At 36.1% G+C, this 72089-nt stretch overlaps 3 protein-coding genes across 3 annotated transcripts; 2 read left to right on the plus strand and 1 right to left on the minus strand.

Annotated features, from left to right (window-relative positions):
* The first annotated feature begins 7345 nt into the window (after positions 1 to 7345).
* On the plus strand, positions 7346 to 41077 carry LOC141602664 (palmitoyl-monogalactosyldiacylglycerol delta-7 desaturase, chloroplastic-like). The gene is made up of 5 exons (XM_074422826.1): positions 7346 to 7765; positions 14699 to 14839; positions 29891 to 30031; positions 39866 to 39972; positions 40652 to 41077. The coding sequence occupies exons 1-5, from the start codon at positions 7448 to 7450 to the stop codon at positions 40848 to 40850; spliced, it is 906 nt and encodes a 301-aa protein (XP_074278927.1). The 5' UTR covers positions 7346 to 7447; the 3' UTR covers positions 40851 to 41077.
* A 4979-nt stretch (positions 41078 to 46056) lies between these two features.
* LOC141599714 (G-type lectin S-receptor-like serine/threonine-protein kinase SD2-5) lies at positions 46057 to 48990 on the minus strand. Its single transcript, XM_074419814.1, has one exon. It carries the CDS (start codon positions 48970 to 48972, stop codon positions 46516 to 46518), a length of 2457 nt encoding a protein of 818 aa, XP_074275915.1. The 5' UTR covers positions 48973 to 48990; the 3' UTR covers positions 46057 to 46515.
* Positions 48991 to 53760: 4770 nt separating this feature from the next.
* On the plus strand, positions 53761 to 54225 carry LOC141601005 (uncharacterized). Its single transcript, XM_074421266.1, has one exon. The coding sequence runs from the start codon at positions 53761 to 53763 to the stop codon at positions 54223 to 54225; it is 465 nt and encodes a 154-aa protein (XP_074277367.1).
* The last annotated feature ends 17864 nt before the right edge of the window (positions 54226 to 72089 follow it).

Genomic DNA, 72089 nt, shown 5'->3' on the forward strand with positions numbered 1-72089 from the left:
CAAGGCTCGGCCCATGATCGCAGGACGTCGCCGAATGACCTCATGGAACATGGTGAAGGGCTTGAGCAAGGAGGAGGCGCAGCCGGGTGATTAGCGGCGTAGTGCGTCGGACGCGGAAGACGGCGTCGAAACCGGTTTCAACTCCCGTCCTCTCCCCTAAGAAGGTGGAGATTGTTGATATTCCTGATGAGGGGGACTCGATGCGAGAGGGATCTCCCCTTATCCGTAGGAGGAAAAGGACGGCTTCCGCCGCGGCAAGGAAGTGCCTTCTCCGCCAAGAAGGCCGGACATGGTATCTGTCTATCCCGTGGTTTAAACTTAGCCGTGCCATTAGGTGTTCCCCGATAAGTCAGTTGATGCGATGCTTTAATTGAATTTTTGCAGATCGCCGCGATCGGCCATCGCTCACGTTGGGCGGCGGGCGGTGGGCTTCTCTCGCGCAGCTCGCGATCGTGGCGCCGCCGTCACTTCTTCATCCCGGAAGGTTTCCTTCTCCCGGCCCAGGCTGGTGGCCAGCACCACCGCTGCCGTTCCTCCCCCCAGAAGGTTTCCGTCTCCCGACTTATAGAGGAAGGCACAAAGGCGATTAGGGAGTCGGCGAGGTGGAACGTGGCCACCGGGCTCGCCTCAAGGAGCAGGAGAGGGTCATTGCTCGAAATTTGTTTCGAGTGTAATGCCACTAAGCGGTGGTGCGTCGGCGAAGCCGAGTCTCCATAATGAGCGAAGCTCGGGAGATCGAGAAGGCGCTCTTGGCCGAGCGAAAGCTCGGGAGGACGCCGAAAAGGAGGTCCTTGCCGAGAGAGCTAAGGCCGAGGCCGCGGCAACCGGCGCGAAAGTAAGCCTTTGGAGGAATGTAGCCTTGCTCGAAGCGTGCGACCTCTGTCTCCAGCGGAAGGATCAATACGGGGGCATGTTTAAGGCCCAGCCGAGCCGATTCGTGGCAAAGAGGCCATCATCAAGCAAAAGGAGGCGGACGTCGATATGCTCCAAATCGTCATGCTCCCCAAACTGTGCGCCGAGTTCCGGGACTTGGCCGAAGATGCCGCTAGGGAAGTTATCGGGGAGCTTTTCCTCTTGATGGCTCCTTCCCGTGGGACAGTTCGACGTGTCTTCGCTTGATGACAGAGTCGCGGCTAAGGAGGAAGCCGCGGTGGAGGCGGCCAAAGAGGCGGCGAAGGCGAAGATGGAGGGGGAGGCGGCCGCGGAGAAAGCGGCTCTTGCTGAGAGGGCTAGAGCGGCTAAGGAGGAGGCCGAAAAGATGAGGGCAGCTGAGGATGCCGAGGCCAAGGCTGAGGCTGCTAGAGAAGCTGCTGGGTTGCCTACCGGGGAAGATGCGGCCGCCGATACTGATGGCAGGCAGCAGCAGGCCTAAGAGAGCAAGTTCACAGCAGATCTGTTTCAGCTCCTCACTAACATGTGCTGCTTGATGAGAACAAGTTTGGTGATCGCCATTTGTCAGTGGGCCAACTACTCGGCTCTTCCTTCCGCTATCTCTTGGTATAATCGTAGCCTTTGCTTTTTGTACAACTTTTAGTAGGTTGTGTCTCGGATTATCCATGGGACGACCGTCGTCGTATTCTTCTCACTTGTAAATCTTGTAACTTCTAATAATAATTCGTTTCTTTCGCTGCGGCTTTGGCCGTGGTCTTTATCTCATCAAAGTGTCTTCCGTATTCTTAATTGAGCGCCCTTCTTGTTTTCGCCTCGGCTTGGCGGGCCGTTTTGAGTACGTATCTCAACCGTGTTTCAACGCTTCCACGACACTTTGAATGTTTTTGCGAGTGTAATGTGCGATGGCTCTTGTTGGATTGACCGGGGAAGCCGGCGTTGGTTCTTAATAGCGTGTTACGTGGCGTCTACCACTTGGAGGATCTGCGACGGCGTCGTAGTTCTTCGCAACGATCGCCGCTCTTGTCGGTATGACAAGTGTGTGAGCCGGCATCGGTATCTTGATAGCGTGTTACGTGGCGTCTACCACTTGGAGTGACTGCGACGGAGTCTACCTCTTGGGGTGACTCGCAGTGGCGTCTACTACTTGGGGTGACCGCGACGGCGCTAATGTCTTCGCAACGATCGCCGCTCTTGTCGGTATGACAGTGTGAGCCGGCATCGGTATCTTGATAGCGTGTTACGTGGCGTCTACCACTTGGAGTGACTGCGACGGAGTCTACCTCTTGGGGTGACTGCCGTGGCGTCTACTACTTGGGGTGACTGCGACGGCGCTAATGTCTTCGCAACGACTGCCGCTCTTGTCGGTATGACAGTGTGAGCCGGCATCGGTATCTTGATAGCGTGTTACGTGGCGTCTACCACTTGGAGTGACTGCGACGGAGTCTACCTCTTGGGGTGACCGCCGTGGCGTCTACTACTTGGGGTGACTGCGACGGCGCTAATGTCTTCGCAACGATCGCCGCTCTTATCGGTATGACAGTGTGTGAGCCGGCATCGGTATCTTGATAGCGTGTTACGTGGCGTCTACCACTTGGAGTGACTGCGACGGAGTCTACCTCTTGGGGTGGCTGCCGTGGCGTCTACTACTTGGGGTGACTGCGACGGCGCTAATGTCTTCGCAACGACCGCCGCTCTTGTCGGTATGACAGTGTGAGCCGGCGTCGGTATCTTGATAGCGTGTTACGTGGCGTCTACCACTTGGAGTGACTGCGACGGAGTCTACCTCTTGGGGTGCGCCTAGTGGCGTCTACTACTGGGGTGGCTGCGACGGCGCTAATGTCTTCGCAACGATTGCCGCTCTTGTCGGTATGACGGTGTGAGCCGGCATCGGTATCTTGATAGCGTGTTACGTGGCGTCTACCACTTGGAGTGACTGCGACGGAGTCTACCTCTTGGGGTGACTGCCGTGGCGTCTACTACTTGGGGTGACTGCGACGGCGCTAATGTCTTTCGCAACGACCGCCGCTCTTGTCGGTATGACGGTGTGAGCAAGCATCGGTATCTTGATAGCGTGTTACGTGGCGTCTACCACTTGAGGTGGCTGCGACGGAGTCTACCTCTTGGGGTGACTAGTGGCGTCTACTACTTGGGGTGATTTGCGACGGCGCTAATGTCTTCACAACGATCGCCGCTCTTGTCGGTATGACGGTGTGAGCCAAGCATCGGTATCTTGATAGCGTGTTACGTGGCGTCTACCACTTGGAGTGACTGCGACGGATTCTACCTCTTGGGGTGGCTAGTGGGCGTCTACTACTTGGGGTGACTGCGACGGCGCTAATGTCTTCACAACATTGCCGCTCTTGTCGGTATGACGTGTGTGAGCCGGCATCGGTATCTTGATAGCGTGTTACGTGGCGTCTACCACTTGGAGGAGCTGCGACGGAGTCTACCTCTTGGGGTGATCGCCGTGGCGTCTACTACTTGGGGTGACTGCGACGGCGCTAATGTCTTCGCAACGACTGCCGCTCTTGTCGGTATGACAGTGTGAGCCGGCATCGGTATCTTGATAGCGTGTTACGTGGCGTCTACCACTTGGAGTGACTGCGACGGAGTCTACCTCTTGGGGTGACTGCCGTGGCGTCTACTACTTGGGGTGACTGCGACGGCGCTAATGTCTTCACAATTGCCGCTCTTATCGGTATGACGGTGTGAGCGGCGTCGGTATCTTGATAGATAGCGATGGGAAAATTTCGCTTTGATCGAAGGCTTGATGGTTTCTCATTAGGTGAAAACATGCGTTGGGGTGTCCACAGATATTTTGGACACCTCCGCGGCTACATAAATTCTTACGAGATTACCGATGCCCTACCGGCTCATTACAGGCGCACTTCCTCAGTCAGCCCCTAGTTGTATCCATTTGGTCGTCCTCCTGCTGCAAGGACGGACTCTTCCCTTTTTCGGACTTTCTCGCCTCTTTGAGGGACTGCATGTTGCATCCTCGGGCAGCTATCTGGACGTTGATCACCTCATCCTTCTCGTCTTTGGAGACGAGCTTATGCGCTTCCCCCCGGTCCGAGACGTACATCAGTGTTAGGGCCCGGATGGATCATCCTGCGTCGGCCTCGCTTAGGGTGACCCGGCCTATGAGGACGTTGTATGCGGACGAGCCGTCGATGACCACAAACTCGGCTAGGGACGTTCTTGGCGACGTCTTTTCGCCGAATCTCACCGGGAGCCTAATTGACCCGGTGGTACCAGGCCGGCCCCGGAAAAGTCGTATAGCGGGTTGGTGCGAGGGCTTAAGTCTTTGATCTTGGCCGAGGCCGAGGAAGCATTCTCTAAACATGATGTTCGTGTATGCGCTGTGTCAATCGTGCACCTCTTGACCAGGTGGTTGGATATGTCTAAATTGACTACGAGCGGGTCGTTGTGAGGGGCGATGACCCCTTCGTAGTCCTTTCTTCCAATAGTCATGTCGGGGATGCTTGCAGAGGGGATCCCCCGATACGGCTCGTTTAGGTGTCGTTTGTGCCCATGAGCGGACCCCGTTCTCGTTGCCCCCGATGACAACGTGAATCACTCCTATCCGTTCGAAAACGGACTTTTTATCCGAACGCCGGCGTCGTCTTTTGGCCTTTTGCGACGTATTTGCCGAGGCTTCCTTCCGGATCGGTTCCTCTATGGCATTCTTCGGATGGCGGCGATCGTTGGTTAAATGGCCGGTGTGGCCGTGGTACTCACGATGGCTCGTGTCACCGTCACTTTTTGGCTTGGGGGTCTCTCCCACTTCGGCCCTCGTTTTGCTCGGGCGAAGACCTCGGCGGGCCGATACGACGAGGGGGTTTTTTCACTATACCGCCTCGGTGGTACGTTCCCGAATTCCACCCGGCGCCCCGAGTCTTGCCGCCGGTCGGATCTGTCCGACCGTGATCTGTTATTCTCACGGCGTTTTCCATCGGACCGCGAACCGTTGTTGTCGCGGCGTTCTTCGTCTGGGTCATCTGCCGGTGACTCCTCTTTTCGAGTGCTCGGCTTGGCTGGGATCTACCCAGTCTTGTGATAGTCTTCTACCTTGATGGCCTGGTCGGCCGGCCTTCCGGCGGCGTCCCGGCCCTAGGCCTCCGCTCTTGATGAGCTCGTTTTTAAGGCTCCCCTGGGAGGCCCTTCATCGCCGGAAGGCCGCCGGCTCGGGATTAATTTCTCGAATGCTGGACCTTTCCATCAAACCTCTTCACGTAGCCGGAGAGACTCGCCCCCTCCCTGTCCGATAGTTAGGAGGTCGGAGGTCTCTACGGCCCTTCTCTTATTGCAGAGTCTTGGGTTAGGAAAGCGCCCTTCGGTCGGCGTAGTAGTACACCGAGCCATCGGGAAGCCCTTTGTACCGGCTCCGAGCCATCCCATGCGGGGTTGTTGGGAAAATTCGGCACACGGACCTCGTCGGGTCGCTCCCATACCGACATGTAAGACTCGAAAGCCTCGGCGTGGTGGTGGATCGCTATCCCCCTTGTATGATAGGGGTGGCGTTTTAGCTTGTTTGGCACCGGGACTTCTAGGACGTAGGCGTTGAGGGGTTGCCAGACCACGTGTTGAATGACACGTGGCGATCGGCTCCTCGCATCCCTATCCGGGCTTCTCCCCTCGTAGCGGGAGGGGCTCCTTCTTCGACTATGACTCCTTCTCCAACTCGCCGAGTCGGACTCCTCCTCGCTCCTTTGGGGTATGCCTCGTTCGTGTGGCGGGGACGCTGTCCTTCCGCGAGTGCGGGAAGGACTTAGGTCTACCGCGCCCACTTTGGGCTCCCCCGGCGTCTTGACCGGGTCAACTTCTCCTAGTGCTCCGTTCGATTTCTGAGTCACGTTTTTGGGCCCCGGTCTCCTGGGTGGTTTCCGCCGCTCTTGTCGGTGTGACGGTGTGAGTGAGACGCATTGCTAATTAGGTCCAGGACCATTTTCGATTTTGCTATGTCAACCACATGTCCCATGATGGTGACTGGTTGGTCGGGCAGCGGCGATCTGGTATTATCGGCATCCCGAACTCCGGTTGGATTACTCCGCCGGTGGAGGGCCGCTCGACTCTAATTGTTGAAGGTATCATCCGGGTGGAGGGGCTCGTCGATTACGAACACCTCTTTTTGTTTCGACATTTTCTTAGCTTTTTGGGTGGGTTTTTGTGTTTTTTTTTTTGTTTTTGGGAATGAATGTGACTAGCTTCTAGTGTCTTCCCCACAGACGGCGCCAATTGTTCCGGGTGTAATTCCAGAGCAGTGATTAGTTACCACCCGTGGCTTGTAGAATAATGTCTTGAGTTGAATCCTTCTTGCTCCTATCGTCCCACTCGGCCTCTCCTGCAACAATGAACGAAGGCGAGGGCTTGGGTGTGTGCCAAGCGTACTCACTCCGACGCTCAAGTCGTCAGTAAACTTAAAGGATTAAGCCGTGTTGCTTGGCTAGGTATGTATTGTAGAGAGATAAGGGAGATATTACGGATGAATAGTGTATTTAGGTTCTAATTGTGAGATCCTTTCCTCAATGAAGGTTGAGGAGTATTTATAGACTTTCACCTTTTGTCACGTAGTGGCCAAGTGGCCAAGTGGCTAGCGGTGGAAAGATCGATCTACCCCTCGGCCGAGGGACCTATAGCGTGCCCGGCGGACAAAGTTGACTTGCCGCCGAGGGGTCTTGGATATGAGTACGCGGATGTGTGTCCCGGGTGGCGAGGTTGTCACGCCGAGACCCAGTGGCAGCCGATGGGATGCATCGGCTAGGCTATCTAAGTCGTTGACTTGCTGTGGATATCTTTGACCTTGCTCAGTGTGTTGACTTGGTCAGCGGTGCAGAATATGCCCCATCAAAAGTATTTTCATTTCAAATACCTTCTTTTTTGCTAATCTTTAATATTGGTTTGTCTTAATATGTTCGATTTTTATCGTATTGATCATACAAGATTAATTAAAATATTTACTATCTCTCTCGGTTGGAAACTATGTCGCAGTTAGTAAAGGATCCATAAAACTTTATTTCTCAGGTTCCAATCAAAATATTAACGAGATTTTTGTGTAAAAAGTATAAATGTTATTTTATTTAGTATAAAATTGGACAAAATACGCAAAAAATAAAATAAAAAAAACGTTCAATTTCCGAGTGTGCCAAAACCCCGAAAACTCATACATGGATTTGCTAACGATTTGAATTTTTCTTTAACCAATACTTTTCAATAGTCTATAAATCTAACCCTAAATATATTTCATTCTTGGTAACTCCCCTGTTCAACATGCTTGAAATGTCATTTTAGAATATCTAGCTTGGGATTTACTTACGAGGAATGAAGAACAAGAAAGTGTGTTAATCAACACCCATAATTATTCGTCAAACCTAACGCCATGTTAGACTGTTAGGTCATTACAATACAAGTCCTTTCTATATAAGCACGTACACTATATCATAACTTCACTTACTACCAAAAATATACTATCAAAAATCAAATACTTTATCAAATATCACAATTTCTGAGAACTGTTCAGGCAAAGGTATCAGTAACCACAGTAAACGACTCCGCGATGCCGGACTCGGAATTAGAACTAAAATCACATAGGATTTGGTTGTCAAATGTAGAAGTTAGAAAGCCAAAAGTAAAAAGAAAATGGCATGTAAAAGGTGTAAGGAGGTTAATAGTCATGCTTATGGTACATGTTTTGGCTATGTTTGCACCATTTAACTTTAACTGGGGTGCATTTTGGGTGGCTGTTGTTTTGCATGTGTTGACTGGGATGTTGGGTGTTACGCTGTCGTTTCATAGAAATTTAACGCATCGGAGTTGTCAACTTGTGAAATGGCTCGAGTACTTGTTTGCCTATTTTGGTTGTCTAGCTCTTCAGGTTTGTTCATTATATCATATGGTATGCTTATTATTGGGTTTTATTATCACAATTTTATAGGAAGAACGCATCATTTTTTTTGCTTCTTTTGAATATTGAGAAGGGTCAATGTATATATGTAGGATTGTAGGTTTAGAGCATCTTTAGTGGTGAGCCATATTTCATTGTAGCTTGACTTGGCATGTACTTCCTCCATTCAACTCCACTCTACCTATTTCCCTTTCGTACACTATTCACATTTGTGTGTTCAATTTCGATTTTCTCTCGATACGTAATTGGAAATATATTCATGTGGGATCTTGTTTGATTCGTCTTTACGAGTATATTAAAAATATCTAACTTTTATATTTTTTTGCAAATACGTAGCTAACGATATTTAACGCGTAAAACACGCATTGACAAACGTGAAAAAAGAAAGTGGTAGAGTGGAGTTGAATGGAGGAAGTAGTTATTTCTAGCAACCTTGCTTATAAGCTACATACCTTCACAATGGTGAGCTACATTATCTTGTAGCTCGAATAGGCCCACTTTACAAAAGCAACCAATAAAAAGCAAGCACCTCAAAATCAAGCATGTAGCTTGGTAGAGCAGGTGTAGCTTTCTAGCAGGTCGTATTTTTTTTACTCCAATGGTTAGAAACATGTTTGAAAACTTTAATAAATTGCAAGCAGGTCCTTTGTTGTAACCATTGGAGATGCTCTTAGTATGCCTCGCAAATAGACCTTTTAAAACTAACCTGATTCTATTGAGCCGTTTAGAAAAGACTGGCCCAATTCTCGAAATTGACTTGAACTCTAGATTATCCAAATGTGACTCGTAATTTCAATTGGCTCGATCCGACCCGAGCTTTGTTGACCTGTAAATGACTCGACCTTAAATCACCCGTGTAGAAATTCAGAGGGGAGAGAAAGAATAAATCGTATTGTATTTTACTGATGTTCGTGTCTCTAGCAACTACAATGATCCACATTTATAGTAATGAGAATATCTAAACACAATAATAATATCTTCCTAATATCGGTAATATAATAACTTATTCAATAATCCACCCTACTATTAAGAGAATAAAAATTCTTTTAGTTTTCCCTCCAAAAAGCATATAGCTAAATAAGGTAATAAATAAAATTTTCTTTCATTATATTATTATCTTTTCAATGAATATATTCTTATAAATAGACTATAATTTTTAAAATAAATTCATAATTATGATTTTTTCATTAAAATGAAATAAAATTGATATTAAATTATAAAGTATACGTTGCTAAATTTTTCAGTAATTGCAATAATTATTACTGTAGAGAATAACTTGACATATGCTTACTATTAGCTTCGTGACAAAAAAAAATTCACTAAAAAAAATTCACAACTTAAATAAAATTTTTTATTAGTTTTCCATTTCAATTTTTTTGTTTCATATCAAAATACAATGGAGTGAACTGATAAATATTAATGAGGTGCAAATTTTAAAAGTATAAATGCTCTTATATACTAAGAGAATACAACTTCTCTAAAGTTTTTCCTCCAAAGTGCTCAAACTTATATATATAAACAAATTAGATTTTCATTTATTAAACTAATTTTCCATTTAACATAATCTATACATAAAAACTGTATCTCCTATTATTAACTTCGTGACGAAAAAAAATTTTAAAAAAAAATTGATGTAATTAAAATATTTTCATAAAAAAACACAATTCATGAAATTATTCAATTCTTTTGATTAATTTTAATATTAGTTATTTTTTATAAAAATTCGCGAGATATAAATCTAAAATCTATAACTAATACACTAAAAATTAAAAGGCATATATTTACCGCGCATTTGCGCGGGATCTACACTAGTTCGATATTATTCTGATTACGTACGACGTTATATTGTAATATACCGAATTTACTGTAATCTTCTCTAACAACCCGATCTGGAAATCGCTGAACTCGAAAATTATTCAAAATATAACTCTAACCCAAAATGACTTGAAACAACTACTTTGAAATCACATTTAATATTATTTACGTTAAAATAAGAAATCAGTCACCAAAACTAAACTATAAATAGGTGAAATAATCCAAAATGTATTTTTTTCTCTTTTAAGTATTGTCCCGAAATTGATCCAATCCAAAATTACAAATTCTCACTTTAGACAGATAATATCCGTCTAAAACTGTAGACGGATAGTGTCCCTCTCACAAAATGAGAGTGAATAGTGCAAGTGGGTGATAAATGGATACCCCACTTGCATTTTGTGAAAGGGTCACTATTCGTTTACAGTTTTAGATGGATAGTGTCTATCTACAATGAGACGGATTGATCTAAAATAATTCGACCCGAATGACACAAAAATAAACCGATCAATAAGTCTGAAATAAACCAAACCCCAAATAACCCCTTCCGACTCAAACTAACCTAAAAATGTAGCACACCTAAATCGGCCTCATCCGCCTCCAACCCGACTAACCTGTTTATCAGGCGTACTTGCAAGTATCCTTGCTTCTTCTAGTTAGACATTTGTCATAACGATTAACGAATGTGATTGTTGGGTCACTGGGTGTGTCTCCTTGATAAGGGTAATTGTTTCCCAACAAAAGTACGCCCAAAATAATGTAAAGTGTAGATTTTTTTACTGTTTTAATTTAAGACATTTCAACAATTTTCATTATAATCTGTTATACAGACCGTCTTAAATTAAGACAATTTTAAATAAAAATTGGTATATTTTAAAACTTGTTCAATGAGAAATAACGCAATTTTAAGAATTAAAGTTGAATATGGCCTGGGGTAGAAATAGAAAATAAGAGATTACTCCCTCTTTTACACTTATTTTTTGTCTTAAATAAAGAATGAGACTATTGGTGTTATTCTTCTTGGTTGATAAGTGGAGCATAATGTTTATGGGTGTTATTGTCATTAAAATTAGAAAAATTATCCCAATAATAGAAAGAAACTAGGTAGTATCCCGCGCTTCGCGCGGCCTGTTTTAAAATTTTATGCTTATAATTGAAAAAAACAATATAATTCATATATGACCTTCAATATTTTCTCTTATAAATAACTTTTTCTCAAATTTAATTTTCTTAGGTTTAACTTCAATGTTTTAAAATAATATAAAAAACAGTTTTAATTAAAACTAATAAGTGATAATTAATTATGCATGATCAACGTTTTATAAATAAATTTGTGAGTGGTGAAATATCATATTAATCAAAATAAAATTTATTCAAATAATACAAAAATCAACAATAAGTTCTCAAATTATATCATTTCACGATACTTTATGTCTCAAATCAATTAATATTTGTCTAAAATGATGTGAACATAATTTTGTGTAATTTTTAATTTTTTGTGTATAACATGTGACATTTATCTATCAAACATATAGGGTTCAAACTCAACTTATTCAAATATTTTGATTGTGTCTTGCATGTGATATGTGTCAAACATATATATGAGAAATTTGCACCTTTTGTTTCTTTAAACAACTATATATAATAATGTTTAAGAGTTTACCTGTAAATATAATAGGTTGAACTTTCTCAAATATTATTTTTTGATGTTTAACTTCAAAGTATTTAAAAGATAACATATAAAATATTTAACTAAAAGTAATACGGAGTATTTGGTTAGTCATAATCAATATTTTATATTAGACTTATACATATTTAATTAAAGATATTATAGAAAAATGTAACGTGTTTTCTACTTTTTCATGTCGTTTATAATATTATATTACTTAATAATCGTTACTTTTGTTTTGATTATTCAAATGCACTCGCGATCACTATGTACATACACACTCGTACACATACTCATTATCACACTATTGAAACCTATCAAAATCTCATATATATTCAATTTGTCTAATATAATTTTTTTCATTCACACGCTATAAAAACCTATCTCTTAGTAGTTTTTTTTAAAACTTGTGTTTTTAATATATACAATGACTCTTCCAAATATATTTTTCTTAATGGATATAATAGTCTAAGTTTTATAACTTTCTCAAAATGTTTTTTTACGTAAATGTAAAACATTGTGAGACACTCACTTTAATCATCTCTACATATCAAAATAAATATTTCAATAAATATAATGAAAATTATACTCAATTGAAAGCATTTTTCACAATGAACGTACTTATTTACATTTTATAATTTTTATCAAAATGAACGTACTTATTTACATTTTATAATTTTTATCAAAATATCTTTTTAGTAAATTTAGAATCAAATCATCGTAATTATTTAATATAATTTTATAATATAATTTATTAAACTATAATTAATATTTTGCTGAAATTTATACCGCATTTATTATGTTTATATTTAACGTTCAGCTGTAATTAATACTCGTATTTAATGCTGGGTTAACACGTGTCGCATCCACAAAGATTTCAACCCATTTTATATATATATATATATATATATATATATATATATATATATATATATATATATATATATATATATAAGATAAGATGATTGTTACGGAGTGAACATAGGTTATTGATCAAAATTACTTGAAATGGACCCTCTTCTAGCAGGTTATGTTGTCATGAATAAACGATTATAGTTTTCTTAATTGTTAGGCACATTAAATGCAACCAAATGATCACTTCATTATTAAACGTAGTTGAGTCATTTATGGACGGGTTTTACTCTTTTATGTACTTTTTTCATTATGTTTCCGTAATATGCCATTTGCCTAATTCTCTCTAACTCTCCTGTTCTTTCCCTCCAGAAAATTAATCAAATCTACAAAATTAATCAAATCCTTCAAATTACACAATTATGGATGCTAATTCTTGTATTGATCAATCGTAACTCTAATTCTTAATTTTACTAATTGTATTATATCAAATTAAGGAATTGATTTACACTAATTAATTAGGATTTGTTTAAACCATCGCCGACGTTGGGCAGAGGCACGACGTCCGCTGATTGTTGTAGCGGTGACATTGGTGGTGGGAGGGTAGAGGGTAGAGAGGGGCGTCCCTTTTTGATTTGCAGTTGCCGGCGTTGGGGTGAAGAGAGGCGGCAACCGACGTTGGATTGAGGTGTGGTATGTGGCCCGCCGATAGTGGCCATGATGTCGTGGTTGCTGCCTGATGGTGGCGGCGTTAGATTGACGTAGTACATAAACTACGCTACTGCTTCTGTACATGTTTCAGTTTTTTGTTTTTTGTTTTTTGGTTTTCCTTTTTTATAAAAAAAAAAGGTAAAATGATCATTTTCGTCTATAAAAGAGTAAAACCCGTCCATAAATGAGCACCACCCTTATTAAAATCATTTTATTAAAGAGGTTTTATAGTTTAGCACTGTAATTAAGATGAACGTATCATGCCAATTGGTTATAAGTTTGAATTCTCCTCTCTATTAGGTTACTAGCTTTGCACCTCATTTAATAATATTACAAAAAAAAAAAACTACTAAAAGTATTTGTAAATTAAATAGGAAAATAAATTACTACTAGTCTTGGAACCCATGCACTGTCCAGGTGGTAACGAAAAGTATTATTTAAAATAAAAACTTACGTATTTTTTGGATTTAGTAAATGACTAAATTTTAGAAAATTTCTTTTTGTCTACCTGTACACCTTTGATAAGTTTATGTTGCTTAAATTTATTCGAAATACTCTACTTTTTTTTCCTCAACTTTCTTTTGTGAGGTGAAATTAGACCTGGCAAACAGATCAGGTCGTGTCGGATTCGTGTTCGTGTCACATGTAAATGGGTCACAATCCCTCCAACCCAAACCCGACCCAATTAAATCTCGTGTCGTCGTGTTCGTGTCGACCCACTTACATAAATGGGTCGTAAGGCCTCAACCCTAACCCGTTAATTTCGTGTCGGGATCGTGTCGTGTTTTCGTGTCACGCCCATATTTTGAAAGTTTAAGTATATTTATGTGATGGATGATCAAGAAAAATTAGGATTAATTTAGTAAACAGGTCATTCGTGTCGGGTTCGTGTTTAGAGAGGTCAACCCTAACCCAACCCAATTAAATATCGTGTCGTGTTCGTGTCGATCCACTTACATAAATGAGTCATTAAGTCTCAACCCAAACCCGTTAATTTCGTGTCGGGTTCTTGTCGTGTTTTCGTGTCGTGTCATTGTTTGCCACCTCTAGGTGAAATCTGAAATATGGATATAAAATTATTACGCAATATATTTTAATTTTGGCCATTGCTATACACTTTTTATCATATTACCCCTCTTGTATTGTTCTCCTCTCAATTATCTACCTTCTCTCTCATTTCTTCTCCCACCCACCATCGCTTGGATATCTGTAAGCAGCATTTCCATAACTGACCGACTACCTCGAGACGCACCAGCAGACCCTCCACCGCAGTGGTGACCGCACCCAATAACACCTCGGACGACGTCCATCTCAATCCCTATCTCTATCAACAACCTCCCACAACTAACCACCACCCTGTAATCCATAACCTACGTCCTTCAACTACCATACCCCATCTTGCCTCCACCATCCCCTACGTTCCGTACCTTCAGCATAATCACCATTCCGACCCCACCTCATGCGTGACCTCGCTCTAACCCTTCTCGTAACCTTATCTGATTCCCCACCCAATCATTATCCACCATCTCAACCCTTCCCTTTTCGCGACCTCGCACCATCAATACTGCCCATTCATTTGCCTTTCAAATTGCCAAATACTACAAATAAGGCAAACTTACGTACATAAATGTTTTTTTAAACTACAAATAAGGCATACTTACGTACATAAATGTTTTTTATTAGACCATTTTCTATAAAATCTCACTCATTTATTATTATTGTTATTATTATTATTATTAAGAATAAAAGAGTGATCTTTATAAAAAATGGGATGCTTTATTTATACTGTAAAATTGCCTCATACAATAATAGCTAACGTAGGTTTTAATTTTACGATGGATGTGGTATTGAATAAACAGGGAGATCCAATTGGATGGGTGAGGACACATAGGTATCATCATAAATTTACGGACACTAAACGAGATCCGCATAGTCCCCTTGAAGGATTCTGGTACAGTCACATCAATTGGATCTTTGACACCACTGTCCTTGCTGAAAAGGTAATGAATTTATTTTGCCGTACATTATCATTTTATGAATTGATGTTCAAAACTATTTTTAGTTGTATTTATTAAAAGTCATTCCCGGTATATGTCTATAAATTGATACTAGACCTGTTAAAAATATGAACCTACTCGAAAAGTGTCCAAAATTTGTCTAATAATAATCTGAAAAAACCCTTTTCAACACGAATTCGAAATCGATCGGACCCGATAATAACTTTCACATTTAGGGTTAAACCTTGCTTCACTCGTGACCTAACCTGAGAATTGGTCAATTTCTTATAAAATTGTTTTTAAAATTAATACTCCCTCCTATTCACTCAATTTGTCCCTTTCATTTTGTGCACAAGAATTAAGGGTGGGATTAAAAAATGAATAAAGGACATGGTGGACCAAGGTGAATGGAGAGAGGAAAGTAAGATTAAGGAAACTTAAGTAGACATGCTTATGCTAAGCTTTCCCTCCAAAAATTAAGACTTGAGATTACATTGATAATTTCCCATTGGAGTACTTGATTAAAAAAGAGTACAAATACAGTACAATACCAGTTTTTTGTTCTACATACGATTACAGTACTTGATAATTTTTTGGAGTTCTACATCTGACATTAAAAAATTACACTTCATAAGAAAATTACACAGTAATTGAATTCTAAAATTAATAAAACAAGTTTGCTAAAAAAAAAAAAAAATTGACAAAATATTGTTGTTGGATTTGGACTTCAGATTTCAGCAAGGATCCTCTTATACCTTCATTCTCATTCTGGACGTCCATATTGAATAAGCAAACTGCCAAACTAAAGGACACCAAGTGCATTATTCATTCAAATTTGGCACCAAATTCATTTAAGGAGCCAAAATGAAAAAATGGCTCTAAAATTTGCGCCCAAATTTTTCACCAAATTTAAACTTGTGCAAAGTTCAAGTTAGCTATAAATAGAATAGTGGCAACTAAAGTGATCATTTATACACAAACAACCAAAAAAACACTTTCCTACAATAATAAATCCACATAAAAAATGACCAAAAATCTGATTCATCCACATTTATTTCTCACAAACAAAGAATAAATGAAGACTAAAAACTTGACAAACTTAGAAAGAAGTAAGATTTCTCAAATTTTATTGTTAAGAAGCAATAATGGAAAGATCAAAAGGGGTATAATGCTAGAGGTGTAGACTGCGGTGTTTGCAGGAAGAGTATCACAAGGATCTGGAATGAAACAAAGAAGCAGTTGGATGCAGGCCAAGCATTAAATGTTAACAGCAAACTGAAAGGCAAAAAATGTCATACAAGGCAGGTTTTTGATGTTGAGAAGTTCAACAAAATCCCCTTTCGAAAGGACCACTCAACATAGTATCGAGAAGCTTATGGGACTAGCCATCAAGAATATCAAGATGGGTAACAGATAAGACAATACTTTCTCACACAAATGCAATCAAACCTCAGTTGAATGACAAAAACAAACTTGAGAGATTGCTTTTCTCTCTTGGACATGACTACATTATGATGAGGTATGTAAGCAAGTAAAATTCAATGATCAAAGTATTGTTATTCACATGGATGAAAAATGGTTTTACTTAACTCAGCCTAGTAGGAGGTTCTACTTATCTAAATCGAGAAAAAAACCATATAGAAGTGTTCAGTCCAAAAAATTTATAGGAAAAGTAATGTTTATGTGTGCTGTTGCCAGACTAAGATATGGGTCAAATGGTGAAGTTCTTTTTGATGGTAAGATAGGTATATGGCCCTTCATAGTTGAAGTACCAGCTAAGAGAAATTCTAGGAATAGAGTTGCAGGTACAATGGAAACAAAATGCATAGAATCAATTAACAAACAGGTTGTTAAAGATATGATACTCAAAATTGTTATTCCAAGAATTAAGGCAAAATGGCACGAAAGTGAAAATAAGCATATTATCATACAACAAGATAATGCACGTCCACACATAAAGAATTCAGATCCGATTTCAAAGTCAAGCAAACAAGGATGGGTGGAATATTGAGTTAAGTTGTCAACCACCAAACTCACCAGATTTGAATGTCTTAGATTTGGGTTTTTTCAGAGCTATTCAGTCACTTCAGCAAAGAAAAAATGCTTACAAGTTGGATAAACTTGTTGTGGAAGTTAATAATGCTTTTGAAAAGTTGGAGGTAATTAAACTCAATTATGTCTTCATAACACTACAAGCATGCATGATAGAGGTTTTGAAAAGGAAAGGAGGAAATGATTACCCCTTACCACACATGCACAAATCCAAATTAGTAGCTGCAGGCTTATTGCCTGACTATCTAACTGCTGATTTGAACTTGGTGCAAGAGTGTATAACATACTTGAACAATGTGGGTGATGCTTCTAGCATAAAAAAATTGGTTGATGCAGTGAAAGCACATTATGCTGATATAAATGAACCTGTTGGCAACATTACTGAACCTGTTGAGTCCAGTAATGAACCAACAGGAGCATTCTTCAGTGATATGACATATGAACAGGTTGAAACATGGATACAGGCTAATGCATTAGTTAATGCAAATGTTAATGCAAATGTTACTGCAGATGCTACTGCAGATGCTGAACTTGTTGGTAACATTACTGAACCACCTGGGTGCAGTAATGAACCAACAGGATCATTATATTGACCTCACCGAAGATCAGGTTCTAACCAATGAACCTGTTGAGATGGTTCAGTAATGCAATGCTGTGGTTTATTTGTTTTTTGCTAACAGTTATGCAGCATATTATGAACATAAATGCTAGATCAGATTGGTCCATATTTTGTCAAAAGCAGAAGAACATGTTTTGCAGTTAAGAAGACCAAGCTCAGAATACAAGCAGACTCTAAACATCAGCAGATCGGCATATTTTGAAGATCAGTCAAGCAACAGAAGAACATGTTTCATAATTTGTGTATTTTGATGCTTATTTATGAACTTTGCACAATGTTTAAATGTAAACTGGGACACAAATATTATGAACATCAGATTTGACTGCAATTCACTTGGCGTACAACTTTAAAATTCATTAGCTCAACGAATTCAAGATCCCAATCACTTAATGCATGCATAGCCTCATCACTTTGAGTTGTGGTGGCTTTATGCATGCAGTAAGTGATTTAGGGTCAGATTTTGCCCTCAATAACAGATCATTGGGCATTAGTCCATTATAATGAGGAAATATACCCAAACTGTACTAAAAAATCATCACTAGTCCATTTTTACGAACCCAACCAACAAAAACATAAAAAAAAAAACAATAAAATTATGGATCGTCAGAAATTAACCTCCCTTATTCTTCAAGGAGCACCTTCATCTGCAATAAAGCCATTCTTTTATACTCCGGTGTCTCATATCTTGCCAATTTCTTCCTAGTCCTCTCCTCAACATCTTCCTTAAACCAAATGTTAAAAGCATCTTGCTCAGTCAAGCACGTATGGTAAACAAGTTCAGGTTCAGTCTCCATGCATGTCTCAGGAACAACCTCAACATCAGATTCAGGAACAACCTCAGATTCAGGGACAACTTCAGAAGATGATGAATAGTCATCATACGAATCAGGAACGATCTTCATTGACATGCCTTCAACATGTGCAATACTCTTCTCCCTATCGCCATTGTCATCAACGTCAACATCAACAAAAGGAGGTTCATAGATGTTGAATAGGCAAGGACCATCTTCAATATCGGAGAAAAGATGAGTCAGATCTGGAGATTTAGAGTCAAATCCTGAGGATTCATTGTGAATTTGAAGATGCGACATGTTGATGATCGGGTTTTAAGAGATTGGAGATCACAGATGAGAAGCGTGTCTCAGATTATGATAGAGACGATTTAGGGATTATAGAAAGATGAGAGGAAGGAGGCGATGAGAGGAAGGAGGCGATGACAGAGACGATTTAGGGTTTTCTGGGTTGGAGATGAAGAGATGAAGAGATGAAGAGACGGTTCTAGAAAGATGAAGAGGAAGGAGGCTGCTAGGGTTTGGGGAAGGATGAGGGGATTAAATGGCGGGAGTTGGGTTGATAATTGGGTTGTTAATTGTTTTGGGCTGGATTAGTTAGTGTTAGGTGGGTTGAATTAGATTTGGGTTATGTTAAGTAGGTGGGTTAGTGAATGACAAATGTTGTAATATGCAAAAATAGACAAGGATAAGATGGTAAATTCACAACTTAAAAACTTACCAAAAAAGGAATGAGGGACAAAAACCCGACTAGCTTCAATAAGGAAAGAGGGACAAAATGAGTGAATAGGAGGGAGTATAAAATAATAAATTTAATCTAAATTTTGAAATAAAATACGCTTATATATATCTTATCTATATTAATACAAAAGACAATATTCAATCCTCAGCGCGCCACGTCATTAATGCAGTTTTTTTTTTTTTTTGGAAATTCATGTTATGGTGGGACCCGTGAGTGTGCAATGTATTTATTTCTTCACATTTCCGCCTTTTCAAACATGCGATAAATTTCGTCTTACAACAAATTCTATGAAATAATATTATGAAAAAATTCTATGAAATAATTTTATACATTTCGTGTAAATAAAATTAATAACATATACGCAGAATGAATTACAAATGCGAGTAAATGAAATTGAATTACATAATTTTTAAAACAAAATTACATAATAATAAAATTACATAATTTCAAGAAGGAATAACATTTATATACGGGATCGAACATAAAACGCAAATGAATTACATGTTAATCATTAGCATATCTTTGTATCTTTTTCGATATTTGTTATGACTTGCTCGCTACTCTTTCCATCCCGACTGTAATTATTTCTTTCCATATTCCGTGTATAGTTTAGGAAACTAGGTTATTTCTTTTTCTATAAGTTGTTCATATGTAAACCTATATATACTGTAACCTATTGCATTAATAAAATCATCTCATTCAAAATCAATTCCTCTTTTTCTAACATGGTATCAGAGCTTGTAAGATCCGTCTTACTACATACACAACCAAATTTTTTTCGGTCTCCCACCCTTCACCCGTCCCCTTCCTCAATCCATGGCTCCTCATGGCAACATGATTCCCAACCCTAACGATCCCAACACACCCTTCATTGATGTCAACCTCTCACAATGCAAAGAACTCACCCCTCCCACCTATTTTAGCTGGAAAACAAAAATCCCGAACATCCTCTTCGGATACGACCTTCTCAAATTTGTCGATGGCACCCATCCCGCTCCTCCTGCTACCCTAACTCATGAAACCACAAAAACTACCAAATCCAACCCCGCCCTTCACACTTGGCAGCGCCAAGATCGACTTGTCTTGGGTGCACTCATTGGCACGCTACCCACAAACATCGCATCTCTCCTCACCAACACCACCACTTCCCGTGAAGCATGGCTCACCCTTGCTCACACTTATGCCAACCCCTCTAGGGGTCACATCCTGAAAATCAAGGACACCCTTGACTCCTTCTCAAAAGGCAATCTTTCTGTCTCAGACTACATGACACAACTGAAATCCTACACCGACAAACTTGCAGCACTTGGCAAGCCTATGGATGCCGAAGACATCATAGCCAAGGTTCTTCGCGGCCTTGACTCCACCTATCAACCTGTAATTGATTCCGTCAGAGCACGGGACACAACGATTTCCTTCGATTCCCTTCATGAAAAATTGATCAATCACGAACTCACAATCAAACAAACTACCCCTCCATCCACCTACCCTATAACCGCCTTGGCTGCTCAAACCCGTCCCAACTCCAATCGCTCGTACCCTCGCCCTTCCTCACAGCCTCCTATACTTCCCACACCCCCAAACTACTCTCCAACAGAGCCTCAAACACCTTTCAAAGGTCGCTGCCAGTACTGCAAATTCCCTGGCCATTACCTCACTGTATGTCGCAAGTTCAAGAGAGATTTCCCCAATGTTACCCTCCCTGACTTACCCTTTCCCCCTCCTCGGTCAGCAACCCGCTCCTCTGCCCCACCACAAGTTCACACGGCTGCTGCCACCGTGCCTTCCACATCTCGTCCCTGGATTGTTGATAGTGGTGCTAGTCATCACATCACCAATGATCTAGCTAATCTTGCCCTTCACTCTCCATACGATGGCTCAGACGATGTCATAATTGGTGACGGTACATCTCTCTCTATTTCTGCTATAGGTTCCTTCCTTGTTCACACCTCCTCTAACTCTTTAAAAAATTTTAACGTCTTACATGTGCCTCGTATATCTCGTAAAATAATTTCCGTCTCTCAGTTTTGTCATGATAATAATGCTAAGATTGAATTCTCTTCTTCTGCTTTTCAAATAAAGGACATCACGACGAGTCAGGTGCTCCTTCAAGGAAATCTTGAAGATGGCGTCTATCTGTGGTATCCTCCGTCTCCTCAAGCTCACCTTGGCATCCTCACTCCATCAATTGCTTGGCATCACAAATTAGGGCATCCATCAAAGTCTATTTTATCTTATTTACGCAGCAATTACTCTTTAAATATTCCGTCACTAGATTATTCAAATTGTAATGCCTGCGATATTAATAAAAGTCACAAACTCGCTTTTTCCGAATCTTCTTTACATTCCAATGCTCCACTCGAATTAATATTCTCTGATGTATGGACTTCTCCCGTCTTCTCTTACGATCTTTTCAAATACTACGTAATCTTTGTTGATCATTTCACAAAATACATTTGGTTATACCCACTCAAAAACAAGTCCGACACCTTCTCTGTTTTCCAACGATTTAAAGCTCTAGTCGAAAAGTTTTTTAATCGCTCCATCAAACAAGTCTTTTCCGACAATGGTGGCGAATATATCAAACTTACACCATCTCTGTCCACAAATGGAATTACCCATCTTACCTCTCCTCCTCACACCCCGGAACACAACGGCTATGCCGAACGTCGTCACCGTCACATCGTTGAAACCGGTCTCTCCCTCTTTTCACACGCACACCTTCCCTTAGAATTCTGGCCTCATGCCTTCTCAACTGCCGTATACTTAATAAATCGACTCCCCACACCATCCCTCTCAAATGCTTCTCCTTATCTTAAATTATTTGACAAACCACCAAATTATCTCAAATTACGGAGTTTTGGATGCTTATGCTATCCATGGCTCCGCCCATATGCTTCCCATAAATTAGCCGCTCGTTCTTCTCCTTGCATTTTCGTAGGTTACTCTGCCTCTCAGAGTGCGTATCACTGCCTTGACCCTGTCACAAAACGTCTTTATACATCCCGACATGTCAAATTTGTCGAGGATACATTCCCTTATCTCACACTTACTGGTTCCCCCTCCACCACTGATTATGCTGCAACCCGTTGGTGTAATGTTCTCCTTCCCATACTTCCTGCATCCACGACATCTCCCACCTCCTCCCCTGCCACATCTGATACGCCAACTCCCAGCTCCTCCCTGGTCTCCTCTGCCACACCCACGACACCATCCACCCCTCCTTCAACATCAACTCCTTCAACCTTCCCCTCTACGACATCCTCCCCAACTTCCTCTGCACCTGCCAGTCCAACTACATCCCCTGCCACCCCTACCCGTGCAACTACCTCTCCTGCCACTCCTTCCCCACCACCTCCCCCACCTCCACCTCCCCCATCTCGCAATGTTACCACCCGTCTACAAAACAACATTCGCAAGCCCAACCCGCGCTATGCCAAAACAGCCGTTGTCTCTAACCCGCACCATCTTCCCGTCTCCACAAAAGAAGCCTTATCCATACCCCACTGGCATGCTGCCATGCTTGAAGAATTCACTGCCCTCACCAATAATAAAACATGGTCCCTTGTTCCCCCTCAGCCTGACCGAAACTTGATTGGTTGTAAATGGGTTTTTCGGATTAAATACAATCCCGACAATACAATTCACAAATATAAAGCTCGGCTCGTCGCAAAAGGTTTTAATCAACGACCGGGTCTTGATTATGCTGAAACGTTTAGTCCGGTTGTCAAACCGGCTACTGTCCGTCTCTTTTTATCTCTTGCTGTCTCTCACAATTGGTCTATACGTCAACTTGACATCAATAATGCATTTCTACAAGGTTCTTTGTCTGATACAGTCTACATGGCGCAACCTCCTGGTTTTGTTGATGCCTCTTCTCCGTCTCATCATTGTCTTCTCTCCAAAGCTATTTACGGTCTCAAGCAAGCCCCGCGAGCTTGGTACAGTGAACTCAAGTCTGCTCTATTACAGTACGGTTTTCGTCTCTCTCCAGCTGATCCGTCTCTTTTCATTAATACTACACTCTCCTCTCCTATTTATCTTTTGGTTTATGTTGATGATATTATTATCACAAGTCCATCCACTGCTATTTTGTCCTCCTTTATCACCAAGCTTGCTGCCAGGTTCTCTCTCAAGGACTTAGGTCCCCTATCCTATTTTTTGGGTGTCGAAGTTACCCCTAACTCAGCCGGCCTGTTACTCACTCAGTCCAAGTACATTCTGGACCTTCTTCAACGTCACCATATGCAAGACGCCAAGCCTCTTCCCACGCCTATTGTTCATCATCCTCCCTTACTACGCTCCCATGGCTCGCCAATTACCAATGTCTCGGATTATCGTGCTATTGTTGGCGGTCTTCAATACCTTGCCTTAACTCGTCCCGACATCTCTTTTACTGTTAATAAGCTAGCTCAATTTATGTCCGCTCCGACTGATGTACATTGGACTGCTGCTAAACGACTACTCCGGTATCTCCAAGGTACGTCTAACATTGGCTTGCAACTATATCGAAACTCCCTTGTCACTCTTCATGCCTTCTGTGACTCTGATCATGCTGGTGACAAGGATGACTACGTTTCCACCTCTGGTTATATTATTTATCTCGGTCGAAATGCTATCACATGGTCCTCTCGCAAGCAACGTGCATTGGCCCGTTCCACTACTGAAGCCGAATTCCGTGCCATTGCTGACACCACTGATGATCTTGAATGGGTTCATGCTCTCTTAACTGACCTCGGCATTTCTCTCCCTTCGTCTCCCGTGCTTTACTGTGACAACTTGAGTGCCACGCACTATTCTGCTAATCCCGTGTTTCACTCTCGTATGAAGCATGTTGCTATATCATTCTGTTTTGTTCGAGAGCGTCTTCTTTCTCAGAAACTACGAGTTCAACACATTGCTGGCTCTGATCAAATTGCTGACTTTCTTACGAAGCCTTTGCCTCGTCCGCGTTTTACCTTCTTATGCTCCAAGATTAGTCTCTCCTCTGGATCGTCCATCTTGCGGGGGCGTGTTAGTCATTAGCATATCTTTGTATCTTTTTCCATATTTGTTATGACTTGCTCGCTACTCTTTCCATCCCGACTGTAATTATTTCTTTCCATATTTCGTGTATAGTTTAGGAAACTAAGTTATTTCTTTTTCTATAAGTTGTTCATATGTAAACCTATATATACTGTAACCTATTGCATTAATAAAATCATCTCATTCAAAATCAATTCCTCTTTTTCTAACATTACATACATATGTTAAAGTTGATTATATTAGATTATATTTCTTTTATCCGGATGTAAAGTTTTTTATGTATGCAATTTTTATTTACAAGAGTAGATTACGTTATTTCCTTATAAACCAGTGTATGTGAACACGTGTTTTTAACAAATTTAAACATAAATTATGTAGATCGTAGATTTAGACCAACTAGATAAGTACAATAGAAATGCAAAAATAAATATACATCCAAAAACATTAATAGTGGCCCAAATAGATACCCGTGCAATTTTGCACGGGTTTAAAACTAGTTTGTTTTAAAGTATAATTTTACTACATGATTATTCAAGTAGTTACATATAAATTTGGTCACTATTTGTCGCGTACGTGTAACAATTGATCAATCTAATACTTCGTTTATCGTTGTTATATTGAATATATTAAACAAAAAATTCTTATCCTTACAAATATCGTGTATTAACAGAATAATTATAAAAATTAATAAAAACTACTCCCTCATATTCTAGATAAATGTCTCATTGTGTGGATGGCGCAAGAATTAAGGAGAAGAATAAAATAATGTAAAGTATTGTGGTGGGTGAGATAATTGGAAAGAGGGAAGATATTTTGGAATATTATTATGAGTAGAATGATTAAAATAAGTATTGTTGTGGGGGTGAGGTGGGGTATTGTGGTGGGTTGAAGTGATTAAAATAAGTATAAAAGTTTACCAAAAATAGACAAAGAGACATTAATGTGAATAGACGGAAATGAACAATGGGACAGTTATGTAGAATAAGAGGGAGTATATATTTATGATAAAAAATTAAAGAAAATAAATATCAACAAAATGATATTAAATTGACTCGTTACTACCACAAATCCGACTAAGAGCAATAGTAATAGAAGAACTCTACATAAAGTTTTTATCTTGCCATGTCACAGTTCATTATTCCAATGTTTAAGAACTTTTATTCACAATAGATAACATTTTTATAAAGTTCTTAAATGAAAAATAGTAAATATGTAATTGATATTCACAATTTTCAAAGTCATGTTTAATTTATTGGTCCCCAAATTCCCATGTATAAACAACCAAGTTCTTATTTTAAAACTTAATTCTTAAAATTAAAATACAACCTTGTATTTTGCCTTTATTATTTCACCATCATGTAAGCAAATTAAATGACAAATTTAAGGAAAATGAGTTAACGTCATCGGGTGACGTCCAATTTCGGCATCACCCTCTCACTTATAATAAGTGGCCAAGTGGGAACCCAATAATAATCAGTACATCACGTGTAATTAGTAGAGGCTATAATAATGAGTGCATGTGAGAAGGTAGCGCCGAAATTTGGCACCAATCCCCCCTACTACTAAGAGAATAAAAATTCTCAAAAGTTTTCCCTCCAAACTTCACCTACTTATATAAGGAAAGAAATAAAATTTTCCCATTAAACTATAATGTTTTTCTTAAAGCATGACTTTTTTTATTAAATTCTAAATTATAATTATATAATGTTTTGATCAAAATAAAATAAAAGGAATATAAATTATAAAATACAAAATCGTTAATTTTTCTTCGAAAATGACTTAATGCATACTTAAACTGTATAAAACAATAAAATAATATAATAACCCACGTGAAAAAAACTCATTAAGATAATTTAAGTAAAGTTATAAAATAAAATCATTAACTTTATGTTAAAAAAAATCATGACATACTACGTTTTTTTTCTCATATTAAAATACAATTAGGCGAAATATAAAAATTTGAAGGTATAAAATTTTGAATGAATCCTCCTATATACTAAGAGAATAAAATTCTCCAATATTTTCCTCCAAAAGGTATCAAGCTAAATAAGAAAACAAAAATACTTCTTTCTTTAAATTATTATCATTTCATCAAAATATAACCTTTTAATCAAATAATAGTATTTTCTTTGAAAATCTAAATTATAATATTTTAATTAAAGAAGATAAATTCACTATAATTTTATAAACTGTAAATCTCTAAATTTTTGTTATGTATTATTATATATGAGAGAATGACTTGACACATTTTGTATAAAACAAAATATTAGACTGATATAATTAGCTTCATCACAAAAAAAAAAAAAATCATTAACATAGTTTGAGAAAATTTATTATTTGTAATCATTAGTTTTATGTTAAAGAAAAAAATCATTAAACATATTTTATAACTTCACTAAATTCTCTTGATTAGTTCATAGTTCATTTTTTTCTCATATCGAAATACGATGAGGTATATGAAAAATTAATAATGTATCAATTTAAAATATTTAAATAATAACTAAAAACAAAACATCTATATATATACCGCAAATGTGCGGGATTTACACTATTAAATACCAATAGTATAATTGTTACAATCTCTAATATCCCTATCTAAAAACCGCGCATTTGCGCGTTATCTATACTAGTTTATATACAACAGGACAGGCCTCGTAGTTCTATTAATTTTCCAGCACTAGTTAAGGTCCACGTGTTTACTACTCCATGCAATGTTTTACCTAGTACGGAGTACAATTGATTTGAGTCTTGAGACATACATGAACGGCCCACAATCTCCCGTTACTCCGACCCGTCTTCAGCAAGACTAACTGCTACTACAATTTAAGTGTTTGCCTCATTGATGGTTTACTTGTATCATGTGGAATTTAATAACGCACCTCCTTACTCTATCTTTATTCTATAATTCAAAATAAATTTTAAAACCTTATACTTTATTTTAAGAGTCGAGTCAGACTTTTATATTTTTCCCGCTTCATCTTGAAACGATAAGTATACTTACGAAAAAATATCCACATTTATTCTGCAAGAACAGGAGAGATTAATTTTTCACCTTTATTTGAATTATTTCCCTCCGATAGTTCTATCTCATTTGTTACTTAAACAAGAGATTTTGTATCATTTCCCTCCTAGCCCTTCCTTTTCCCTTCATTCAAACACACCCCTAACATATACCTCCATTTGTTAGTTAGTTATATTATTGATAATTATGGCTTCCATATTGACATAAATAATAGTATCACTTTTAACAAAATTATGAGTTGTAGTCATGTGCAAACCCGAGATATTATATATATATATATATATGGATGGCGATAGGGCGCCACCTAGTGGCACAGAATTTCGACGCCCACCGTAATTAAAGAAAAGTAAAAATTGAAAAATAAAGTATTAGTTTTTGTTTTTGCGCCAAACCTTTAAGGGTAGGTACGTAATTTTATATTTATTGAATTAAAATGAACTCTAACTAAATTAAATTTAATATTCTCCGTATATCATTTTACTCCAAATTCCTGATTTACTCTAAATTATCGTCATCATTAGTTACGATTTTTCATCAATGTATTGTAAATTTTATCCATCGGGGTTCGTTATTTATCTACAAACCCGACCACAAAAGAATTTGCTTACAAATAAAAAAGATCAATAAATTTACAATATTCTTCTTGTGGGTCCATTTAAGAGCATCTCCAATGGTTATTCAAAATGATTTGCTTACAAATAAAAAAGATTTCAAGCTACTTGCTTAACCATTGGAGCACTCTACATGAACTAGCTTAAAGAGCTACTAGCTCAAATTCACCCAAAAGATATATAAATCAATAAAATATATGTATATGGGTCCATTTAAGCAACAATTCTAGTAGTCTAACCATTGAGGGAATTTATAGCTTAAAAATATTGTAGCTTAAAAATCTGTTGTGGAAAGTTGAGCTAGTTATGTTATTGCTAGGCATTGTAGATGCTCTAAGCAAGTAGCTTCATGGAGCTACTAGCTTAAAATTATTTGAGCAAAGTCAATCAACATGGACAACTCCAATTGTTGAACTACTAGCTTGCAATTTCTTAAAATTGCAAACAAGTCCTTTTGTCCAACCATTAGATATGCTCTTATCCAGTTTATGTCTCTACTGGACAGTCTATTTAGATTCTGCTCCAAAATTTCTCTGCACCTCCTTGACAGAAACCACAATTTAGGATGCAAGACTTGATGATGTAGCCTGGCCTTATTTCTAGTTTTACAAATAGAAATAGTATAAGCGACTCCTACATGGCAAGCGCACACAACCATCCTTTGAAGCTGACTTCAACCTCTACCATTATTAGCATTCTAGCTTCAACCTCTACCTTCATGTTAGACTTGTTACGGATTGTCTTAACTTGGTTATGCAGGTTGCTGGAGCGGAGAAGGCGATTGCTTCTATTAATTGCATTATCCATGATATTAAGTCTATTGCGTCTCGTTTTCATTGTTGCTCTCTTAGTTTCTGTCCTAGGGGAGTCAATAGGATAGCTCATAATCTTGCTCAGGAAGCTTTGTTGTAAGCTATGCTATTAATTGCTGTCAAAAAAAAAAAAAAAAAAAGCATTCTAGCGAGTAATATATTTAGCAGGGAAACAAACATTAAGTTTTTGCTGCAATAGAGAAGTACAAAGCCTACTAAAGGAGCAGTCTTCTTTCATGACCAACTACAGTCATTATTGGTATTATAGTCATATAGAAGATTCATTGCCCTTAGAGAAAAAAAGAAGTAAATCATCAACAAAAAGTAATGATTCAATCTAAGATGATCACACATTCACACGTAGGATGAAATCTAAAATTATCCTGCTGCCCAATGACATTAAGAACTCTTGAATTCATTTACTCTATAAGCAGGTTATTTTCAACGCACTACCCATTTAATTATTTAACCCTATTGAACTTTAATAACTTGTTAACCCAAAATGATGACTAATTTTCTTACTTTTGAGCAACTTGGTTAGATTATAAAGTTAACCAAATGAACTTGGTTAGATTATCAACTCGTGTCCAAAGACCTCGACCCTAACGCGACAAACATAAGTTTTGTATTGTGTCAACCCAAGTTCATAAATGGGTTGCAATATCTTAACCATTGTTGTCAAAATCCCGATTCGATACTACGATTCTACGATTTTACGATCTAAAAATGTTTGACCGATCCTGGATCTTACGATTCTATCATGGTTGTAGAATCTTACGATCCTAATCATCTGAAAACTTCTAGAGGTAGAATCATAAAACAATCCTACGATCTTACGATCCTACGATCCGATTTCATAGTAAAAAAAATTAATATATATTTTTATATAATGACATCGTAAAACTCAAATTTCGGGTAAGTTGTAGAAACACGTTCTTATAATAATATTAAAATCATTAATTATCAATATTTTATGGATAAATATTAATAAATAAGTAGTTTGATCTTCAATGATATGTTTTTACCAAATAAAAAACTATAATTGGTGAGTTTGTAGAATCTTACGATTCTACAATCCGATTCTACCGATTCGATCCTACCCTCCCCATCGATCAAAGTAGAATCCTGATCCTGACAACATTGATCTTAACTATAATTCTCTAACTTCATGTTGGGCCCGTATTGTATTTTCGAGTCTGATCAATAATTGTCATCTCTACCTTTGAGTAAAATTACCTACTTTAGATATTTAAATGTTTTTTTCTCTACGCTTCGTATCAGGCATCAATATATCAAATAATCATTAATGATCAAATACTTGGAAGGTTTAATATATCACATTTCATCAATCCTCATATGTAATTCTTATTTTTTTTTCAGCGATGTGGATCATGCATTGTAAAAGACTTAGAGATACAAAAGTTTTACAAGTTTATGAGGAGTACATACTTGTTACACCACATTGCTCTTGGACTACTTCTCTATCGTTTGGGAGGATTTCCTTATGTTGTATGGGGAATGGTGAGTAATCACTCTTTGTACTTATATTTTGCACAAAAAATTTAGAGAGACGGTCTCTTAATAGTGTTATTGAAAGATCTATCTCTCTTACATGATTGGGGGAGCTGAGGGAGTTATTTAATTTCTATTTTCCATGTTATGTCTCCTACTAAATTAGTGGGAGACGATCTGTATAATTTGCTATTTGTATGTAATCAAAGTCATGTCTAAGTCAAAAGAATAAAAAAAATAACGATAAATTTAGTAAAAACTTTTAAGTAAGGACTTCGTAGAGTAAAATGACCTTATAAATAGTAACTAGGTTTGTGACCCGTGAGATTCACGGGTTTATCTGTTTTAGTTTTATTATTTTTATCATATTTTTTATATTTGTTTGAGCAATTAGTTGATCAATTTAAAAAATATAATCATGAAATACATCAAAGTTAGTTGGTTAATGCCTTAATTCTTTGACAATTTTGGTTTATTTTCAAAACTATATAACGTATTTTAGTTGCTATTTTGATTAATATACTAATAACATTTGGTTTTAAAAAAAGTTACCTTTCAATGAGTTCAGTAATTCATGACACCATGTAAAAAAAATTAAATGCTTAAGGTTGCTTTTTGATTAGATTGTATAGATTTTGTACTAAATTTTCTATGTAAAAGTTTGAACGTCGCTTTGTCTTCTGGCAATAAAGTTAGTAAGTAAAGACGAAAGGGCAAATTAATGCATAATGTTGAATTATTTCTCTTTTTTTTCTCTTTATTTTTTTGAGAATAATAAATCTCACAATGTAAGGAGCTTAAAACATATAGAATTATAAGGTTTTTTATATCTTCTCAATATTTTAAATGTCATAAATCATATAGTAGCATAGTTATGAACTTTAATAAATGCTAGTCTTACTATATCATCTATACCAATTTATCAAAAATTCTAAATTTTATATTTTTGCATAAATGATAAAATGAGTTAAATATTAGCCTACTACAAATCTCATTACAATCTTTTATGTGTTATAAGACATATGCAATAGATAATATGACATGTACGCATAGCCATTATCTATGTCAAAAGCATTTTTTTGTCCAACTTATTAATAAGATTGAGATCCTCGCAACTCCAATTTCATTCTATGAGAGCTATTTTTCAAAGGAAAAATGATGAATAAAAAAGAAACACATACCCAAATAAAACATACATTTGAAAGTTTCTGAAATAGTAAATTTTATTTATGAACCTAAAAACAATTAGTCATTCACATTCATGTAGTCAATTTTGTAGTTAGTTTATAACATAGTATTGAGTGGAATGGAGGGAATATTTGTTTAAGCAACTCTAGTATTTCTCTTATTCAAATAGTCTTATTTCTCCAATGAATTATCCCTAAAAAAAAATCCACTGAGGGATTAATAAAAAACAAAATGGTGGAATTATTTATGTAATATTAACCTTATCGTTATTAATTTAAGTTTTCTCTTAAATAATGTAAGAAATAGGAGATTGAATCATAAAGATGTAAGTATATTTACCTATGAATAGCACAACTCCACAAATCTTGATAACCCCTGAGAACAAAACAACATATATGTGAAGGTTAAAAATGTGAAGATTACTTCATAACCAATGAAACTTAAAAATAAATAAATAAATTATTAATTTAAAACCTTAGTACACTTACCTTAATGTTGATATATTAATAAGAATGATTATTAACACATATATATAATTCTTTTGGCGATGGGAGTAAAAAAATATTCGCTTGAATTCCGGCTCACAAATGTTGCCTTTCATCAAACATGATGATGCGTTTTATGACTTTTGGGGTTTTTTTTATTATTACCAAATTTAATATATATGTATAAATGTTTTATGACTTTTGAGCATTCATTTTCATTATTAAAAAATTTAATAAATATAGAAATGAGAAATGAAATATAAAATGTTTACCTTTTGTTTTTTTTTTTACAAAATCCACATTGCATGAGAATTATTTAGGGAGTTATCTTATGAACTAAAAAATGGTAGATATTTTGTCTTCCCTTTTATTTATAAATCATATTTATAGATTTACATATGTATTCAATTTAATAAAATTGAGCAAGTTTATTGCATTAATATTTAAGAAGTTGTTGCACATATAAATAATTTTAAATTAGAGTGATGTAATTTTTTATTTTTCGTTTAACCAATTGTAGCTTTAAAAATTAAAATGTCATTGTGTAATGTTAAGTATGTTATTATTTGTCCTTAATATTTACAAATTCTTTATTATTTCATAAATGAGGTAAAATTAGAATTATGTGATATTTATTTGTTACTTAAAATATTCTAAGAATAAACGTAGAAATTTAAAATTTAGTATGAATTTTGATTTTTAATTTATCTAGAAAGTAAAAAGGCCAAAATTTAATGTTTGTTATGCTAATTTATTTTTTATGTAAATATTTTTTAATTTGTGTATCGCTTTGAATGGATCATTATGCGAACAAGAATTACCTTCTTAATTAAACACGTCATATTACATGGAGTATTGGTGACGTGGAATTCTGGTAATGCAATGTGGCATTTAGTAATGCAAGGTGGCATTATCTACGTGGCTTTTAAGGTTTACCCTTTTAATAATATTTATAGATTATTTATCCATGGCAGTAAATAGATTTGTCCAAGATAATTAGTTTACTTGGCTATTAGGTTAGACAACTGACTAATTATACTAAATTAGGTTTAAACCCGTGAAATTTACGGGTCTGCTTTTAGAAATTTAAATGAATTTATATAATTACAACGAATATATAATGATTTACGGAGTAATTAATTTCGAATTATTAACCATAAGATGAGCTATCATATATTGTGTCCATAGTATGAGTAAGACTTGCAAAATTAGTTCACATACTTAAAATGAGTGTAAGACAAATGATTATAAGACTCGGTTAATAAAATAAATAAAAAAGTTGGGTTAATAACTTACATTTGATTTGATTGACTAAAAAACAAATATATCAAACAACAATTATTGTGTGAGAGGGTCTAACCCTGTGAGACGATCCAATTTTATAAAATGAAAACTCATTTACTATATTAAGTAAATAGTTTTCTTATCAAAATGATAAAATGAAAACTCATTTACTATATTAAGTAAATAGTTTTCTTATCAAAATGGATCATTACAGTGTAAAATCGTCTAACTGTAATTAATGTATATAAATGTGAAGAAACCCAAAAGTTCCACATGTGAGGGTTGTCCCACATTGATAAAAGAGGAGAAGAATTACCACTTTATAAGGCAAGGGGCTACTCCCTCTATTGCCAATTGGTTTTAGAGTGGAACCCTCTTGGGCCTAAGTTGTGGACTCTTTCTCCTCCGTTTGGGTGCGGCTCAGGCCTGTTGTTGAATTTAACATGGTATCAGAGCCCATGGCTAAAGACCTGGGTTTTCATGGGCCAAAGTTTGCAGCCGGACGAGCAAAAATTGCTCAGTTGAATTTGTCCGGTCTGAGTTAATACTGGGCCATGTTTGCGGTAATTTGGACGAGCAAAGTTGCTCAGTTGAATGAATTTGTTCAGTCTGTGCAAAAAGTGGGCCTCACATGTGCGGGGGAGTGTGAAGAAACCCAAAAGTTCCACATGTGAGGGTTGTCCCACATTGATAAAAGAGGAGAAGAATTACCACTTTATAAGGCAAGGGGCTACTCCATCTATTGCCAATTGGTTTTAGAGTGGAACCCTCTTGGGCCTAAGTTGTGGACTCTTTCTCCTCCGTTTGGGTGCGGCTCAGGCCTGTTGTTGAATTTAACAATAAAATATGTAAGAAAATACATAACATTAAGAGAATAAACTAATTGTTACGCTACATAAAACAAACATAAGAAAATAATATAGGACAAAAAGCTCTTATCAAACTTGAAGAACAAAACCCGTGTGTGAAGAACATGAGAATAGCAAAAAACCATCATCTACCTACCAAACTCAGCCTCACAAAAATGGGAATTGCAAAACCCATAAACGAAGGAGACGATCGGTTCCTATTACCATCAAATGCCATTATCAATCATAAATCAACGTCATTAAAACAAAGCTAAGCCCGAATTTATCTCTCTTTGTCATTTTCTATTTTTAGAAGTTCTTAGGAATTAGAATTGATTCATCTTTACTTAAACAAAGTTTGCAACTAAAAGCCTTTTTATTTTATTTTTTGTGAAATTTATACTGATTCTTGTAGAGTTGTAGATTTCCTTGATAATTAATTGCGTTATTTTAAGGAGGAGATTTCACATATTATTTCTGGGTCAATTATTTAAGAGATATATGTAAAATGTAAAAAGATAATTGTCATATTCCTCCTCATATTAGTTATTTATTTGTGCTTCAGCTGTTATAGTGATATGGAATATTCCATGCACATTCCACACTTGATTTCATTCCATATATCTTCCCAATGATTTATCAATCTTTAGTTAAGTCTATGGAGTATAATTTATTTACCTTTTTTTTTAAAAAAGTTGGGACTTATATACTCCCTCCCATTCACTATAATGTTCCCTCTTTCCCGAAACGGATTATTCAAGTAATGTTCTCCTTTTCTTTTTTGGTAACTTTACTATTTTATTCATCCCCTTATCCTATCACCAAACCCCGTACAACTCTTTTGCACTTATTTTATTATTTTCCTTAATGTTTTTGTCCCACAATTCTTTATTTAACTCCTAATTATTCATCCCTCTCTCCTATCACCAAACCCACCTAACCCTTTCCTCATTTTTTTTATAGTTTTCCTAAAGTATTCTGCCCATATGATATGAGAACATTATAGTGAATGAGATGAAATATATTTTAAGGGGCTCTCATTAACTGCCGTATAGGATTGTGCTTGATAATTAAGATGCCATGTTAGCTTTTTTGGCAACTGTATTAAAGAAATATATAATCATTTACTATCCAGAATAAATCAATTTTTCTTTTGTATTCTTATACCCTACACCCAGGTGTAGGGTACTGCATACTCCTCTTATTAAAAAAATATAAAAATAAAAAATAAAAACCCCTCAACATCCCCACTATTAAGCAGTTACCATCTACAATAAATAACATTTCTTTTTCCTATTCCAAATCTACAGCTTCTATATTCACCAAATAAATTATGCACAAATCTAATTTTTCTTCCATCCTATTAGTTTTGTAATCTCATTTTATGTTTTGATCGATTATTTTATCAGGTAAGTGTTGAAATTACGTTAAAACCTTAAAAATCACATCCCTCCTACTACTAAGAGAATAAAAATTCTCTTAGTTTTCCCTCCAAAAAGCATCTAGCTAAATAAGGTAATAAATAAATTTTCTTTCATTATATTATTATCTTTTCAATGAATATATTCTTATAAATAAACTCTAATTTTTTAAATAAATTCATAATTATGATTTTTTCATTAAAATAATATTAAATTATAAAGTATAAGTTGCTAAATTTTTCAGTAATGCAATAATTATTACTGTAGAGAATAACTTGACACATGCTTATTATTAGCTTCGTGACAAAAAACATTCACTAAAAAAATTCACAACTTAAATAAAATTTTTTATTAGTTTTCCATTTCAATTTTTTTGTTTCATATCAAAATACAATGAAGCGAGCTGATAAATATTAATGAGGTGCAAATTTTTAAAGTATAAATCCTCCTATATACTAAAAGAATAAAACTTCTCTAAAATTTTCCCTCCAAAGTGCTCAAACTTATATATGAAAATAAATTAGATTTTCATTTATTAAACTAATTTTCCATTTAAAATAATCTATACATAAAAATTGTATCTCCTATTATTAACTTCGTAAAAAAAATTGATGTAGTTAAAATATTTTCATAAAAAACACAATTCATGGAATTATTCAATTCTTTTGATTAATTTTAATATTAGTTATTTTTTATAAAAATTCGCGAGATAAATCTAAAATCTATAACTAATACACTAAAAATTAAAAGGCCTATATTTACCGCGCATTTGTGCGGGCTCTACACTAGTATACTATTAATTGAATTGAATTTTTCGTTTTCTCTTTCATTATTCATGGTTAAATTTGTGATTTCGGGCGTGATATTTATCGTATGATACTATCATATTCACTTTCAATTTAGTGAATATGGTAATTTAGTTTGATAAATATATGTTATCTAGTGTGATATTCATCATATTTAATTATTATATTCAATTTCAGCTTAGTAAATATGATAGTGTAATATAATGAATATATATTAGGTACTATGATATTCATCATATAACACTATTATATTCATTTTGAGTTTAGTGAATATCATAGAGTAATTTGATGAATATATGTAACTTAGTGTGAAATTCACTCTAAGACACAATTATATTCACTTTAACTTAAATAAATATGATGATTTATTTTGATGATTATGATTCATAAATTTGGTAAATTTGAGTACAAATAAATTAAAATTATGAATTTCATGAATTTGATAAGATTTTAATAAACTTGTAAATTGAGTAATTTGAAAAAGAAGAACAAGCGTAGTAACGTACTGTATGAAGAAGATGTAGTGGGTAGTTATTTATATTATTTTTTAATATTTTTTTCCTCTATAACTATTATGAGAGTATCCTACTCCCTACTCCTGGTAATAGGATATAAATAATAGTATGTGTGTTTCATGCATTGTTACCATTAATAATGAGTTCATAAGCTATGATGCAACTGCTATAAACCGCATGACGAACGGTTTATAGGAGATTAAGAACTAGGGAGGAGAATAGTGATATGAAGAAAAAGTAATAAGCGCAGTGCGTCTTGCTTCAGACCATTGCTTTTGGTCTGAAATAAGACGGACAACATGTTATCATTTAACAGTAAAATGTTTGTATTTTTCTGATAACATGTTACCATTATCTTTCCCACTATTTTCAGGGTAAAAAGTGACACCTTTAGTGATAACATTTTGTAGATTCACTGCTTACATTCTCTTAAAAAATGGCAATATTTTGTTGGTCTTATTTCAGACGGGAAAACTGCCCGTCTGAAATAAGAATTTGCGAATAAGCCGCGTTTGTACTCGTAGTAAACTACGGTATTTATCATTTAAAATATATTTTTATGGGTTTTCTGACTTTCTCTAATTCAAATAACTGAATTCAAAGTGTCTGAAATTCGATCTAATAGTTACTGAAAATTTATTAAACTGAAATCGACCATACTTTGTAATACCCCGACCCAAACTTAGGATCGAGAGCGGTCACTCACGATAGCTCGTCAGGTTGTGTACATGGCCCACAAATCAATATGGGTTCTTTTCAGCGCATTTTGTCCTTACTCTTTCGCGTCTCGGGACATTCCTAGGAGATCACCCATCATAAGACTACTCTCAGCCAAACACGCTTAACTGTGGAATTCTTTCGCATGGATAACAAGAAAAGAAAATGCACTTTGTTGATATGAATAGTACTTCCAATTCCTTTAAGCACTAATCATTTATGTATATCAATGGACTTTTTCAAAGGAGTACCCTACCCGAATAATGTTTTCGGTTCAGTGGAGTATTATACACCCCCACTTGAAAAACGCAGCGTCCCCGTTGCGCCTGGCAGCATCTATCTGACCGCAGCCGACCAATCCCAGAATCCTCTCCCACTAGGTCTCCCACTAGGTTGGGGACCCGGGTACTCCTGATTGTAACACCCCGACCCAAACCTAGGATCGAGAGGGGTCACTCACGATAGCTCACCAGGCTGTGTACATGGCCTACAGATCAACAAGGGGCCTTTCCAGCGCATTTTGCCCTCACTTTTACGTATCCCGAGAACCTTTTCAGTAGGTCACCCATCCTAGGACTACTCTCAGCCAAGCACGCAAGCACGCGTAACTGTGAAGTTTTTTCTCATGAATAACAAGAAAAAATGTGCACTTTATTGATATAAGTTGTACTTCCAATCGTTTTAAACACTAGGAACCAAGCTAAGATGAACGTGAGGATTAATAATACAAGTATATGCAAGCCTGTTAATGAGTCAACCACAAATTAGCTCACTAGTGCTTCCTTATCTAATTCACCTTTTTCTTACCTAATCCAATTTAAAGTTTTAAACCAGAATAAATAAATAACAGTTTAAGTAAGAAACTATTGTTTCAAACTTAGTAACATAAGATAAAAGATATGTTAACAAATTGACTCGAAAAATAACTTAAACGGGAGCTAATTCAACTTAAGATATAACACGAGCTTTTATTATCCCTTTTTCTCTAAAATTTATCCAAAAATAATTGTCATCTTTTTAAATTTAGAAAGTATTTGTAGACCTGACAAACAGATCAGGTAGTGTCGTGTTCGTCAATTTTAAACGGGTCATCACAACCCCAATCCTAACCCGACCCAATTTCATAAACAGGTCACTTGTGTCAACCCTAACCCAACCCCTTTAGTTTCTCCATAACCCACCCCGACCTGTTTACCTGTTTATCTTTTAGCAGGTCATTTTTAACACACTTAACCCATTTAAGTCAATAAACTAATAAACTAAATTAAGCTTTATTGCCCTATTATCCCAAAAATGATGAATGAAATTGCATATTTTTAACTTGTTTTTTTGGATTATTGATTCAAACCAAATATATTATGACACTTTTAAATAAACGGGTTATTCGTGTCGGGTTCGTGTCAAAAGAGCTCAACCCTAACCCAACACATTTATATTTCGTGTCGTGTCCGTGTCGACCCAATTACTTAAATGGGTCACAAAGTCTTAACCCTAACCCGCTAACTTCGTGTCGGGTTCGTATCGTATTTTCGTATCTTGTCAATAATTGCCACCTCTAAGTATTTGTATTACAAATCACTCATCCTTTTCAATTTTTTTTAAATCCACTCAAAAAAAAAAAAAAAACCTTGTAAACGAGATGGGGGAGTATTAACCAGCCATTATCTAAATTAGGGCGTTAAATGATTTCAGCCGACTCATAGAGACCTTGAAATCAGCTTCGTCAAAACTCGGCTCGGAATAGGTCAAAACTGATTTCGAGCCGAGGTAGAGCAAATCCAACCCAATTTCGAGCTTAGTAAAGCTCGGAATCAGAAGCTCGTTTAGGCTCGTTTTATTTAATATTATTATTTAGTTTTTGTATTTTAAAATTTTTATTAATATTAATAAAATGTTATTTTAGAATTTGTATTAATATTTTTTATTATATTTGATAAATATTTTATATTTGCATTTTTCTTAAAATATATTTATACTGTAATTAATTTGATTTAAAAGTTAAAGAAAGTAAATAAGATAAAGGGTTTTTCTAACCTATGCCCACTGGGCATAGGTTAAGAAAACCAAAAAAAGAAAGAATTTAATGATATCTTTATTGGAAATTGTAATATACAATTACTTTTATTTTTTTTCCAAGGAAAATATTTAAATCTTTCTATTTTTGCTTTCTTAACCTATGCCCAGTGGGCATAGGATAGAAAACCCGATAAAATAATGGTTCAACCATGCACGAGTCTAATCTGAGCCGATTTCGAGCAAATTCCAATCTCATGATCAAGTTTTCGAGCTGATTCCAAGCACACCGAAGCTTGAGCTCAAATCGGCTCAATTGTACCCGTAATCCGAAAGACCCATTACTAAAGCGATGACTCAGTCATTTGAATTTTATGTTCATTAAGACTTTGATAGGCGTTGAACATCCAAATTTTAATAAAAATAGAATAGAATACAAAAATCAAATGATAATTACCTTCAATATAGAGCAACTTCAGCAAACAATGTGAACATAATAAAATTCAAAGGCTAAATATCCTTATACTCCGTTTTATGTTTTTTTTTTTGTCAATATGGTGGTGCAGGGTGTAAGAACTGCATGTTCTTTCCACGCCACATTTTCAGTGAACTCCGTCTGTCATGTATGGGGCAATCAAGCTTGGAATACCGGTGATTTATCTAAAAATAATTGGTAAGTCTCACGTGGTATTCTTTCTAATTTTTATATTTGCAAGTACCAGAATAGCTCAACAAAACCTTTAATATCCTTTTAAATATATAAAAAATATTATGAATTTTGTACCACTAACAAAAGCTTTTATGCACCAAATCTATGATATAAACCCCAAAGTCCCAACTGTGTATTATAGGATATAGTATATTCAATAGTGATGGAACAAATTTATTCAAGTTAGAAATGATAAAACGAATAATTGAACTCAATTCCAACTCTAAATTTTAAAGTTTTCCTAATGTTCGATATGTTAGAGTTACGAAATTTCATTCTAATTTTAAATTTCCAAACATACCATTACTATAATTCATCTTTTACTTTTTTTTTTTATGCTTGCAATGTACTTCCGAGTAAAGTTGTAAAATTTTAATCTAAAAAAGTCAAATAAAAAAGATTTTTGAGAAAATAAGGAAGTACATTATTTTAGTAGCGTTTTCAAAGGTTTGTATTTAAGTTAAGCATATGAGTATGACAAGGCTGGATATAAGAATTAGGAGCTTTAGTGCGAGAAAGAAATTCAATATGCGACCTTTTTAGAAGATAAAAAATTTATTGGCTCTTCTTACAAGCATATATAAATTAAAAAGTGAGCAACGAGTTCAATCTAAAATGTTTAATGTTTTATGCTGGTTTTCAGGTGGGTGGCATTACTCACGGGGGGAGAAGGTTGGCACAACAACCATCATGCGTTTGAGTACTCAGCTAGACATGGCTTAGAATGGTGGCAGGTCGATCTAACTTATTACACTATCAAGCTTCTTGAAGCAATCGGTTTAGCCAAGGATGTCAAGCTACCAACATTGGCACACATACAACGCATGTCAATTAATAAGTAATAAATAAGAGGCTAGAAGATCATATTCACATGAATACAAAAATATACACAATCTGGTCATTGTTGTAATCTTATATATATTACCCCTGTTATTTTTATAATTTTATGAGAGTTGAATTTTATTGTGGGGAACTAAAAGAGAATATGTTATGTAAATTAAATAAGGATGTCATATGATTATATAAGTGAATCGATTATTAACCTATTTAATTAGATTGTTTTTATTTTCATTGGGCTACATGAATAGTACAAAATACAATATACAATATAGAAGACGCGAACTTAAACACAAAACTCATATGTAGTTTGTAATGTCATCCCTGCTCAGATCAAACTTATTAATAAATACTTTGAATTGTTTGTGTCTTTGATACATAATCAATCAATACTATATATTAAATCAAGAAAATAAGGGACTTCAATGTACTTAAAGAAAGTTATACAAATTAATTATACTATATAGTTTTAAATCACTAGCACCGTGTGACGGACCCGATTAAGGGATCTCAATTCAAATATTACTAGTATTGGTGCCCGGCTTTGCCCGGGCTACCTATACTTACCATTAATTTTTTTTTTCATTAAATAAAATTACTTAAAATTGAATAACCCATAAATTTATCATTAATATATTTTTCTATGACATATCCTAAAATTACGATGAAATAAATTTTGAGACAAATTCACTACTCCCGCTATTAATATTTTACTCTTATTAATGAAACAATAGTAATAACATTTCACTATTTGTCCGTAATCATTGTTACTTTCACTACTCCCGCCGTAATTATTATTGCTGTCACTACTGCCGCATTAATATGGATAATTTCACTACTCCCGTCGTAATTATGGTTACTTTCACTATTACCATATTAATATTGATTATTTCACTACTCGCGTTGTTGTTTCTACCATTTTCACTAATCTCGCTGATGATAATATTGTTACTTTTACTATTCAAATGAGTGATTACTATCATATAACTATATCCAATGTTATTATTTTTACTACTTAGGCATGCAATTTTAAGAGGATTATATATTTATATAAATATATTACATATATGCATTAAATCATTAAATCAAATTGAAAGAGTTATGCAATATTATATATTATGGAATCTAACTTGAATTATTTATAACATACTATTATATTTTTGTATGTTAAATAATTAACATATCTATACATCTAATAAACTATAAAGTTTAATAAAATTGCATAGATTTTAAATTTAATATATAATTTTATGATGATAATAATTAATACCATAAGTGTACATGTTTATACTAATTAATTACTTTGTTTTAAGGAAATTGGCTATCTTCTAGTCTTCTATAAATATTTAGGAAAATTACCAAGTATCTTCTTTCTTTTAGTCTCCTTGAAATTGACCATTTTAATTAATTATTTTATTTTAAGGAAATTGACCATCTTAATTAATTATTTTATTTTAAGGAAATTGACCATGTTTTAGTCTCTTACAAATTTTAGGAAAATTTCCAATCTTCTATATAATTTAATTTTAACCCAAATTATATAATACTTGCTTTGAGATCCCTTATTTGGGTCCATCACACGGTACTATTGATTTAAAACTATATAGTATAATTAATTTGTATAAATTTCTTTAATTACATTGAAGTCTCTTGGTTTCTGGATTTAATATATAGTATTGATTGATATAGTTTTGGTTAAAATTAAATTATATAGAAACTTGGTAATTTTTCTAAACATTTGTAAGAGACTAAAACATGGTCAATTTCCTTAAAATAAAATAATTAATTAAGATGTACAATTTCCTTAAAATAAAATAATATATAATATTGCATAATTTTTTAGATTTGATTTAATGCATATATGTAATATATTTATATAAATATATAATCCACTTAAAATTGTAGGCCTAAGTAGTAAAAGTAATTTCGCCAGCTAGAAAAGAGTTGTAATAACATTGGATATAGTTATAAGATAGTTCACTCATTTGAATAGTAAAAGTAACAATATTATCAACGAGATTAGTGAAAGTGGTAGAAACAACAACGAGAGTAGTGAAATAATCAATATTAATGTGGCAATAGTGAAAGTAACAATAATTACGGCAGGAGCGGTGAAATTATCAATATTAATGCGGCAGTAGTGACAGTAACAATAATTACCGCGGGAGTAGTGAAAGTAACAATGATTACGGGCAAGTAGTGAAATGTTAATACTATTGTTTCATTAATAAGAGTAAAATATTTATAGCGGGAGTATTGAATTTGTCTCAAAATATATTTCATCGTAATTTTAGGATATGTCATAGAAAAATATATTAATGATAAATTTATGGGCTATGCAACTTTAAGTAATTTTATTTAATGAAAAAAAAGTTTAATGGTAAGTAGACATAGCTCGGACGAAGACGGGCACCAATACTAATATAATCCTTATATTCAGATACAATAATTTTTTTTAGCAGCCATAAAAACAGGTTCCTTATATAAAGCACACCTGCATCTTGGAGAAAGTAGATAAATTGTGTCTTGGAGATTCATCCCCTTGGCTATGATTCTTCTTGGAAATGACCATTCTCCATTTCTCCATTTCTCATGCACATGATGAGCAGAGGAGTACCTGCAAAGCATAGGTGTAAAATGGGCGCATGATGGTTTCTTAAACGAGTAAAGATTACACTTCTTAGGATGAGCTGAAAAAATGAAAGGCTGATGGTCATTAGAATCCTTCTGAGCTGGGGAGCAAGTAAAAGTAGCCTTATGATTCACCAAAGAGACATAGACGCTTGGATCATTATCAACACCCCTAAGGTTATCTTGAGGGATATGAGTACGGAGGAAAAAAATTATCACAGATTGAAGACGCACTTGAAGTCATGGTCTCAGTAGAGGACGCGTTCAAACTTCCGCTAAGAAAGACGGGTTTCACATTGATAATATGAGAATGAGTCATGTCTTTCATTGCCCCCATCATCTTAGATTTCCACTTTTTAGGACTTCTCCACTTTTTAGGATTTCCCCTGAGGATGTGAATCTGATCCGACCCCAAATTGACCCGAATGCATTCAATGCGACCCGAATGTTTATTATCAAAAACTGATTATTATTCTTAAATAACTTTAAAAACCAACCCAAAAATAACACACACTCAAAATAACTCAACCCAAACTAACCCAAATTCTTGCAAACTCAAATAACTCGAACCCGACCATATGATGGACCGGTCTACCTAGACCCAAGATTTTTGTAAGGTTTTCTTTGGGAGGCTTGGCCTTGATTGACCACATAAGAGGTGCCTTCTTACCATCCTTGGGATGGTACTAGAGAGAATAGAGTAAACAAAAGAGCAAGCATAGCAAAAACATGGCTTGTGTTGGTGCGAAAACCCCATACACACACAAACACAACATTTGGGGTTTTCACCCAATTTTTCCCAATTCAAGTAGCTCAATTCTTTCACCATCTTCCCGATTTTTATTATATCCTTGTTCAATGAATCACAGCCGTTTATTTTATGGGTCGTCGCTTAATCTAAGCCGTTCGTTTCTCCGTTGCCGTGCTGCCACCCCTGGCCCACCTCCGGATGATGAATCCCGTCAAATTGGTATAATCCAATCCAATCCTTTCTTCACTTTAATATTTAGTACAGTAATTGTTTTGTTGGTTTTGATGCTATGTTTTGGTTAATTGATTTGAATTCGATTCTTTTGTGGTTCAGTAGTTGATTGATTAGTATTCCCTCGGTCCCAATCATTTGTTTACGTTTTGTGAATATGAGTATATTATTTTAATCGTAGGTAAATAATGATTGGAACCGACTGAGTACTATAATGCAAAATATTGTGCTGCATTCTTTGATATGAGATGACAATTACAACAACATTATCCTAGTGCCTTAAGTGACACTGCAGATTGTTGGGTAACAAAGCGGTTGGATATACGCAATCTTACCCGTGTGTTGCTAACACACAGAGGCTGTTTACCACTGACTCAAAATGATAGCTGCCATCAACAGTTAAAGGAAATGTAACCATGTAAACAATGGATCTTTGGCTCCATTATTAACTCGAAAAGGCTCCTGTTATCAAAACCTGATGAAGAATGCTCATCGGTGGGCTATTTCTTGATGGGAAGATTAGACATTCTAATGAACCATTTTATTTAACTTATTACTCCCTACGTCTCTCAATCATTTGTTTATCTCCGATTAAAATACTCCTCACAGAGAATATATAAGGTAAAGAAATGATTGGGACGGAGGGAATACATATCAAAGAGAAAAACACCTCCTTCCTTTTTTCTTTGTTGTAACAACTTAACAGAAATCATATCAAAAAAATTGCATGAAACTCCATATTCTAGAAAGTTGTACAAAGTGCATTAGTTCTATTTTACTTAGACGCGACTGTAAGTGTCGGTCACATATGTACTCCTATATTAAAGTGATGATCCTAACTACTGTTTGCCTAAATTGAAGTGTCTAAGTACTGAGTCGTGATAGAAGAGTGTCATGTTGACATGTGATACGGAGAGCTCCACTTGAGGGTGGGGAAGGGGTTTTGAGATTATGGAAGGGATTTCTTATGGTAGAAGTAAGCAAATGGACAAGACACGAGCAGTCGTCTTCTTTTTAGTCCATGAAAGGGCAGATGACTACTTGGCTTTTAGCTAGTTACTCCCATTACTTCCCAGCTGGATTAGAAACATGAATATATATTTGAGCTTTCCTTTAGGTTCCAAAATGGCAAAATCCTTTGTTATCATCAATTAAAGAGTATTTGATGGATGCGATGTTGGGCTGTAAAGGATATAAAACTCTAATGGATCAATGAACATATGTTGTATAGTATTATAAGCTAACCAAAGATTTATTTTTAACAGTATCCATGGCTCCCATAATTTCTTACGAATTTAATTGAAATGTTTGCGGTCACTACATCATAATTACTAATCATTAGTAACAAGATTTTCGACTTTTTAGAAAGTTACCTGTGTAAGTCGGTTTACATTCAGAAGAATATAAGAACTAAAAGAACTCATGTATCAGCACTGTACTATTTCGTCTAATATAATACCTTTGTCTTGTATCAGGTAAGACAGCAACATTTTCTAGGCTATGGGATACAATGCAAATTTTCTTCGCCGTCTTTTTCTGGATGTCTCTGTTTTTCTGGGCATCTGCTTCAGATAGGAATAATTTAAGCAGAGGAAACAAGAGAAAATAACTCGGAAAAAAATTATCTAATGTACATATTATGTTATTCATAGCTTAGAGAGGGTACTATTGAAAGCTCCCTTGCTTGCCTTTCCTGTTCATATATGTATAATATTTGCACTTGATACTTTGATTAGCACAACAAAGATGTATTAGTAGTACATTATGCCACAGTTTGGACTAGCAAAATACCAGAATACTTGGCAGCATGATTTCTTGTTTTCAGGGGAATTGTCCTGGTTATTATGTGTATCGAAACTTGCCCTTATTGCTTTTGAGATTGTGCCGATTTAGATGTCTGTTTCCAGTTATCATGCCCGTCAGATTAATTATGTTCCCTCCTTTTCTTTTTCGTGCACATAGGACGAGTAACCTGCTTTTGAGTTTCCACGCAGACCGAGATTGCACATCGGAATGACCGTACCGGGTAACCTGCTTTTGAAGTCTAAACCCGTCATCTATCTCAACTCTGAAAGCTGAACAGCAGAAACAGGCGCATCTGAAATGTAGCTAGCATTGCGCGACAGCGTCTTGCACCTATCATCTAACCCAAACATACTCGAATAGATACGAGATGTAGATTGAGAAGGAAGAGGAGGCATATTCACAGGACACAGACCTTCGAGCATTTGCACAACTCTAGTCATAGACGGCCTAAGCGATACATCGTCTTGTATACACCAAAGAGCAGCTTTTATTGCTGTCGAAACCCTTTCATCATTCTGATAATCCAGTACTAACCTAGAATCAACTATTACATTCAATCTCCTTTCTTCCATCATTTTAAAGGCATAAGACGGCAAATGCGCCTTCTCGTTGGTTTCACTAGGGTCGTAGTTCTTCCTCCCACTGATAATCTCGAGCATAACCATTCCGAAACTGTAGACATCACTCTTCTCTGAGATGGTACAGTTTGTGATCCACTCAGGTGCCAAGTATCCCCTTGTACCCCGTAATGTGGTTATCACTTGGCTTTGTTCTCGACTCAGCATCTTAGCCAAACCAAAATCAGAAACTTTGGCAACAAAGTTTTTGTCAAGCAGCACATTTTGTGGTTTTATATCACAATGTATAATCTTTACATCACACTCTTCATGAAGATAAGCCAACCCTTTGGCCGTTCCCAGGGCGATATTGAACCTTGTTTCCCAATCTAAGGTCCGACCTTGATGGTTCTTTTTGAAGATCCATTTATCTAGCGACCCATTTTCCATGTACTCATATACAAGAAGCCGATGGTGAGCACCCTCGGCACAAAACCCTTTCAACTTGGCCAGGTGAACATGATGAATGCTTCCGATGATGCTAACTTCGGCTCTAAATTCTTTCCTTCCTTGGCCAATTCCCTCGAGCTTTTTAACAGCCACTTTGATCCCGTCACATAATTCGCCCAAGTAAACAGACCCAAATCCGCCTTGACCAAGTTTCACTAAGAAGCTTTCCGTTGCAATTTGCAAATCATTATATCCATATCGAACAGGAACTCCTGTGATAATATCGTCGAAGTTTTCTTCATCTTCATCCGAACCCTCTACCGTAGGGGATTCCAACAAGAATCTATTATTATTTTCGCGATAGAACCAAATTCCACAACCAATAAGGCTAGATACAATCAATAAGGTTCCGATAGCTATGATAATTATAACAACAATGGATCTCACATCCACACCATGGTCATGGGGAAGTAATCCTCCATGATTTCCACCATGAATGACCTTAAGAGACAAGTAATACCCCTTGGAACCAAATCCGGGATGTCGAAGGCTCCCTATTTCTTTAAACATGAAGCAACTCCTCGAATCGTTCGCATAGAACATTGCCGTGCAAGAACAATTACTAATACAAGCACTTCTGCAACCACTTAAACTTGATATTAGCTGTGGTTTTGTAAATGCTAGTGATGGATAATCAAACCTAGTTCCGACATCCAAGAGTCGAACCAAACTGGCGGAAACATTACAATTAGTTGAGACCCGAGGCATACAATTAGGAAAAGAATTAAGGGTTTCAGGACAAGTACAGAGATTTTCCATGAAACAAGATTTGTAAGTGTCACAAGAGGAAGGAGTGCTACATGTTCCAAAAGGTATTTTAGTAGACTCTGCTGTTTCTGACCTTCCCTTAAGAAGATTGAAGAACTCTAAAATTCCGCTTGAGCCCAAGACGATGGCCCATAAGGCCCGTGAATTCAACTGTTCTGAGACATTGAATTCCCACACCAGTTCTCCTGTTTCATCATAAGAGTTCCAAGAATTACCCATCAAGGTTGAATATGACACTTTCGACCCTGATTTTCTGATAACCTTCCTTGTGTCATTTGACATAGACCAGTACACCTGTCGAGTTTCATACCCGGCATATAAAATCAAGTCACCTGACTCCATCTTGAGATAATAAAAGAGGTTGTTCGGATAACTCATAAGTCTCATCCCTTCAGAAAACCGTTGACCCGAGAGAAGGGTATCAGAAGGGTGATCAAAACTTTGCCATATGACTGTGTTGTTTTCGCTGAGTATGACGAGATTTCCAGTGTCTTTCAACTCCATAGAGTGAACCCCTTTTCGAGAAGTGTAGGTAGACCAAATGACATTTGTAGTGTTTGATAAATAAGCATTGCCATCTTTATCAAACACAAATTTAGCAGAATTATCAACAAGAAGACCTCTATTAGCAGTCCAAGTATTAGTGGAGCTAAAAATATGCATAATAACTAGAACAAAAAGGGGTGCATCTACACTACTGTAAAACCCAAATGAAAACATTGAGTTATTTGACAGTAAAAACATGCCATTCTGATTTATGTACTGTTTATCAGTTGCTTCGAAACCGGGCATTATTTTGGTAACTTGTTGAGGAGTTGAATTTGAAAGAGGAATTGAGATGAAAAGGAAGGTGGTAAATATCAAAGTTTTCATATTTCAATGGACTTTAAGGGGAGCAAGATGCAGGAGTTTGATAATGTGCATGATTTATAATAGTTCAAATAGCTGTCTCTTCTGAAATGAGCAAGATTGTTTCTTGCACAAATTATCATGTGAAACATTTACTCGAATATCGAAGTGATTCTACATGTATAACAGTAACTTTTGTAATATAGGATTGACCACAAAATTCGATTATCGGAGCAATATCCGATTTCCGCTCCGTATTCGATACAATGTTTTCGATATCCGATTCGAAAATTAACCTTGGATCAGTTATCCGATAAGATGTTTTGTTTATTAATGAATATGGATATATATTAGCTTTAAAATATTGGGTTTTTTCATGGGAATAATCCATCCTATGCCTTCTCTTCTCATATTAATCTATTCTAACGTTTAACTGACAATAATCTCATCTTTGAACTCATTTAACTCGTATTAGACTAGTAGAAGGGATACCTAAACAACCGGTATCCCTTGTGTTGATAAAGCTGTTAACCCTTTTAACACCCTTCTAATTCAGTTCAAATCAGTCAAAACAAAAACCCTAACTTCATTTTCCCCAATTCCTTTCAATTTCTTAATCAATGAAAATCTAGATTGATTTCCCCCAATTTGATTTCCCCTTTTTGTTACTTGCGATCTCGCATATCTTGGCTATCCTTCAGTATTTCTGAATGTGATGAGCAACGTCTACTCACAGTAAAAAATGGCGTGCTACTTCCACCTCCATTTTCTTACTTTTTTCTTCGTAATCTCAAATCAACAATTTTCGGTCACCACTTAATTGTTCTTTCGAAATGCGCTTGTATGTTTTCAGCATTGTATGTTCATCAATGGCGTCGGAATTCAACTCGGACTACAATAACTTCATTGAAGTTCAATCGACTTAGACATTACCGCAAATATCTCGTTTTTACTGCTTGTAGTTCCGATGATTCTAGTGTGCGAACAACGAATTCAATCTGGCAGCGATGTTTCTGAAATTAATTTGAATAATCGCTTTAATTTGAAGAAAAAGGGAGGAATAAATTGGGGATCAAGAAGGAAATAAAAGAAAGAAGAAGAAATAAGAGCAAGAGTAAACTGAAGAATTGAGGAAATGAAGAATCAAAAATTGAAGAAATAAAGATGAAGATGAAGAACCGATACTGTAAGATATGAATATGAAGAACAAACACACAGAAAAAAAAATGAATAATGGTCACCTGTTGAGATACCGGCACTAGCAGGTCAAAAATGGGGTTGGTCTAATACGAGTTAAATGAGTTCAAAGACGAGATTATTCTCAGTTAAACGTTAGGATAGATTAATATGAGAAGAGAGGACATAGGATGGATTATTCCCATGAAAAAACCCTAAAATATTTGGATATCTGATTTGAAATTCTATTTTTCTATTAATTATTCTTGCATTTTATCATCAATTTTTAGTTTTATGAGTTTATTTAGAAGATGATACTTGTAACATGGTTTATCTATTATTTTTGAAAATGTTCCATTCTTTCATATTTTATCTATTACCGCTATTTTAAGTGTAACTCCATCTGTCCCGATCATTTGTTGTCCTTTTTCATTTTAGGGTGTCTCAGTCAATTGTTGTCCTTTCTATTTTAAGAATGAACTTGATAAGCAATTTGATCATTCATACTCAATTTGATCCAATTGGCCCCCTCCTATTTTCTTGGTCTTTGTGTCAAAACCAAAGAATAAGAATTTACCGGGACGGAGGGAGTATTAAACTAGACACTTTATATGACGCAAGAAACTAAAAGAGGGTTAAAATGTAAGAATAACATGTAAGTGTACATAAATTAAACTTTCTGTTGAGATCATTGTAGCAGCAAAACAAAGCAGATTAGGTAAGATGGGGAATATGATACTGTTTCAAAGTTAATCATGGTAGTAAATTCTAAAATATGGATATCCGCATTCGAAATATTGAATATCTGAAATATTTGCATAAGAAATGAATATCTTATTTTTAGAATTTTTAATTTTAAAATCTGATCCGAACTAGCACTTTAGATTAGATGTCTAACCCGTGCTCAACTCTAGATGGGGTGCAATTAGTAGACTATACAACCAGTTGTATACATCTGGTTGTATAGATTTCGAGCTTTATAATAAAAAATTTGAGCTTATATATACATTTTATGAGCTTTATTGGAAAGAATATGTGCGTCTTTATAAAAATATTAAACTCAATATATTATAATGAAACTCAAAAATAATACATATAAGCTCAATTAGATTTTAATTTTGACACCTAACAAATTAAAATGTAACTCAAAAATTTTAAAAGCTCAAAAAGATTGCATATAAGCTCAAGTAGATTTGTATTGGATGTACCATACTCATATACAAGATGTATAGTCTTATTTGTGGATGCGGTGGGGGCGGGGGGGATCTGAGGGGGTGCAAGTAGACCTATCAAAAGGGAAATCAGGTGAGTGGGTTAAGCGGTTAATTCGTGTTCGGGGGTAAATACGAGTCCAGTTTGTAAAATACTGTTTTGTAAAACACGGGTTTCGAGTCAGGTTAGGGTCAGAAATGGCGTAAGGTTAACTCCCTTTTTTCATATGTATGTTAGTTTCAATAATTTTAAGGGTAAATTAAATTTTACAGCCTTATAAATATCACTTTTCAAAAATTACTACCTTATAAAAAAAACTCCTAAAATTACTACCTTACTAAGCATTAGTGTATACAAATTGCTACCACCTCTCTTTTCCAGTATGTTTTTATGTTAGATGACAAAAATACCTCTAGAATTAAATAAATTGTTCTCTTCTCACATATTCTAAAACACACTTTACCAAAAAAAAACAAACCCAGTAACTCTTTACTTACTCCTCCTTTAACCCAGTAAACACATTCCTCTCTATAATTTTTCTATCTCCACCAAATAATCAAATTGAGGGCTAAATTTCTCCTCTGATTTGTCGACAAAGTATGTATTCCTAACTTCTTGCTATTTAATCCTCTTTTTTGTTCAATATTAATGATGTTGAAGATCATATTTGTGTTTGAAATGAACCCCGATTAAATCCTTTGAATTGGAACCCTAATTTAATTTGTATTTAGAATATGAATTAGGTTTCCTAAATTTTCTTGATACATTGACATTTCCCTAAAAGTTAGAAGCATAATAAGAACCCTAATTTTAGTTTTCCTACTTAGAACCCTAATTTTGTTATTGTTGCTTAATCGCTTGTTATTGTTGTTGTAGATGGCTGTTTTGTTCTTTAATTTTGTTATTGTTACTTAATTTCTTGTTATTGTTGTTGACTTGTGTAAGATATTTCCATAGATCAAATAAGTATTATATTAATATTTAATTAAGTTATTTTATGAAAATTAAGTTGGTCCATTGTATGGTGGAATTTACCTAGGATTCTGTTTCCACTATTATCTCCCATAACTTACCACTCACAATTTAGGAAACTGTTCAGTTGACTCTTTAATGGCAAGAGTCTATATAAGGGGAACATATTTATTCTGATTAAGGTTCACCAAGCCTACCTTATTAAGAAAATACACCATCTAAATTGTGAGGCTGAGGGATTGGAAACCAAGTCAGATTTGGGGCATAAGGAATTGGGTTATTCAATAAGACAGATCAATTAATTCAAGCAATGGCTTGAGGTAAGTAATCGATCTCTTTTATCGCTTCCGCATTCAGTTTATACATGTTCATTATGAGATTAGAACATGTTAATTTTAGACTATAAAACTTACAGTTGATATCAGAGCGAATAATCGCCTCTGCCTTGCTTGATTAAGATTTTCATTGTCTAAGTTGAATCTTTCGTATTCAATAATTTTTGCCTTACAATTCACAATTTATATGGCTGCGACTTTACGTGGATATGCTTTTGATTCCTTGTTTGGGCATTCTGTTCTGCGAGCATGTTCACCATGTATTGAATATTTAATTGATTGTTTTCTTAAAATCACGGTGGCTCCTTCTTCTGAAAATCCATATGCCCATGTTTTGTCTTGTATTATTGGTTTGTTAATATGAGCAATCTCAATTTACGGTTAATATTCTAATATGTTGTATAACTGTATAAGTATGCGGCTATTGCGGGTATATTAGCTTCTCTGTTTCATTGAGTATGCATTGGTTTGGTCTTGTGGAGAAGTTGTTGTACATATGACGTCTCGTATGCTTTTTACTCCAAATTATTTTCTCTGTGTATCCGTATTGAATTAGACCAGTTATGTTTTTGGTCAATAAAGTTTCTATATACACTAAGCTATTAGTATATAGACTAAATGTTAATGTCGAGTGATTCAAAATTTTATTAGTTAGAGAATAGCCACATCATCTCTAATTAATCGAAATTTTATTTTGGAATCACATGTGGAAATTAGACATTATTTGTGATTAGTCGTATGTAATATAATGAGACTTATCCACATGAATCTTGTTGTATGTATTTGTATGACTAATTAGGATGATATATTGAATCTTGTTTCTTAATCTACCCACAGGAGTTAAGAGATGTATATGGTTCGATAGTATTGTCATAAAGTTAAATTTTTTATGTATCTAATTGAGTAAAACTTTAGCCCACAGGCAAGTTTTATGTCTCTAGATTCATATTTGAGCATGATTTACATTGGTAAAACATGATTAAGTTTAAAGTCTCAACTTTTGGTAATAAGCATGTTATTTATTATATTTGCAGCAATTTTACCTGGGAGTTCTACTGATGTTAAATTTGACATTCCTGAATTGAATGGTGATAACTATAAGGTCTGAAAAGAGAGAATGCTACTACAGTTAGGATGGTTAGATATTGATTATGCTATTCGGAAAAACGAACCATCTAAAGTAACTAAAGAAAGCACTAAAGAAGCAATTGATCTTTATGAAAAGTGGGAGAAATCTAATCGTCTCTCTATTATGTTCATAAAGACCAGAATGTGTGCTAGTATTCGTGGTTCTGTCGATCAGCATACTAAAGTTAAAGATCTAATTAAGGCAATCGATGAGCAGTTTGCAACTTCTGATAAAGCTCTTGCTAGTACCTTAATAATGCAGTTTTCATCTTTGAGGCTCACCGAGACTAAAGGTGTGCGTGATTATATCATGCGCATGAGGGATATTGCAGCTCAACTTAAGACCTTGGAAGTTACCATGTCTGACACTTTCCTTGTGCACTTCATTTTATGCACTCTTCCTCCAAAATATGCTCCTTTTAAGATCTCTTACAACACACATAAGGATAAATGATCAATTAATGAACTTATGGCCATGTGTGTTCAAGAGGAGGGCAGATTGTTAATGGAGGAAGGTGAAAAGGCGAACCTTACTGTTGCTTCTTCTTCAAAGAGGCAAAAGGATCACAGTAAAGATAAGGGAAAGGGAAAGATTTCAGCTGAGCCAGCCATTAAGAAGGAGTTTCTTTTGTAAAAAGAAGGGACACATAAAGATGGACTGCATTAAGTTTAAGGCTTGGCTAAAGAAGAAAAGTAATTTTCATGCGTTTATTTGTTATGAATCTAATATGGTTAATGTTAATCATAATACATGGTGGATTGATTCTGGAACTACAATCCATATTTCGAATACCTTGCAGGGTATGACAAACCTAAGGAAACCAGTGGGCAGTGAACTTTCAATCTATTCAGGAAACCAGATTAGTTCACATGTGGAAGCCATTGGGACATGCAGCTTAATATTAAGTAGTGGTTTTATTTTGCATTTGGAAAAGACATTTTATGTTCCGAATTTCTCTAGAAATTTGATTTCAGTATCAAGACTTGTACCTTTGGGATTTACCTTTAATTTTTCAGACTCTGGATTCAGTATTCTCCGAAATTCTGAAATTATTGGTTATGGTATTTTGTCTGATAATGTATATCGTCTTGAATTGCAAAATAATATCACTCATAATTCTATGCATGTCAATGCTGGTTTAAAACGTTGTATTATGAATGAGAATTCCTCTATTTTGTGGCACCGGAGATTGGGACATATCTCCATTGAGAGGGTAAAAAGATTAGTAAAGGATGAAGTACTTGATACTTTAGACTTTACTGATTTTGATACTTGTGTTAGTTGCATTAAGGGTAAGCAAATTAACATGTCTAAGAAAGGTGCAAAGAGAAGTTCTAGCCTATTAGAAATCATACACACGGATATTTGTTGTCCGGACATGAACGCCAATGATCAAAAATATTTTATCACCTTTATTGATGATTACTCACGTTATATGTATCTTTACTTACTTCATTCTAAGGATGAAGCTTTTGATGCCTTTAAATTGTTTAAGGCTGAAGTAGAGAACCTATGCGGTAAGCGCATTAAGATTGTGAGATCTGATAGAGGTGGTGAATACTATGGTAGATACACTGAGAACGGACAAGCACCTAGTCCATTTGCTAAATTTCTTCAAGAGCATGGGATTGTTGCCCAATACACTATGCCTGGTTCTCCAGATCAGAATGGTGTAGCAGAAAGAAGAAATAGGACATTAATTGAGATGGTGCGTTGTATGAGAAGTAATGTTAAACTTCCTTTATTTTTGTGGGTTGATGCTCTTAAGACGGCAGCATATATATTAAATCGGGTTCCTTCCAAGGCCGTGTCTAAGACACCTTTTGAGTTATTTAAAGGATGGAAACCGAGTTTGAGAAATATATGCATTTGGGGATGCCCGTCGGAGGTGAGAGTGTATAATCCACAAGAAAAGAAACTTGATCCAAGGACTATTAGTGGGTATTTCATTGGATATATCGAAAAGTCTAAGGGTTATAGGTTTTATTGTCCATCTCATAGTACAAGGATTGTGGAATCAAGAAATGCTAAATTTCTTGAGAATGACTTGATCAGTGGGAGTGACCTAATTCAGGACTTTGTCCTGGAGAGGGATCATCATGAAGTTCCACCCTCTGATTCAAGTGACAGATTGGTTGTCATTCACACTCCTCAAGTTCAATCAAGTATTACACAACCAGTGATAGAAATTCCACAAAATGTCGATCAAAATATGGTAGATCATAATGAGGAGGAGGTTCACCATGAGGATGAACAAGTTCCATTAAGAAGATCAATTCGTGAAAGGAGATCGATTATTCCTGATGAAGTATATCTACAAGAATTGCATTATAATATTGGAGCTGATAATGATCCTATGTCGTTTTCACAAGCCGTAAGTTCTTCAGATTCTAACTTATGGATGAATGCTATGAAAGATGAGATGAATTCTATGGCATCTAATGGAGTTTGGGATCTCGTTGTATTGCCTGATGGTGTAAAACCTATTGGGTGCAAGTGGGTCTATAAGACTAAAAAAGATTCACTTGGCAACATCGAGAGACATAAGGCAAGACTCGTTGCTAAAGGATTCACTCAAAGGGAAGGAATTGACTACACAGAGACCTTTTCTCCTGTATCAAAGAAAGATTCTTTTCGAATTATCATGGCATTAGTAGCTCATTTTGATTACGAGTTGCATCAGATGGATGTGAAAACAACTTTTCTCGATGGTGATTTAGAGGAAGAGGTTTATATGAAACAACCTGAAGGCTTCTTCTCTAAAGATGGTGAACATTTGGTTTGTAAGCTAAATAAATCCATATACGGTTTAAAACAAGCTTCCTGCCAATGGTATAAGAAATTCCATGAAGTTATTTCTTCATTCGGTTTCGAAGAAAATATAATGGATCAATGTATATATCTTAAGGTCAGTGGGAGTAAAATTTGTTTTTCTAGTGTTGTATGTGGATGATATTTTGCTAGCAACCAATGATAAAGGGTTGCTACATGAGGTGAAACAATTCCTTTCAAGTAATTTTGATATGAAGGATATGGGTTAGGCATCTTATGTCATTGGCATTAAGATCCATAGAAATAGATCTCGAAGCATTTTGGGGTTGTCTCAAGAGGCATATATCAATAAAGTACTTGAAAGATTCAGGATGAAAGATTGTTCACCAAGTGTAGTACCAATTGTGAAAGGTGACCGGTTCTGCTTGGACCAGTGCCCTAGGAATGACATTGAAAGGAACAAATGAAGAATATTCCATATGCTTCGGCTGTTGGCAGCATTATGTATGCTCAGGTCTGTACTAGACCCGACATTGCATATGTGGTTGGAGTGTTATGAGGATATCAGAGTAACCCAGGTCTTGATCACTGGAAGGCTGGAAAGAAAGTGTTGAGATACCTTCAAGGTACAAAGGATTACATGCTTATGTTTAGACGGACTGAGAATCTTGAAGTGGTAGGTTACTCCGACTCCGACTACGCTGGTTGCATAGATTCACGTAAATCCACATCAGGATATGTGTTTATGCTAGCTGATGGAGCTGTGTCATGGAGGAGTGTGAAGCAAACCTTGACGGCTACTTCTACTATGGAGGCTAAGTTCGTATCTTGTTTTGAGGCTACCTCACATGGTGTTTGGTTGAAAAGTTTCATTTCTGGGCTTAGAGTTATTGACTCTATTTGTAGGCCGCTAAGAATGTATTGTGATAATTCAGCTGCTGTGTTTATGGTTAAGAATAATAAAAGTGGAAGTCGCAGTAAACACATCGACATAAAGTATCTAGCCATCAAGGAGTGTGTTCAGTTGATGATTGCAGATCCCTTGATTAAAGGCATGCCAATTAAGACTTTCAAGGATCATGTAGTGAGAATGGGACTTGGTCCCATTTTGTAGTACATTCATTAAGTTTTTGTAAGAAACTTTTATTAAGTTGGATATTTTCTCCTTTGTATTTATATGCGCATATTTATTAAAGTTATGTTGAGAAATATCATTTTTGTTTGAACCTCGAGTAAACATGGGGTTTACTCATTAAGTTAAATGTGTGTGGTGTGAGTGACTTGATATATTGTGATACATGGAAGATTAATTCTTGCTCTAAGAGAATTCGTCGCCATGATCCATATGTTGTGTTTCTTGTTAAATGGACCAAGTGGGAGAATGTAAGATATTTCCATAAATCAAATAAGTATTATATTAATATTTAATTAAGCTATTTTATGGAAATTAAGTTGGTCCATTGTATGGTGGAATTTACCTAGGATTCTGTTTCCACTATTATCTCCCATAACTTACCACTCACAATTTAGGAAACTGTTCAGTTGACTCTTTGATAGCAAGAGTCTATATAAGGGGAACATATTTATTCTGATTAAGGTTCACCAAGCCTACCTCATTAAGAAAATACACCATCTAAATTGTGAGGCTGAGGGATTGGAAACCAAGTCAGATTTGGGGCATAAGGAATTGGTTTATTCAATAAGACGGATCAATTAATTCAAGAAATGGTTTGAGGTAAGTAATCGATCTCTTTTATCGCTTCCGCATTCAGTTTATACATGTTCATTATGAGATTAGAACATGTTAATTTTAGACTATAAAACTTACAACTTGTTGTACATGCCTGTTTTTATTGTTTAATTTTCTTATTGTTGCTTAAATTCTTCTTCTTTATGTTGTTGATGTCAGTTTTTTGTTATTTAATTTTGCTATTGTTGCTTAATTAATTTCTTCTTCTAGATGTCTATTTTTGTTGTGACTGTACTTGATGTTGTTGTTGTTCTCTGGTTTTTATATGCACATCTTACGATGGACCACAAGCCATTTAATGTCGACATCAGGTTACTCTATGGGGGCCAATTTCTATGTAAAAATGATGTCACTATATATGATACGGGTATTTTGCATTTGAAATATGGGGTGTGGAGCAATGAACTGAGTGTTAAGTTTTTAAGAGATTTAACTGAGAAGTTTGTTGAAGGTGAGTATGAACTATGGTATAGGAAACCTGGCAGGAACTTAAGTAATGGTTGAGCCATGCTTGTATCTGAGGTGGATGTAATCTCATTACTCTACACAAGGTGTCCAATGAATACATTAACTCTCTATGTTACCATTCCACTCATGCCAAGTACTTCCTCTTCAACTCTTACAAAGCAACTGTCACCAAAAACAAAAAGGCCTAATGTAGGCCTAAACCAAGCAAGCCCATTAAATACTAGCCCATCCTATTTCAGTACCCAAGTTGAGAAAAAGCTCAATTTGAAAGCTCACCCTAACCTTAATGCCCAGATGTACCAACAATATGGTTTAGAAATTCCAACAATGAATGTATTTAAAAATCTCACTTTTACAGTTCCTAGACAAAAGATTCCTTGTAGTAAGGCAAGTGATTTAATACTGAGAAAAAGCCCTAGACATCACAGATCTGAGTACTCTCAAACCACTTCAACCGCTCCTCTGATCTCAATTCCAAAAAATACCTCCAATCTTCCAAAAAATACTTCCAATATTCCAAAAAATGTTGAACCATTTATTACATCAAAGCAAGTAACAAGACCTGAGAAACTGCCTTTGAGAAGTTCAAAAAGGTATTTGGAATTTGATGACACAACTGATTTAGATGAATTGTTTGGTTTAGAGATTCTTGAAGAAGTTGTGGAAGAGGTTGCAAGTAACAGGGGTAAAAAGAAAGAAAGTGCGGCAGTGAACAAAGGAAAAGCAATGGTGGGTGTTCAAGATGTTTTAAGGGGCATAAATGAGCAGGAGGTAAGGGATAAAAAAGGAAAAGAGTTCAGTCTAAAAATAAAGGAAAGGAAAAGGTTGCTGAGTAAAGTGTGTTAAAACAGAAGAAAAAAAGTAAGCAATTAGAAAGTAAGGGGCCAAAGGTAAGGTATTCAAGCAAGAGGAAAAGAAGGGGGGAAGTTAAGGAGGTGGTTGATGAAGAGTTCATTGACTCCGATTTAAGTGACAATGATGCAATAAGTAATCCTGAATGGGTCAATGATGAATTTGATAATGGAAATGTTGTTCAGGAAGTGTTTTGTGAAAACAATGATGGTCCAATATTGGACACAGTTGAAAATAGCTTAGGTTTTGAAGTGCAACATGGCAATGGGCCATATTTGTGGGGAGTGGATGATTTGGAGATAAGGGCAATAAAAGAAATAGATGAAGAGTCAGATGAATTGAGAAGTTTGCAAGGATCTGATAACGAAGTTGATCCTTATTCATCTTTCAACAGAGACAATGACTTTAATGGAAACATTGTACTGAAAGTTGGTTTGAAGTTTGAGAGTAACGTTGATTTTAGGAAGGCATTGGTGCATCATAGTGTCCAAAATGGCTATGACTTCTTCTACAGTCACAATGGCAGTAAAAGAGTAACAGCTTATTGCAAAGATAAATGCAACTGTGCGTGGAACAGTAAGAGATTTAAGATTGGTGCTTGTACTTGTGGGGCTAAAAATCCATGTAGGTTTAAGGCTCATGCTACAAAGATGAGAGGGGATGAGACATTTCAGATAAAGACATTAAACCTTAAGCATACTTGTAGGATGTCTCAATACAATAGAAAAGTGGGGCCTGAGTATTTAGCAGAAAATTTTTAGAGTTTTTTAGGACTAATATTGATTGGAAAATAAAGTCATTTTAAACTCATGTCTTAAAGGAGATTGGTGTTCATGTCAGTTACATGAAATGTTGGTTGGCAAGGGCTAGAGCAAAGCTGATTATTTTTGGAAATGGATGGGATAAATATGGTAGAACATGGGATTATGCTGCAGTTATAAGGAAATATAATCCAGGGTCTAAGCTCCTTTGTTGTTTGTGATGGCATTGACAGACTCCCTCCATTTTTCAAAAGAATATACATATGCCTCAAAGCTTGTAAGGAAGGATTTATCAAGGGTTGTAGACCATTCATAAGAGTAGATGGGTGCCACTTGAAAGGGGTATATCCAGGTATGTGTTTGGTTGCAGTGGGGATGGATGGCAACAATAATATTTATCCAGTTGCTTGGGTAGTTGTGGAGGTGGAAAATACTGAAACTTGGACTTGGTTTCTTGAGCTATTGTGTAATGATATAGAGACAGTTCGGGGGAAGGCATGACATTCATGTCAGATAGGCAGAAAGGTCTGATTGATGCTCTTAGGACAGTGGCACCTAAGGCAGAGGTGAGGTACTGTGTTAGGCATATTTGGGCCAATTTTAAACTGAATTTTAGTGAACAAATTTTTAAGGACACATTTTGGAGGGCTGGAAGAGCATCAACCAAGGTAAAATAATTTACGTTCAAACATTTTAAAATGTTCAACAGGGCAGAGTTTATTTAGTTTAATTATACACTAACCATCTTTGTTTCCTACCTTGTATTGCAGGCAGAGTTTGATGATGAGATGGCAAGTCTAAGGAACTTATCAACTGAAGCTTGGGCTTACCTAAATGCCATACCTCCACAACACTGGCCTAGACATGCATTTCTTACTCATTGTAAGTCTAACATGTTGTTAAACAACTTATGTGAGATTTTTAATGCTGTACTTAAGGAGGTTAGAGAAAAACCTATACTTACTCATATGGAGTGGATGAGGAGGTATGTGATGAAGAGGAACTGTGATAAAAGGGAGGGAGTGGAGAAGTATGAAGAGAGACTTATGCCCTATGTAAAAAAGTACTTAGAATGGGCAAAAAAGGAGTCTAGGTTTGCAACTTTAACAAGGGGTGAGAAGGGTCATTATGAGGTTGACCTAAGAGGTGACAGTGTTGTTGTGAACTTGAATGAGAAAAAATGTGGGTGTAGAAGATGAGACTTAACTGGGTTACCTTGCCCTTATGCAATGGCTGCCATACTTGTGCAAAGAATGGAACCATAAGACTTTGTAGATGAAGCATATACTAAAAAGAGGTATGTGTTAGCCTATGGACCTGTCATTTATCCTATGCCAGGAGTAAAACATTGGGAGAGGTCTAGCTTACCTGACCCACTTCCTCCTCCATTGAGGAAGATGCTTGGTAGGCCATCAACCAAAAAAAGAAAGAAAGAGGCTGGAGAGGGCAAAATAACAGACTATGTGAAAAGGCCAAAGAAGCCTAACAAGTATGGAAACTGTGGGCAAACGGGTCATTCTAAGAGGACATGTAAGAACCCAAGTGTCCCTCCAACTAAAGAAAGACAACCTGGTGGAAGACCTCAATTACAAACAGAATGGGCAAAGGAATCAAGGGAGAAGGTGCATAAAATAAAGGCAACAAAAGAAACATATAGGAGGCAAGGAAGAAGTTCAACATCTCAGACCATACCTCAATCACCAACATCGTTCTCAACCAACTTTCCTCCAATGCTAGGCACAAGCACTTCCTTCACAGAGCTGTTGACCCAAGCAAGCTCCTCAAGGCCACTATGGAATGCTCAATACGGGATGATATAACTCTGTTGAACTGTTGACAAATGTTTTTTTTTCCGGTTTTTTCGGTTTCATGTTTTAGACTTATTTTGAACAAAGGAAATGGTGATGTATGATTTCAGTATTTGGAACATGTAACTCTTAGTTTGGTTTCAGTATTTTGTTAATTTCAGACTTATGATGAATGAATGACGACCGTGTTATGGCTTGAAATTTTGCTTGTTGATCAAAAGGAGGCACAATTTGCAGAATTATTAATAGAAAACCAGCTTTTCCATATGGAATTGCTATTACATTGCATTACATACTACCATTGCAAGTACACTTAAATGCATTGGATTACAACTCCTTACAATATTTAACTAATTAATTCAACTTGTACATACTTATTGCAATTATGCAAACAATAATAACAATGGTTAAACTTTTCAAGAATGAAAAGAAAGTGCCATCAGATAGCTGCTTCTCTTCCCTTTGTTGCTGCTGCTCTTCCCTTTGTTGTCTGACTTCATTCTTCATAATCTCAAGTTCCCCTTTAAGCAATTTTTTTTCCATCACAAGTTAATTGATGACATCTCTTTGCCAATCACATTGAATTTGATCAACCCAGTGAAAATAGTTGCATCATTTTCCCTTTTTACTTGAGTTAGATAAGACGCAAGTCTCAAAGCGTCTACCTGGATTGCCACGAGTCCAAGAGGTGCGGATAACAATGGGAATCCCATAAAAGCATACCCTTGAATGGCAATTGACATTATTCAATGAGCTTTGTGACATTTTTCTGTACATACCAATCAAAAATTGGAAATTAAGAACCCTAATTTACTTAGAAAACATAAATTAATTATTAATTAATACAATGAAAGTAAAGAAGAAAGGAGGATAACTGACCTTTTCAGATGGTATGTTAATTGAGGGTATGCTTGAAGAAAATTATGGAGCAGATGAAGAAGATGGTAAATTAAGAAGAAGAAAGGAAAGAGATGGGTAAAAGAAATAGAAAGAAGAATAGGGGTAATTTGGTCACAACTTTTTAAGTTATGGAGGAAAATTTCAAATATAGACGGAATATTCTCTTTTAGGTGACCGGAAAAGAGAGGTGGTAGCAATTTGTATACACTAATGCTTAGTAAGGTAGTAATTTTAGGAGTTTTTTTTATAAGGTAGTAATTTTTGAAAAGTGGTATTTATAAGACTGTAAAATTTAATTGACCCTAATTTTAATTGTAAACATATAGTTATTGTTAATTTTCATAAGGGTTATTTAATGAGAATACTCTAAACTATTATGGTCCTTCTCAAAATACTCTATACTTTAAATTAACTACGAATACTACCAACTAATACACCCCCTTCTATCTAATAGAATTGCTCTATTTTTTACCGGATACAACAGGTAAATTGTTAGGCGGGCCCACTTTTTTGTTTATTAAGAACTTCATCTTCTTCCTTTTTTTAGTTGTTAATGGATACTTACCAAATTTTCCTCATATATAAATTCATCTCTTATACCGTTATATACTGCCATTTCTCCCATAAATAAACGGGGTATTCATTGTGGTTATATGTAGACAATGTTCATCGCAAACAAAGAACCGAATTATTAGACGGATGCAAATCAGAACCCGACACACCACAGAACACATGTTTCGGACTCTGACCTACGTTCTCCTCATCTGGTGCCATAATCTCCATCTTTATTGTCGCCAACATTGCCTTTATATCGATACCAAGTCAGTAGAAGAGAAAGATGAATCTGAAGATGGCTTAAAGAGTTCGGCCAAGGCAAATTCTGGTAGGAGATGATCAAAAATTGAAGGAAATGAGTTTGGTCTATTTTTTCTTGGTTTTTCCACCACCACTTAGTGCAACACAACAATTACCCATAACTACAAACGGATACTTCCGTCTTAAACTTGAATTTACAAACTACGAAAACATAACTTTAACCTCCAAACTTATTTTTTCCAGATCTATCGACCAAAAGTACCTAACTTTTTGCCTTCAATCTAATCAGAGCCTAACTTTCTTCTGTATTCTCAATTCTCAATTTTTATCAAATACCCTGTAAAAATTACATGAAAAACTCAGCAAAAACCAAACTTTATTCAGTTCCCCTCAAATTTAAGCACTTCTCAGATAATATTTGATGAGGAAAACACCAAAGAAACAATCTTTTTTTAGTGTTTTTCAATTTTATTCACTACCCATAAAAGATTAATTGAAAGGTGAAGAAATAAGAAGAAGATCTGATAAGAGAAGCAATCAAATTAAAAATTGAAGGAAGGAAGACGAAATGGTAAAGGGAATGTAAAAGAGAGTAAAATGGAATTATGAGTCTATGACTGAATAATAATTAGTAAAACGGTTTTTCTATCCTATGCCCACTAGGCATAGGATAAGAAACTCAAAAAGGAAAGAATTAATAATTTTCTCTTGTAAAGTGATAGGATATTGCAATTTACCATAAAAACATCATTAATTATTTCCCTTTTCGATTTCTTATCCTATGCCTAGTGGGCATAAGATAGAAAAATCCTTAGTAAAAAAAGGATTTTAATCCAGGGTTACCGGTTGAACAGGTAGTCTTTCCATTCGTTCTATCATGCGGGGAGGGGTGTACTAGTTGGTAGTATTCCTAGTTAATTTAAAATATAGAGTATTTTAAGAAGAACCCTAATAGTCGAGTGTATTCGCATTAAATAACCCTTTTCATAATTATCTAGTTTATTTTTCTATAATTTTCATAGTTCGGTGCAAATTGTGCATTGACAAATGTGTAAAAAAGAAACGGTGTATTTGGATTTGAATGTGGGGAGTATTAGTACGAATAAGTAATTTTTGTCTAATATACTTAGGGTAATGATAAATACAGCCCTAAATTACTTCCCAAAATGGAATTAAATTAGGAATTTATGACACAATTACTCGTAAATTGATGTCATTAATGCTTGATTTAAGTTTTTGATTTAAGGGTGCATTTATCATTTTTATATATATATATATATATATATATATATATATATATATATATATATATATATATATATATATATATATATATATATATATATATATATATATATATATATATATATATATATATATATATGGGCGGGTTCGGAGTCGAACGAGTTACGGTGTATGTAACTGCATTTAACTAGCTTATTTATACCTTTTTTTTTTTTTTTTTTTTTTTTTTTTTTTTTTACATTTTATAACATAACTAGATACACTTTTTCCAAATTAAAATTATTGATACACTTTTACACTTTTTTAATACTAATTTTTTGCGGATACATTTTATATTCTTTTGCGGATACACATGTCATTATAGCCACATCTTATCAAACTTAGATACACAAGTCGTTAAACCCAGATACACATCTTATCAAACCCAGATACACATGTATCCGACACAAGTTAGTTCCTCCGGATACACACATTGATTTGTGTATCTAGAAACAGTAGGTTGTGTATCCAGGGGCATTGCTTTGTGCACCCACCTCCAACCACCACCGCCGCCACCAACGCACACCCCAACTCCGACCACCACCACCAACGCTGACGCTAACACCACTGGACCACCAGCTAAACCGAATCACCCCCTCCCCACCACCACTAATTACTCTGGCGAAAATACTCCTCCTCACCCAACGACCACCATTCTCCATATCACCATTTTACACCGTCGCCGATCACCATTGATTATAATTTCCTAATCTGGAATTTTATTTTCAATCAAAGTTTTCAGAAATATACCAAAAAACAAAATGGAAAAAGAGCATAATGTAAAATGGGTTTAATAGGGAAGTGGATTTCGTGAGAGGTCGCCGGTGGGGATGAAACCCCTAATACCGCCGTCGAATTAAGCCACTAACGGTCCATGTCGTTAGGACAAGAGAGGAAAAAGGGAAGTGATTCGCCGCCGAATTAAATCAGTAGCTCAGTGGCCAGCGTCATATGGATCAGTGACTGAGATAGGGTAGCGGTGGCGGTGGCAGTGGATAAATATAAGGGAGGTCAGATATGATTTGTGTTTTGGGAGAAATGATATGGTTTGTGTTTTGGCGGAGGATACAATGAGGAGCCAGGGACTTAATTTCTTTTTTGAAGGGATAATAGGGAGTTCGTACGGTTCGCACTATAATTTGGTTCGTAGAGGATCCTGATTCTATAGTTAATGATTTGATATAGAGCAAATTAAACAAGGATAGGCAGTCATATTGTTGTAGAGGACAAAGTAGAGTAAAGAGAAGTTCATATTGTGCTTTGTTCCTGATACGAAAATTTTGATTGCATTTATCAATTATATATGCTAGAAATTTTATCTACCTATAATTAAAAACATAGATTAAGCAAGGCATGTTTTATTATTAGTATACGCTTAATCATATTGTGATTTGATATTACATTAAGTTGATGTAAATTTAGTACGCTAAATGATGTCCATGACCTTCACCTAGTAACTGAAATAATATAGACACTAAAAAGATTGTTGCTAGTCATACAAAAGATACTAAAGACTCATTCACTAGCTATTATTGTTCCTGACCTGAGAACTGACATTGGAAGTTCATTTGCCGTACAAATAAGGGTAATTACTCTTTCTATGTGTACTTGATAACCATAAAAATTTCTTAAAGAAATTATGTTTCAATAATATTGTGTACAATTGCCATATCATTAACGCAATTATAGCTTAATCATATCATACTCTGATATGTTTTTCAATTAGATCAGTGCATGCAAAGAGGATGTTAATTGACTACGCGTCTATGCCCAGTGAGTGTGCTCGAGCTAGTTTTAAATGACTCTTTAATTTTGTGATAATGTGAACAATATCAGAACCATTAAAATAAAATACCACAAGTCCTTAGAAACAATATCACATTTTTGTTATTAATGTGTTAAACTTACTACTGGCATTATGTTTTTGTTCTTCATTTTCAACCTCTTATTAGGTTTCTCTTTTGATAAATCCTATAAATAATTATCATCAGACATGAAGGTCACTCTTAGATCCCCACCATTTTTCAGCATTCTGAATTCTCGGCAGGTAAAAAAATGTGTTCATTCATCATTGATAAATCAAAATCAAGTTCTTCGGCATTGTAATGCTGACTCCTTGCTTAAATCCTCGACTTTCCTGACAACCTTATTGGCTAATAACGGTCTTAGGGAAGGAGGCGTGGAACAATAAGACATCGCGAGCTGAACCAACTTAAGGGCACGATCTTACTGATCACATTTGGTAAGTAGATTTCCCGAGAATCCGAGGAATTGTAGTTGACAAGTTCTTTGCCGATTAATAGTTATAGTAAGACGATTCCTAGACTGTTTATATCAGTACATTCACAAGAGTCTTCATTTTTTATCAGTTTAGGAGCTCTGTAACCCTGATTTGTAGAAGCCTTGAGCATTTCTTGTCCGATAATTGGCTTCAGAAGTAGATGAAGGCCGTAATAAGATATTGTGGACATGGGGCCACGGGGGCGCTTGGGAAACATGCGTTTGCATTTGTGGAGTCGCCACCAATTTTTATGGGAAATTGGAACCGTTCGAATACCTCGTGTCATGTCAAGACACAAAGTAGTGACATGAACACCAAGAACTCGTTACCCTTAGCATTCTATGTCTAGAATGACTCTCGTGGATGCCAATGAACACGGATGTTCACAGAGATCTGGAGTAAGGGGTGAGGGTACGTATTAGGAAGCTCTTTTGATCGAACACCTAATCCCGCCCGCCTCGATAGCGGCCTCTACTAATGATTAGGAAAAATTGTCCATACTCGATATATTGTCGATTATATGCATGCAATGCAACATCCAAGTTTTAATCCTAGCATGTGAAGATTAGACTAAGTCGGTGAACACGTAATTTAATCATGCAATTGGGTCAAAGTAGGATTTATGTTCAATTACATGTGAAGACATACAAATGATACAAAGAGATACAATAAAGAAAATAAAGAAAATTACAATAATTAAAATGGGTTTAGCGATTTATGTCAAAAATACCTTTAAAATGGATAATTTGAGAAAAAAAGAATAAGCAAATAAACGAACATGAATTAGGGTGATAATACGGATAATAGTTAATTATACGTAAGCTAATTAATCAGGTCAAGGCAGAACGGAAGTTCAGAGACAGAAATCAACCTGGAACAGGCGCAGCAGGACTGCGCCCTTTGGAAGAGGCGCAACAGTTGCTGCGTCTGTTCCAAGGGTGAGTTCTGGCTGTGAAGCCGGAATTGCAAATTGTTAATATTAATTGGTGATTTTAATGATCGATTAATATATTTACTCGGATGGAAGTGATTTAATTGATTAATTACATATGAACGAGTCATAAAAGCAATAAAACATGGATGAGACGGAATTAAGATGAATTATTTACATGAATGAAAGATTGATTAGTGACATGGGTGAACTAAATAGGCTAAACATGATGAATTAATGACAAATTAATGACGAATATGACGATGAACAGATGGAAATATATCAAAGATCGAATTCCAGAAACTCAATATGAAGGAATTGAATTTCTACAACCCGGATTGACTTTAATGACGAAAACCCGCTAATATGAGATTATAAGGGATTTAAGTCGGATTTTAATGATGAATTAAACGTGTTAATGATGATGAATAATATACATGTGAGATGATTACGTTATTATATCAAAGAATTAAAGAAAACAAACGAAAACAAATAAAAGTTGACGAATTATAGAGGACGAAGGAAGAAGAAAGGAAGCAGGAATTGCGGCAGCCTCACGAAGAGGCGCAGCAGGTACTGCGCTCCTTCGAAGAGGCGCAGCAGTTGCTGCATCCTTTCTTGACGGTTATCTTCTGGTAATCCATAAAAAGGGTTTTAAACGAGGTTTTATAAATCGGTTTTAAGAGGTAATTTCGACATAAACCTTACATTAATGATACAAAAAAAGTAAAGAACAATAAATAAAAGAGAGATTTAGACCCTCAGACTTACATGTTTGACGAAACGAGATGAACTAAGTTTATGATTAGTGATGCTCGACTCGAATGTAATGAAAGTGCCCTCGTAAGAGGAAAACGATTAAGATTAATTAAGTTGATTAGTTGTGGAGTTGGTCAAATTGGTCGGTCATGCAAACGAGGCTGGTACTCAGAAAGATCCGACCTTACGTGGTCAAATGTTCAAGCACGTAGACGCCAAAAAGTAAGAACGTGGTCTAGAATGCAAAGGGAGAAGAGAAGGGCGGACACTCGCGTGAGAAATATGAGGAGCGAAGGCTCCTATTTATACTAATCACGTGAAGGAATAGGGTTTTCGGAGAGACTTTGGAAGTGAATCTCGGAAATATATGAAAAAGATACGAAAAAATACGCAGAAAAGGGCCTGGGAAGAGGCGCAGCAGTCACTGCGTCTCTTGGAAGAGGCGCAAAGACCGTTGCGTCTGTTTCGTGTGGTTTCCTCCTGCGGAAGAAAGATTTCCGTGTTTAAGTTAATAACGGGATAATTTGGTTTTCCTTCATATTTTGTATGAATATTACGGGAAATTGTTTACCAAAGATTAAAACATTGTGAAATATTTATAAAATATGGAATAGAAATATTCGGAACATTACAGAACATTCTGACTCGGGATTTAACGGTTATCAGAAAATGAAGACGGTTTTAGGCACAGACTCCAAATGTACTCTAATTACTGTCAAAACGACCGTATCGGCGCGTAGATGACAACTAAGAGGTAGACATCAGTGTTTGAGCAATCACTTGACGATAAACTTACGAACTGTCACAAATCGTTCCGCGTACCAAACATGCAGCCCAATCATCACCGGGTGGTTTGCGGGAGGTGTCGAAATGAGGTATCTATAGAGCCCCCACTTTGACTGAGGCTTGGACAAGGCGAAAGTCAAAGTATAGCCATCAGGTCAATCGAAGATTACAACCTAACGACTATGGCGACGCGAGGCGGTTCAAGGGGTCTGAACCAAGGACCTGTCGTCGGGAACATTTTAGAGTCTGTGAACTATCGGGGAGGGTCGTTTAAAGTCCATTAGACTACGATAGGAAGCTCGCCAGCCATAAGAAGAAACCATACCTAAGATACCCCAGGGTGAAACGGGACTGAAGACGCTTCGGCAAAATTCTTTGGTCTGAAGATAACTTGGTGTCTGAAGACATTAGGAGTCACAGGGATACTGAAGAAACTTCTTAACACTTCTGAAGGCTAACTCTGAAGGCTATCTCTCTCTAAAGGAAAGGCTGAAGGATAACTCTCTGAAGGACTAAAAGGGGACTAAACTGAAAAAGAGGTTATCTGAAGGTTACTGAAAGGATTATCCTTAAGTGTCTGAAGAAAATAAAGGATTATCTGAAGGGAGGAAGGCTGAAGGAAGGATTATCCCAAAGGTTATCTAAAGGGTTGTCTGAAGGTTTTCTGAATATACGAAGGTAAGTTTCTAAAAGATCTGAAGGCTTGGACAAGGCGAAAGTCAAAGTATAGCCATCAGGTCAATCGAAGATTACAACCTGACGACTATGGCGACGCGAGGCGGCTCAAGGGGTCTGAACCAAGGACCTGTCGTCGGGAACATTTTAGAGTCTGTCGACTATCGGGGAGGGTCGTTTAAAGTCCATTAGACTACGTAAGGAGGCTCGCCAACCATAAGAAGAGATCATACCTGAGACTTATTTCTCGAGATGCTTCCGGAGGTGCATAGGAGCTAAGAGTAAGCGTAGGAGCTAAGAGGTAAGACCTAAAAGATATGTAAGGATTGGTGCTAGGGTGTGGGGCCCTAAGGAAAGCATCAATGGGAAGGAAGCCCGAATATAATTTCAAACTAAGGGGTAACTAAGGCTAGAGTGTGGGAACTCTATTGGTTTGGGAACTTCTGGAGAACGACACCTTTATCGCACTCCGCGGGGAAACAAGAAATGTAGTGAGTAGCAGGACACAGACGGGAACTGCTGGGAGAAATCTGCTTGGGTCGTCTTCAAACAAACTTCGGAAGAACTTGAGAGGGACGATTGTATGTCGTGAACTCTCGTGTTGGGAAGCTTTATCAGAAATGTATCTCCATGTCTCGAGAGGGATTGTCGATCCACTTACTCTCGCTGGGAACATAATGAGGAACTTATTTCCATGTCTCGAGAGGGATTGTCTGTCCGCTTACTCTCGCTGGGGAAATATAATGAAGGCGTGTCGAAACACCTGTGAAGGAATACCTGCTCGTTGTGACAAGAAAGGTCTTGGGAGTGATAAATAATGTATGATAGTCTGCAGTTGGCTTAGGAATGCGGGTCTGAATGAAGAATGATCGTCAAACGGACCAAAAAGATATAACGGCATTGGGGAAGAGGCGCACCAAAGATGGGCCCACAAATAACGAACTTATAACGAATTTTTGAAAACTCGTATGGAGGGAACCTTAGGAAGAGGCGTGGCAAGAGCTGCGTCTCTTGGAAGAGGCACAGCACCTGCTGCGTCTATTCCTGAGGGTGTCTTTTCTGCGTAAAAACGCGATAAACAGAGGGATTCAATTCATTTGTTCGAAATACAAATTCCTCATTTTCCCTCTCAAATCTTAACCATTTCCGCCAAAATTTGATCTAAAAGCTTGCATTCATCATGACTAATCGAGGTATGTATATCATTCTTGCATCAATCTTCTGCATTTTGCTTAATTTGGATCGAAAAAATTAGGGTTTTCAACCCAATTAATTCGAAAATTTGGGGCTTTCCCCCCAAATGGATTTACCTTGTAAAATTGGTATTAGAAACGGATAATTGGTAATAAAAGGAACACAACCATGTATTTGTTTCGAATTTTCGTTGAGTTTTGAGAATTTGAGTAAAATTGAGACGGTTTCACAGCTAAACCGTAAATTGCTTCGAAAATGGCCTTAGGATTGCCCATTTGCG

This window comes from Silene latifolia, chromosome 9, assembly GCF_048544455.1.
Source record: "Silene latifolia isolate original U9 population chromosome 9, ASM4854445v1, whole genome shotgun sequence".
NCBI classification, from domain to species: domain Eukaryota; kingdom Viridiplantae; phylum Streptophyta; class Magnoliopsida; order Caryophyllales; family Caryophyllaceae; genus Silene; species Silene latifolia.

What these genes read in the sequence shown, in the direction of transcription:
- LOC141602664 (XM_074422826.1), top strand. Translation starts at nt 7,448, where the DNA reads ATGCCGGACTCGGAATTAGAACTAAAATCACATAGGATTTGGTTGTCA. An exon ending in CCACTGTCCTTGCTGAAAAG is followed by an intron (nt 14,840 to 29,890) that starts GTAATGAATTTA and finishes TTTTTTTTTCAG; the next exon opens with CGATGTGGATCATGCATTGT. An exon ending in CTTATGTTGTATGGGGAATG is followed by an intron (nt 30,032 to 39,865) that starts GTGAGTAATCAC and finishes ATGGTGGTGCAG; the next exon opens with GGTGTAAGAACTGCATGTTC.
- LOC141599714 (XM_074419814.1), bottom strand. Translation starts at nt 48,972, where the DNA reads ATGAAAACTTTGATATTTACCACCTTCCTTTTCATCTCAATTCCTCTT.
- LOC141601005 (XM_074421266.1), top strand. Translation starts at nt 53,761, where the DNA reads ATGCTACTACAGTTAGGATGGTTAGATATTGATTATGCTATTCGGAAA.